The 71,376-nt window shown below is 49.6% G+C and overlaps 1 protein-coding gene across 1 annotated transcript; it reads right to left on the reverse strand.

The window, feature by feature from the left end:
* Positions 1–3,330: 3,330 nt before the first annotated feature.
* Positions 3,331–25,252, reverse strand: LOC146333806 (vomeronasal type-2 receptor 26-like). Its single transcript, XM_084825712.1, has 11 exons — positions 25,120–25,252; positions 24,647–24,943; positions 12,340–12,434; positions 11,575–11,697; positions 10,514–10,894; positions 9,232–9,317; positions 8,877–8,947; positions 8,484–8,686; positions 7,492–7,701; positions 5,707–5,833; positions 3,331–4,232 (listed from the first exon to the last, which is right to left on the reverse strand). Exons 1-11 carry the CDS (start codon positions 25,250–25,252, stop codon positions 3,331–3,333), a joined length of 2,628 nt encoding a protein of 875 aa, XP_084681838.1.
* Between the last annotated feature and the right edge of the window lie 46,124 nt (positions 25,253–71,376).

The raw sequence follows: 71,376 nt of genomic DNA on the forward strand, positions 1-71,376 counted from the left end.
TTACTGTATTCCTGACCACAAGTTTCGACACAGACCCTGATCCACCACTTCGGAAAGCTGGCCTAATTCTGTTCCTCCCGGTTCAAAGGCCACCCACTTCGACTTGGATACCGAACTCAAGATTCGGAAACTTGAGGCTTTTGTTTCCATTACATGTTGGGTCTTTCTGGTACACAGAAAGTACCAGTAACATTTTTATTTCATGGCAGAATGGGATGCTATTTTCAGGGATAGTTTGTCCGGCTGTGGGGACCGACTCTGCCAGGTTTCAGATGAATAGGTCCTGGGCTTTTTCTGCAAGAACAGACTTTACATTTTGAGCTTATCAAAGTAAGGACATGCTCTTCCCCCTGCGGTCCTTGTGGACCATTCTTCTGAAAATGATGGACAGAAAAGAGGTCCCCCTGCATCAGGAAACTGCAACATTTCAGAATGAGAAGTGCAGCGTTTCATGTGGGAGGGGAATCCTCAATATTTTTTTCAGAGAGTGGAAAGTGATTTGCTTCCCTTCCCTCCTCCTATAATTTTGGGGGGAATTTGTATGAAAGCATAGACATCCTAAGTATGTCTCCATGCAATAAACCTGCCAGGATTTGCAAGGACTGGTGTAGGGGCTAGGAAACTGTGATGACTGAAAACTAGTTTCAGGTTGTTTTTCCCCATAGTTGGCCTGGTCCAGCAAAAGTTTGATACTCAGTGTTTCTGGGTATGACTGGGAAGGAACCCTGTGTGGAACCCAGGAGAGCCATTGCCAGACAAGTGAAGATGATACTGGGCTAGATGGATCAAGTTTTGACTCGGTATCAGGCAACTTCCTATGCTTATATTTACATCAGCCCTTTATTATGTTCCATGAGGACTGGAATCTTACATTATTTTTGGGAAGCTCACTTGTAGAGACATGCTTTGTATGCAGTACTTCCAGGTTGGATCCCTGGCATCTGGAGGCATGGCTGGGAAGGACCCTCATCTGAAACCCAGGAGAACCTTTGCCAGTCATTGTCTAGACTATCCTGATCTAGAAGGACCAACTTTTTGACCCAGTAACAGGCTGCTTCTCCTGTTTGAGAAGAGGTCATTCCGCTCCTGCAAATATGATCAGCTCTAACCCTCAGTATGAAGACCAAGATGTGCTTATTTATCTATATATGCATTTCCCAGTTCCCGATGGGAGCTCGACATTTTCTTTTTTCTTTGTTAGTTACGTTTAACTTAAGGTCTGTACAAAAATAACATTTAAAAATGCAAGTCTTACAAGAGAGGAGGTACAGCAATTGTCCTGTCTTAGCTTCTTCTTTTTTCACAGCCATCTAGAGGCCAAATGGTACAGCAAGCTCAAAACTGAAAACACGGGGGCTGAAGTGGGGAAATGGGGCGGGGGGGGGGGAGCAAAGGCACAAAATAAGTTTCTGGCAATTAAGAGAAAAAATATAGTATAATAAAAAGGGATATTAGATTGATTAAACTCTTTCATTTATCTTATGCAAGTCGTGAGATTAATAGAAAAGCGTACAGTATTTTACCAGGTGCTTCCATGCCTCGGGGCCACCACCGACATGCACACTGCCGTTACTGCAGGTACATCGCCAGCATCACAGAATCTGAAAATCCCTCTAGCCAGCTGACATACACTTGGAAACACTCCGCCACCTGCAGCAGTATCTTTGTAGTCTATGCCACCCAGTGCAAATGTCCCAAGATTCATGCAGGAAAAACAAGGCCCCTAAAAGACGTATAGGGCAACACCGGAGCCATATCAAGAAGAGCAGGCCAGAGTGAATCAATTCATTGAGTAACAATATTGTCTCACAGATCTGCGATTGGGGGCACTGGATACGCCCACCGCAAAACATGCGAAACGTCTGTCAAAAAGGGAGATGGAGTGGATGTTGAGGCTAAAGACTCTGTCTCCATGGGGTTTAAATGAAGCCCTAGAATTTTTCCCACTTCTATGGCCTTGGGCAATTTGCAGACACTCCCCAGTTACAGCAGCACAGTCCAGTTAGGAGACCTTGGCGTAATCGCGTTAACATGGAAACGCCCGGCAGAGCCCGGAAAAGGGAAAAAAATGGGCCAAGAGAATCAGATTGAGCTGGAAGAATAGCTTTCCCAGTCACCACCAGTAGAATAATGCAGGAGGCAAACTTTTGCTGTGAGAAACTCTGCGGACACTTTCTCTAGTAACTAAGAATTTTTATGTTCTATCTTAGCTTTATGGCGGGTTTAATGTTTTTAATATTATTATATATGCATAGGCCCTAGCGGCAATGTGCTTTATTCCTCATTTTGAAAGCATGTTTTACTATTATGTGTTGTCTCATTTGAATGTTATTATTAATGATGGAGCCCCTGGAGAAGGCCTCAAAAAAAGCGACAGGAGGAAACGCACTGGGCTTCTGGTTAATAAATCTAATTTTGCATCCTAAGAACCTGTTTCTCTCCTTTGTGGCTTACCTCTGAGTAGACATAGACAGGATTGCATTGTTATTCTCCCAATATTCAGTAAAAGGTCCTGAAATGTGGAGGAAACGTATATTGTTGTCCCTTCTCCAAAGCGAAGTACCCATTTTTCTGTCATAGCATATTAGTAGATGTTACATTCCCACTCTGCAAATATAGGCATAGCCAACATTTTCTATAGTTTGTCAGAGTGTATTCTGGCGGCTAGTAGCACTCCCTCTCCTAGTGAGAACTGGAGATACCCACAGTAAGCAAGCAAGTATTGGGCTCGTGAGAGACAAGAGCGTGGCACCGGGATGTTTGCGGGGAAATCTCAGGTTTGCAGAAGAACCCCAAAACTGAAAATAAAAATTACTACCCCCCCAAAAAGACACATGAAAAGAGCAGAGAACGCTCAATAGCCAGAGAATGTTGTGTCAGACGGAAGAGCAAAAGAGAAAAAGTGGGAGAGAAGACAGCTCCTCTCACAGGGGAGTAGACCTCCACACATTTATACGATCCCAGAAGAGGGCATGACGGGCTGGCAGGAAACGTGAACCATAGGAGCTGAAGAAAAACTGCAACGTTTTATTGCAGTGCCTTATGTCACATAAAACACTACGTCTAAACGGTGCGCAGTCACCATTTTTAAATGATGAAACCATCAGAAGTGTTTTTTTATGTGCCATGAGAACAAACATTTTAATCTACTCTGAGTTGACTGGGAAAGAGCAGATGCCTCAGCAGAGGGCAAAACCTCCCATGTGGAAGGTACCACATTGTCTAAAAAAATAACTCAGTACATTTAATTTTGAGTGTAATTTAATTCCTAACTAGATATATTTGACAGGAAACTAGACTAGCAGGGCATGCTCCAAAGTGCGGGTTGCCTTATTTTTTTCCCCTTATGAGATGATCCCTGGTATTGAGATTGGGCCTGAGTATAATAATGTAGCATTTGGGGAGAAAGATGCAACCCAGGAGACCAGCCCCAGAGGCCAGGATAGAGAAGACCTCCACAGCCACCATGGACTTCCCCTTGCTGCTCAGGTAGGTGGGCACAAAGGAGACCCAAACACTGCAAAACACCAGCATGCTGAAGGTGATAAACTTGGCTTCGTTGAAGCTGTCGGGCAGTTTCCTCGCCAGGAAAGCCACCGTGAAGCTAACGAGGGCCAGGAAGCCCATGTAACCCAGGACAGTGTAAAACATGGTGACCGAGCCTTCATTACATTCCACTATGATCTCTCCCATCAGGGAATGGAAGTCCACATTTAGGAAAGGGGGAGAGGTCACCAGCCAGACAGCACAGATGACACCTTGGATAAGGGGACAGGCCAGGACAATGGAGTTTGCCAGTTGTCTCCCCAAGAGTTTTCTGGCCATGTTTCCTGGCTTGGTGGCCGTGAAGGCCAGAACCACCGTGACAGTTTTTGCCAACACAGAAGAAACAGCAACAGAGAAGATGATGCCAAAGGCAGCTTGTCTGAGAAGACAGGTCACCTTCATGGGTCGGATGATGAACAGCAAGGAGCAGAGGAAGCAGAGCAGGAGGGAGAGGAGGAGGACATAGGTGAGGTCTCGGTTGTTGGCTTTGACGATTGGTGTGTCACTGTGTTTAATGAAGGTTGCCAGGACTAGACATGTGATCAGAGAGAGAAAAAGGGCCAGAGAAACTAAAGTGACCCCCAGTGTCTCTTGATAGGAAAGGAAGTGGATCTTCTTGGGGATACACTGGTCTTGGTTCCTGTTTGGGTGTTGATCTTCTGGGCAAGAGGCGCAGCGATCTGCATCTGGAATGAGCAACAACAATTGCAGTATCTCAAACATGACACAGATGTTCAGCCAACAATGAATAAACAAAGAAGCAAACAAATCAAACTGACTTCAGAATATGAACTCAGAACATATATTGGTACAGGGACTGGGGAACTGGTTACTGAAGTCACTATAGCGAAAAATGCATTGTGTTTCTGAGTGGGGTGAGGTGTCAGACTCCAGTTGTGACAAGGATTACTGACCACCTAGTGAAGTATTTCAGGCATGATGAAGGTGTTCTTTTTGTGGGAGCCAGTTCAGCCCACAAAATCAGAGATGGAGTTAGCTGATCCCCTTTATACACCCAAGAGTACAACTGCCCTTTGATTGCAAATTAATTTTGCATAATTTTTATGCAAATTATGAATGCCCTTCTCCCAGAGGACATGTCTGGGCAGAGGCTAAGGGACAGGTTAGAGAAGACATTGTAGGGACAAGAGCAATCAGTTTGGGACTGGAGTATCGTGCCTTGGTTATCCTAAATGCTGGCCTGAATAGTAAGAAATTTCATTTCAGTTCAATTTTGCTCAGGATTCAGTCAGCTCCCACCTTCCAGACTGAACATGGACTCAGCTGCAACTCTTACATTTCCGAGCTTGCAATGTGATTCACAGACACCCCCCACCCCCAATGTGTTTGTTACTGCATGCATATATTTGAAATATGTGTATATGAAAAATGCATACTTTAAAAATGCACACAAATATGATTCAGTCCATGGGAGAAGGAAGTGTACACTTCAAAGATGCACACAGATGATACATTCAGTGGGAAAAATATGCATGAACATATGGACACACACCACAGGGCATAATCTGATATGAATTTGAGTCAGAATGAGCTTCGACATGCAATTCGGAGAATTCGGTGAGCCCAAGTCTTGCTGGTTCACACGTCCCTCATGTTCTTAGCTTTGAAGCAAAACTGCCCCCAAACCTTTGAGCCTGATGCCAAAACAGCTGAGTTTGGGATCATGGTGTTGGACCCAGACTGAGTTATAAATCTCAGAAGAGACCCATTGAAAGCAGTCAAACTAACCTCAGGGGACTTTTTCATCATGACTGACTTAAGTCCAAGTGATTGCATTACAACGCCGCTAAGTATGACTAATGTGGATCCAACCCATGTTCTTTTAAAAAAAAAGTTGATCAAGAAGTGTATGGAAGAAAAGCCTACTGAAAGAGTTCTTGCTCAGAGGTGTTCATAATTTCCTGACTTGCTGTCGTTGCTATTGTTGTTGATCATAATCAGAAGCACTTAGAACATTCTTTCAGAAAACTATGAAATCTTTGCAAAGAAGTAAAACTCCAAAACTGAACAAACCCAAACTGAATTGAATCCACAGGGAAAATGGCAGCCTCTGCCACGCATCCATGATCGGCACCTCTCCTATCCCATTCATGTCCCAGGTTCTTCCACACTTGAGGTGGCTCTCAAATTTTCAGCTACCTGTCTGGTTGGAAAAGGTCCCTTCTGGACAACGGACGCATTTGTAGCAGCAAACTGGCTTCCCTTCTAGAACGTTCCTCTGGTGCCCTGGAGAGCACCTCTCCACACACCTCGCAGAAGGTGGCTTCTGAAAAGGAAGGTGGACATAGCTGAGGTTTTTGGCATTGCAGAAACTGCCCTACGCAGGCCTTGGAGTAACTCAACAGCGTTTCCCATTGCATGGTGAGTAGAATCACCAATTTGGAAGGCCAAATCTCTTCTGGAGATCTGCAAATATAATAAAAAAGGCTCACACAAAATGCGAAGACGGATATAGGAACAGCGGAAGCTGCTGGATAACAATTCCATCTAGCTCAGCATTGTGCACACTGATGGATTGGCAGCTGCTGTCCGGGGTTTTAGACGTGTGTCTTTCCCAAGCATAGCTTGTGATGCTGGGACTTGAACCTGGACGTTTCAGCATGCAAACCGGGGGCTCTGTCACTGAGCAACAGGCAACAGCGCCATAATGATAAAACACATTCCAGTCCTCATCTTTATGTGTTTATTTGTGTATTTATTTAATTAAATTTTAAAGATGTAATCATACCAATGATATAACATTTTAAAAGTTTTAAAAGAAGAAACAATAATGTAAAATACTTTAAAATGAAGAGACATATCCCAAGCAGCTAAAACATGAAAAAGGAGGATTTTAAAGCATAGCATTAATTGGATCCTTACAAAATGACATCAGAGGCGGTTTAAGATTCTTTTAAAAGTCCTGGGAGAATAAAAGGGACTTTGCTTCATGCCGGAAAGTCAGCAAAGTAGTCACCAGGAGGACCAAGGCAGGGAGGATGTCCCACAATTGGGAGGCTACAAGAGAAAATGCTCCGCTCTGCTCATGAATAGCCGCCCACCTGACCTCAGCACATGAGGCCCCTTGGAGCAAGGCCTCTGACAATGATCTCAGAGCATCAGCCTCAACATATGTGAAGAGGTTCCTTTAGATACTGTGGATCCAGGCCATAAAGGGCTTTTCCGATTAAGACCAACAGCAGAAATTGGGCGCAGAAACAAATAGCACAAGTGGGGAAAAGGACAGTGAAGATAAGATAGTCCTATGTGGGCATAATATGTTCATAATGCCCAGTTACGGTCAGCGCCCCAGCTGCCATATGCTGTACTAACTGAAGTTCCTCAAGGGAAGCGCACATAGGACTCACTGCAGTAACCTAACTGGAAGGTTGTCGGAGCACCGGAGCCAGGCTGTTTCTGCGCAGATAGGGCAGTAGCTGGCCTACCACCCTACACTGGAAAAAGGTGCTTCATTCTCTAGAGGACACATTTGCTTTGAGGGACAAAGCTGGATCTTGAAGCACCCCCAAGCTACGAACGCGATCCTTTGGGGGGAGCGCAACCTCTTCCAGAAAACGTTGAACACAGATAAACCACCTGCCAGTCGTATCTCTGTTTTGTCTTGACTGAGCTAACATTTACAGTTTATTTGCCCTCATCCAGTCCATTCAAGCTGTGGGACCGTAGTTTTGAATAGAAGGCAGATTAGATAGGAACAAAGGAAGCTAGTGCCAGATCAATTCCCAACCCAGCTAGAGATTGCAGGTACTGAACATGGGAGTTCTTGCATGCAAAGCAAGTGTTTTACTACAGGGCAACAGCCCCTCCCTGGACTCAGTTGGCTAGATTTGGGTTGACCTAGAGAGACATCTTCCGTTCTCGAGAGACAGAACTGCAACATTCTGTAGCCCTTCCATAACCCCAGAACATTCACTTCAACCTCACCTCTGTAGCCCACATGATTGCTCCTGAGTGAATGCTGACGTCTTGGCCTGGGGGAGCCCCTGGGTCTATCCATCCAACTTCCACAGGATCCAGAGACCCGTTTGGGAAGAAGTTCCAGTTCAGGATATCATATCTCTTGCCAGGTCCAGTGAAAGAGACTTCATCTCCAGCACTGTTGTTGAACCGGATGTTCCTCAAGGAAGCAAGGCTCTGAAATGGAAGAGAAGCTGAGCGAACAGGGTGATGGGTTGTGGCTGTGAGTGGAGTCTCCGATCTTCTACCGTGCTATGATGGTCCTCAAGGAAGGAGATGGCGTTCATCTTTACTCCATTGTTTATTTCAGGGGTGGGCAACACATGAACCACATGTGGCCCCCCCCCACACACCTAATTCAGTTATATACATATATATATTTGCGGCGGTGGGGGAGTAGTTGCCTGTAGTGGCTACAGAGTGCCCAAGGGGCCAAAAATAGCTGTTTTTAATGCTCCATAGACACTGCGGGGGTCATCTTGCATTACTGTTACAATTACTATTTTTCAGCACTCACAGAGGGTGGGGCAGTGCATCCTGCTGGGGCTCTGGTGTCAAAAAAGGCCCCCAGTCCTCCCAACGTTGCCCACCCCTGGTTTCATTGAAAGCCTAAAATGTTTCTTCTTTGGGCATTAACCATTGGAAGAAAATTCTCCCCTGTTCCATCATCTAGGACTGTGTTGTGGGGTTCCCTTGATTCCTCCCTCTTATCACCCATAGTTGTGAATACCTAAGGAATAGAGAAGCACTGTAAGTATCCGTGACTCTTTACTAACTTTCTCTTATCCCTTCAGGGAATTCATGGTTATGGAAGAATTTCCATGGGGAATGTCTTTCTTGGGGTCTTTGGAATGGAGGAATGGCCCTTCTCTAAGACTCACTCTTTGATTCCAGGATATGACCCTTAAAGAGCTCCAACACACTTTTCAGAACATTGCAAATCTTAATGAGAACAGTACCTGCCACGGTTGGACATTCAGACGCCTCTTGGCTTCCCCTGTCATTGCACGCTTGGATCCCGATATGTACACAGCATGTAATGCATGTGCCATGGAATAGACGGCATTGTAGACGCTGTAGCTGCGACTGGTCATGCTCATTTCGAAAGTTTGGCCCGGCAGGTCCTCTAGCTTCTCCTTCCCAGTACAGGTTCTCACTCCCCCTTGAGAGTTTTGGCCTGAGTTCAGAAACTGACAGTCAAATGCCCCTTTCCACCAGTCATGGAGAAAGACGTCTCCTTGCGGTTGGAGTGGATCTAAAGCCTGGAGAAAATGCTTGAATCCTGGCACATCCCTTCTGTGGACCCTGAAGTGCAAAGCACCATGGAAGGCTTTTAGCTGTTTCCAGCTGACTTGGGATCCCGTCGCAGCAATATCCCAATGGGATGTCACGATCCAAACCTTCCTTAATGAGGTATGGATCTCTTGAAGATGAAGAAATAATACTATAACGTCGAAGTTCCCAAAGAGAATAATAACTGAGGACTCAAGCCAAGAACTAGGAATATGCGTACTAAAAGGGCGGTTTTGTGTCATTAAGACTCCGTCAGCGGGCTCCAGCATTCTGGTGAAGACCACACAGATGTCCTTCTGCTTGAGCATTGGGGTCACTGTCTGGATGAAATGTTCACCACTGTCATTACTGTAGGAAACCAGCCCGATCCAGTTCCAGTGGAAATGCAGGAGCAGCTGGACTAAGCCCACATACTGGGGAACGTCAGTGGGATCAATCCGGTAGAAGGAAGGATATACACTTTTCTCTGTCTCAGTAGGCTTGAGCAAGCCGTAACCGAGCTGAAGGAGAGAATTTCCAGAGGGGGAGCCCCATTAGTCAGCTGCAGCAAAAACAACAGTGGGTTTTCTGGCACTTTAAAGACTAACAGCTTTTCTATGGCATCAACATTCATGTCTTACTACAGCCAACTGTGTAAGTTCCATGAAGTTATCCTGAAGGAAAAGGTTAGAGATAGGTTTCAAAATGTCAGCTGAAGCTGTAGCCTCACAACAACAACCCTGCGAGGTGGGTTGGGCTGAGAGTCTGTGACTGGCCCAAAGTCACCCAGTCAGCTTCCCTGGCCGAGTGGGGACTAGAACCTGGATCTCCCGACTCCCAGTCCAGCACTCTAGCCATTACACCACGCTGAACTCATCCCCCAGGTTGTCTGAATCCTTCTTAACGTGTGGTGGTGTACGGAACTGGACACAGTATTCAAGGTGAGGCCTGACGAGTGCAGAGTCGAGTGGAATTATTAATTCCATGGCTCAGAAACTATACTTCTATTTTTGCTAAATAAAATTGCATTTGCCTTTTTTGCAGCCACATCACACTGCCGACTCAAGTTCAGCTTTCGTTAGACTCTAATTCCAAGATCCCATTCACACACCGTACTGTGAAGGTATCCCCCATCAAAACCTGCACTTTTGATTTCTTTCCCACCCACCCCGCCCTTAAAAGAAGAACTGAGCACTTGTCTCTGCCCAATTTCATTCTGTTATGTTCTGCCCAGTTTTCTAACCTATCAAGAGCTTTCTGAATTTTGCTCCCGTCTTCCGAGGTATTACTATCCCTCACAATTTTGTGACCTCCGAATCCGATAAGCATTGCCCCACCTCTTCCTCCATGTCACTCATAAAAATGCTGGAGAGTACAGAGCCCCGTGGCACTCACGCGATGCCTCCCTCGAGTCTGGCGAGGATCCATAGGAGAGCACTCTTTGAGTATGGTTCTCCAGCCAGCCCTGGATCCAGGCCACACTTGACAAGCTTGCTAATCAGAATCTCATGGGTCACTTTGCCAAATGCCTAGCTGAAGGCAAAATATATTATGTCCACAGCACTGGACACAGAACAAGGAAGGAAATGTATTTCTGCTTTGCAGAATGGCAGCAACCCACACAGCCGCTGCAGGGTTTCCAGAGACTGGCCTTTCCCTCTCCATGTTCCTGGGTTCTGCAGAACCCCCACCTTGGTCTCGACATGAATCCCCTTACCTGTGGGACCTTGAGGAGGCCGAAGATGGAGGCCATCTGCCGGGAGGATTCGGAGTCGAGACCCCCAATAACAGAGAGCAGCTTATCCTTCTGGTCACACTTATAATTCGGAGACATTCGTCCCCGTGTGGAGAGCAGAGACAGGCTGTACACATAGATCCTTCTCACCATGTCCCTGTGGTCATAGATGCGGAAGCCGAGCGTCGTGTTGGGAAGGAGGGCCGGATCCTTGTTGAGCTCCGTGATGGCGAACCTGAAGGCCAGGACGTTCTGGTAGTATTTCAATTCTGTCCTGCAACGAGAGTGACCTTGGGAGGGCGGAGATCCCAGAAGACTTGCCAAGAAGTGGAGGGTAATAAAGTCTTTCTGGTTCAACCCTCTCTGAAAATATACAAGAGCTTCAAGACCAAAGCCAACTTCTGCACATAAACCAAGGATTCACAGAGAAATTCAGATTGTTGTTCTGTGGCTCTGTTGACTCCCCCCGCCCCAATCTCTCTCTCTCTCTCTCTCTCTCTCACACACACACACACACACACTCAGAGAGAGAGAGAGAGAAAGAGAGAGAATTGCCAGCTGCATCTGAGAAGAGCCCTGCTGGATCAGAGATCGAAGGTCCTTCTGGTTCAGAACATTTATTATTATTATTGACATAAACGATTTATCACGCAAATCCTTCCAAGGTGGCCATCAAGAAAAACCAAAATACAATAATAAAATACAATAATTATATGATTTCAATCCATCATTTAATCAATCAATCAATATTAATCAGCAAACTTCCCACAGGGCAACTTTACCAGGATTAACAATGGCTGATAGCTGTAGACTGACCCAGCCTCTCCCTTGAATTTGTCTATGAAGAACCTCTGAGACTCACACTTCAAATTGGGAAATGTCACATGGCAGCTGTCAAATGGCTAATGCACCTCCCTGGAAGGAGCCCTCTCATCTGCCAGCAAAGCAGGCAAGTATCTGTCCCAGATCCCTCTTGTGGAAACTTACATATATACAACCAAAAACGGTGATAGGTACAATCTTCGAAAGTCACGTAACTTTACGGGATAATAACCGCCAAGTGGTATATTCCCACCAACAATGAGGTCTCCTGGCCTGTAGCAATCTTCTCGCAGGTGATACGTCCTGGTCAAGAGGCACTTGGCCCTCAGCATCCTCTGGGTGGCCTGAGGCAGGAGCCAAAATATGAGCAGCAGACGCAGATGCAGCCAAACCATCAGGGGCACGGGGGACCTCCCCTTCCCAGTCAGCGACAAGGAGAACCTGAAAGAGAGCGACCATACAGGCTCAGCAGGGGAATGACGTCTCAGCAAGAAATGACCCCAGATAAAGTGATCACACCCCACCCCAGCCCCACATGGAAAGGGTCAGGGTCTTTATATTAAGCATGGTCCCCTGCCCACCCCCAGAGAGCCAACTTTACAGGGCCCAGTAGGGGCATTCAATCTTAGCAAGTCATAACTGGATGCCAAGTGATCAGACCCCACCCCAGCGCCACATAGACGGGCTCAGTGCATATATTAAGCATGCTTTTCCCCTGGATTTCTTTGCTATTGACTTGTGGATGGAGAACCACAGGGGATTCCTCAAGGATTACTGCCATTTTGATAATTCTCAGCTAGAGAAAGAACCACAGCCCCAGAGCGCTGGGCTCCGTTTGCACTTGGGAGGGAGATAAACATGCTTGCGTCCCTCTTTGCATGCCCCTGGGAGATGGGCTCAGGGACTTGAGTTAAGTTTTCAGGTTACAAACTTGGCTGTGTGTGAAGCTGAACTCCTAATTCCAGGCTTGTGGCAAAGGCCATTACCCAGAGGGATGACTGGGGAAGGGACGAGTTGGCGCCTGAGTATAGCAGCGCTGGGCTGACCAATGAGACACTGATGGATGACATGTCTGGTCTGTCTGCAGTTATAACACCCCGCAGGGCAGAGGACCTATTACAAGGGTCTGTCCTGAAAGACCTGTGAAATTGGAGGGATGCCCGAATGCTGCTGGGGAGTTTTTGTCTGGCATGGTATGGCATTTGCCCTGCCCGCCCCCCCCCCCGAACAAGTGTTATTTAATTTTATTTTACTAGAAATTCACATGATGCAAGCCATTCACATGAGCAAAGGCAAAGAGAGTGTTTTATTATTATTTCGGAAAACACGCTCACACATGCTCAGAACGTTCCCTGGACCTTTCCTGGACAGGCTTCGGAGTCTGCCTGGAGCCCAGCGCCAGGCAGTGCTAGCCCCCCTAATTAAGAGGGGAAGCGCCACCAAAAATAGGGTCGGCCAGGCAAAGAGGACCCCTCCCTCCACAAGGCGACGCGGAGGCCGCATAGAGGAAGGAGGCTGGCTGAGGGACTGGCCAGGAAAAGGAGGAGGTGGCTGGCTGGCCAGGCAGTGGCCAATCGGAGCCACTGGTGGGTGTGCCGGGCGGTCTAAGCCCGGTTGAATGGAGCGGGTGGGGTGACTGAGGCACAGGACCTGCTTCATTTCCGCTCTGCCCTACTGCACATGTAGAAGGGGAGGGGAGGGGACAGAGACCAGACCGGAGCAGACCACCATTGCTTATTGTTTTCACATTTATACCAGTACGTTCTTCATTTAAAAACCTTTCCAGCCTCTGATTTGGGTGTCTGGAGAAATCCATAGGTGGTGCTGGGTGGTAAAATGCAAAAAAAAATCTTTGTTCCCATCTTGTTTACACCATCTCTCTCTCTCTCTCTCTCTCTCTCTCTCTCTCTCTCTCTCTCTCTCGCTCTCAGTTTCTCTCTCCTTCTCCCCCCCCCCAGCCCACCCACCCACCCACCATGACTGGGAAAAAATTGCTTTCTCTGTGTTGCTATTCTGGATACATTGAGGTGAGGGTTGTTGTTGTTGTTCAGTAGCTCAGTCGTGTCCGACTCTTCGTGACCCCATGGACCATAGCACGCCAGGCCTTCCTGTCCTACGCTCTCTCCCGGAGCGTGCTCAAGTTCATATTCATTGCATCGGTGATGCTATCTAGCCATCTCATCCTCTGCCGTCCCCTTCTCCTTTTGCCTTCAGTCTTTCCCAGCATCTAGGTCTTTTCCAGAGAGTTTTCTCTTCGGATTAGGTGGCCCAAATATTTGAGCTTCAGCTTCAGGATCTGTCCTTCCAATGAGCAGTCAGGTTGATTTCATAGAATCATAGAATAGTAGGGTTGGAAGGGGCCTACAAGGCCATCGAGTCCAACCCCCTGCTCAATGCAGGAATCCAAGTCAGAGCATCCCTGACAAATGGCTGTCCAGCCTCGTCTTGAAGGCCTCCAGTGTGGGAGAGCCCACCACCTCCCTAGGTCATGGGTTCCATTGTCGTATTGCTCTTACAGTCAGGAAATTTTTCCTGATGTTCAGCCGGAATCTGGCTTCCTGTCACTTGAGCCCATTATTCCGTGTCCTGCACTCTGGGATGATCAAGAAGAGATCCTGGCCTTCTTGTCTGTGACAACCTTTCAAGTACTTGAAGAGTGCTATCATATCTCCCCTCAGTCTTCTCTTCTCAAGGCTCAGCATGCCCAGTTCTTTCTGTCTCTCCTCATAGGGATTTGTTTCCAGTCCCCTGATCATCTTTGTTGCCCTCCTCTGAACTCTCTACAGTTTGTCTGCATCCTTCTTAAAGTGTGGTGCCCAGAACTGGACACAGGACTCCAGATGAGGCCTAACCAGTGCTGAGTAGAGGGGAACTAGTACTTCCCGGGATTTGGAAGCGATGCTTCTATTAATGCAGCCCAAAAGAGCATTGGCCTTTTTTGCAGCCACATCACATTGTTGGCTCATATTCAGCTTGTGATCGACAACAATACCAAGATCCTTCTCGCTTGTAGTGTTGTTGAGCCACGTATCCCCCATCTTGTAACTGTGCATTTGGTTTCTTTTTCCTAGGTGCAGAACTTGGCATTGATCCCTATTCAATGTCATTCTGTTGCTTTCTGCCCAGCGCTCCAGTCTATCCAGATCACTTTGAATTTTGTTTCTGTCTTCCAAAGTATTCGCTATCCCGCTGAATTTTGTGTCATCTGTAGATTTGATCAGCATTCCCTGCAACTCCTCCTCCACGTCATTCATAAAAATGTTGAAGAGCACTGGGCCCAGGACTGAGCCCTGCGGTGCCCCACTCGTTCCCTCTCTCCAGTTTGAGAAGGCCCCATTGATATGCACTCTTTGAGTCCGACTCTGTAGCCAACTGTGGATCCACCGGATCGTTGTTTCATCTAGCCCACTTTGAGCTAGTTTGCTCATCAGGATATCATGGGGCACTTTGTCGAAAGCTTTGCTGAAGTCGAGGTATATGATATCTACAGCATTCCCATGGTCCACAAGGGAAGTCACTCGATCAAAAAATGAGATCAGATTTGTCTGGCAGGACTTGTTTTTGACAAATCCACGTTGGCTTCGAGTAATCACGGCATTGTTGTCAAGGTGCTTCCAGATGGATTCCTTTATCATCTGCTCCAGAATTTTCCCAGGGTTTGATGTCAGACTGACTGCTCTGTAGTTCCCAGGTTCCTCCTTTTTACCCTTTTTGAAGATAGGGACAACATTCACCCTCCTCCAGTCATCTGGCACTTCCCCCATCCTCCATGATTTCTCAAAGAGAATAGACAGCGGTTCTGAGAGTTCTTCTGCCAGTTCCTTTATTACTCTAGGATGCAGTTCATCTGGCCCTGGAGATTTGAACTCATTCCAAGTAATTCGGTGTTCCTTGACCATATGCCTATCGATCTCAAGCTGCAATCTTGCCCCTTCACCCTGTCCTTTGCCTTTGCTGGGGGGTCATAGACCCTCTTTTGGGAGAAGGCTGAGCCAAAGTAGGAATTGAACACCTCTGCCTTTTCTTTGTCATCTGTTATCGTTTTGCCATCCTTATTTAATAGCTGAACACCATTTCTTTCCTCTGCCTTTTACTATGCACGTAGCTGAAGAAAGCCTTTTTGTTGTTTTTAGCATCCCTTGCTGAGCTCAGCTCATTCTCAGCTTTAGCCTTCCTGACGCCATCCCTGCAATTCTGTGCTATCTGCCTGTACTCTTGGCCTTCCTTCCACTGTCTGTATGTGTCCTTTTTTGTTTTCAGGTCATCCCTAAGCTTTTTGTGAAGCCACATTGGCTTCTTCTGTTGTCTTCCACCTTTTCTTCTTGTTGGAATTGTTTGTGATTGTGCCTTGAGGATTTCCTTTTTTAAAAGCTCCCACCCATCTTGGACTCCTTTTCTCGTTAGCGTCGCTTGCCATGGGACCTTCCTGATCATTGTTCTGAGTTTATGAAAATCAGCTTTCCTAAAATCCAGGCTACGCGTTTGACTACACTCGGGTTTTGTTTCCCTTAGAACCAAGAACTCAAGTACAACATGGTCGCTTTCCCCCAGAGTTCCTGTAACTGCTACTTTATCCACTAAGTCATCTCTGTTGGTTAGGATCAAGTCAAGGATAGCTGATCCTCTAGTTCCTTCCTCTACTTTCTGTAGGAGGAAGTTATCCGCCACACAAGTCAGGAATTTCCTGGAGGGGCCATGTTTTGCAGAATTTGTCTCCCAACAAATATCGGGGAAATTGAAGTCCCCCATTACTACTACATCATGCTTCCTTAAAACATTGGCTATTTGCTTTTCAAAAGTTTCATCCTCATCTTCTCCTTGATTGGTTGGCCGGTAGTAGACTCCGACCACCAGGTTCCTTTTATTCTTTGCTCCATTTATTTCAACTCAGATGCTCTCGATGGGGCTACCAAGCTCCTCCTCCTGTATTTCTGTGCAGAGATATGTATTTTTCACATACAGTGCAACCCCACCTCCCTTTCTGTTCCTCCTGTTCTTTTTGAACAAGTTATATCCTTCAGTTGCTGTATTCCAGTCATGAGAGTCATCCCACCAAGTCTCATTTATACCTATCAGGTCATAATTTCCCTCCTGTATTAAGAGTTCAAGTTCGTTCTGTTTGTTTCCCATACTCTGGGCATTAGTATATAGACATCGAAGACCATGTGCTTCATAGTCTGGCTTTCTTCCTACATGTGTCTGAAGACTATTATTGGGCGCTATCAGAGCTGTTCTCTCCATTGCAGTGCATGCGCCTACGTCCATTGTTACCCCCAACATTACATCTCCCTTCCCCGTAGGATTCAGTTTAAAGCCCTCCTGATGAAGTTCTTCATGCTGTGGCCAAACACATTCTTCCCATCCTTTGTGAGGTGCAACCCATCCCTAGCCAACAGCCCATCTTCCAGGAAGTATAGCCCGTGGTCCCAGAATCCAAATCTCTCTCGTCGGCACCACCTTCGTAGCCAGTCATTCACCCAGAGTATTTTTCGTTCCCTTTCTAGCCCTCTTCTAACTACTGGAAGATGGATGAGAAAACTATCTGGGCCCCAAAGTTCTTGAGTTTCCTTCCCAAAGCTTCAAAGTCTGACGTGATCTCTTCGTAGCTCCGCTTGGCGGTATCATTTGTTCCCACATGGATGAGAAGAAAGGGATACCTGTCAGTGGGCTTTATGAGTGCAGGCAGCCTTTCAGTCACGTCTCTAATCTGTCCTCCCGGGAGACAACATACCTGGCAAGTCCACGGGTCTTCACGACATACTTGGGTCTTGATCCCACGCAGAAAGGAGTCTCCCACTACTACCACTCTTCTCTTCTTCTTCTTGTAGGCCTGGTTTTCATCGCCTTTGTTTGACTGACCTTCAGCTTCTTGCTCACTCTCATGCAGGTTCCCCTGTGATTCTTCCTCTGCAGACTGTCCTCCAGTCTCCTCCACAAGTACCTGGAATCGGTTCCACAGCTCCACTGCTTCCACTGGTGCAGAGTGGCGTCTAGTTCTTCTTCTCCTAACTGTCACCCTTTTCCAAGGAGTATCCCCTACTCCATTTTTCCTCACCTCAGCATTTCCCACTGCCTCATCTTGCTGTTGCTCTTCAAGCTTCTGGTCTTCCCTTTGCTGCTGTAGTTCCCCCATTCTGTCCAAGAACGCTTCATGTTCTCTTATTCCCCGGAGGGTCGACAGTCGCCGCTCCAGTCCTCTTACTTTCTCTTCCAGCAGCATGATCAGCTTGCACTTGTTGCAGGTGTAGGCCATGTTGTTCTCAGGCAAGAGAACAAACATTGCACACACCTTGCAGGTCACCACCACTGGAGAGTCTTGTCCTTCCATAGCCCCTTTTCCCTTTTTGTGTCTAGCTTTGTGATTGTTCTAGACTAGCCTGTGCCTGCTCCTCTACTCAGTAGAGGTTAAAAGCAGAGTCCCACTGGTGTGGAAGTGTGTGTTACAAGACAAATAAATGGAAAAAAGTTAGTTTAAAAATTAAAATTAAATTAAATAAATGTTAGGGGCCTCCCCCTTGACCTCCCCTGCCGAACTCCCCTGGCCAACTCCTGTTTGCTCCCCCTGTTCGCTCGCTCTCTGGGAGCTTGCCTGCTTCTGTAGTCCCTGGACTAGCTGGAGCAGCTTGCTCTGCTCTGCTCTGCTCAGCTGGGAGGCGGGAGAGAGACTGAAGATGCCTGCCCACTCAGCTGCTGGGAGTACTCAGGCCACCCCCCCCCCCAATTCAGCTGGAGCTCTCAGAAGCACCTGGTGAGCTCACAGCCACTCAGAAGGAGAAAGGGCAGCCCCCTGGCTTCCTGCAGCCCACTTACCTCTTAGCCTCTGTCTCCTTTGTCTCCTCAACCAGTGCAACTCCCCTGGCCCCTCATTTCCTTGAAGATAGACTGATTTGACCTCCTTGCAGTCCAGGGGACTCGTTAGAGGTGCACGAAAGTCACTTACCTGGTCTCGCAGCTTGCTTCGCGGTGGGGGGGAGGCGCTTCGCTGCTCCCCCCGAAGTTCAGGCCGGGGGGGGGGAGGCTTCCCTCCTCGCCCAGCCGAAATTCAGGCCGGGGGGGAGGCTTCCCGCCTCGCCCGGCCGAAATTCAGGCCGGGGAGGAGGCGCCTCGCCTCACCTGGCCGCGAAATAAAAAGTAAAACAAAAACAAAAACGCCCCCGTGATAGGCTACGTGACGATTTACATAGCCTATCACGGCTAGATCTGCAAAGTCAGCCGTGATAGGCTACGTAAATCGTCACGTAGCCTATCACGGGTGACTTAAAAAAAAAAAAAAGCGCGTACGCAAATGGCGGCCCCCATAGGGAGCCGCCATTCGCGTTCCTTATTTGGTCGCTGTAGTCTACGTAAATCTTTACGTAGACTACGGCGAAAATAAGGGCAACGCAAATAGTGTTGCCCTTATTTTCGCCGTAGTCTACGTAAATCTTTACGTAGACTACAGTGACCAAATAAGGAACGGGAATGGCGGCTCCCTATGGGGGCCGCCACTAGCCGTACGCGCTTTTTTTTTTTGCTGACTTTGCAAATCTAGCCGTGGTAGGCTACGTTAATCGTCATGTAGCCTATCACGGAGGCGTTCTTTTTTTTAACTTTTCTTGGAATGGCGGCGGCGGCAGCCGGTTGATAGACCAACTGCCGCCCCTGCCCCTGTCGAAGCCCTGCTGAACCGCACTCGGCCCCCTGAAGTTTTGGGGAGAAATTCTCCCCCATCCCTAGGACTCGTAAGAGTCTTCTCCAGCACCACAGTTCGAAAGCATCAATTCTTCAGCGCTCAGCCTTCCTTATAGTCCAGCTCTCACAGCCATACATTACTACTGGGAAAACCATAGCTTTGATTAGACGGACCTTTGTTGGCAAGGTGATGTCTCTGCTTCTTACTATGCTGTCTAGGTTTGCCATAGCTTGCCTCCCCAGGAGCAAGCGTCTTTTAATTTCATGGCTACGGTCACCGTCTGCCGTGATCTCAGAGCCCAAGAAAATAAAATCTGTCACTGCTTCCATTTCTTCCCCTTCCATATGCCAGGAAGTGATGGGGCCAGATGCCATGATCTGAGTTTTTTTAATGTTGTGTTTCAAACCAGCTTTTGCACTCTCCTCTTTCACCCTCCACAAGAGGCTCTTTAGATCCTCTTTGCTTTCTGCCATTGGGGTGGTATCATCTGCGTATCTGAGGTTGTTGATAATTCTCCCGGCAATCTTAATTCCGACGTGTGTTAGGGATGGCGGAGAATTTCTCCCCGAAACTTCGGGGGGCCAAGCGCCAACGTGTTCGGCCCCCCGAACAAGTTTCGGGGAGAAATTCTCCGCACCCCCCCTGGCCCCCGCATCCCCCCCGGGACGGGACTTACCTTTGCCGAATGTCCCTTCCGGCGGCGGGTCCGGCCGGCGGTTTGGCGGGTGTTCGTCCGGGGCGGGAGCGGCATCCGGTCTTTCGACTGGCTGCTGCCCCCGCCATTCCAATAAAAGAAAAAAAACGCCCCCGTGATAGGCTACGTGACGATTAACGTAGCCTATCACGGCTAGATCTGCAAAGTCAGCCATGATAGGCTACGTAAATCGTCACGTAGCCTATCATGGGTGACTTTAAAAAAAGAAAAAAGAAAGCGCGTACGCAAATGGCGGCCCCCATAGGGAGCCGCCGTTCCCATTCCTTATTTGGTCGCTGTAGTCTATGTAAAGATTTACGTAGACTACAGCGACCAAATAAGGAACATGAATGGCGGCTCCCTATGGGGGCCGCCATTTGCGTACGCGCTTTTTTTTTTTAAAGTCACCCGTGATAGGCTACGTGACGATTAACGTAGCCTACCACGGCTGACTTTGCAGATCTAGCCGTGATAGGCTACGTTAATCGTCACGTAGCCTATCACGGGGGCATTTTTTTTTTTTTAAAAAAACTTTTGAGTTTGCGGCTGGGCGAGGCGAGTCGCCTCCTCCCCGGCCTGAATTTCGGCCGGGCGAGGCGGGAAGCCTCCCCCCCGGCCTGAATTTCGGCCGGGCGAGGCGGGAAGCCTCCCCCCCGGCCTGAACTTCGTGGGGGGAGCAGCGAAGCGCCTCCCCCCCACCGCGAACAAGCTTCGAGGACAGGTAAGTGACTTTCGTCCACCCTTACCTGTGATTCATCCAGCCCGGCGTTTCTCATGATGTACTCTGCATATCAGTTAAATAAGCAGGGCAGGTACTCCTTTCCCAATTTGGAACCAATCGGTTGTTCCATGTCTGGTTCTTACTGTTGCTTCTTGACCCTCATACAGGTTTCTCAGGAGACACGTAAGGTGGTCTGGTACTCCCATCTCTTTCAGAATTTGCCAGAGTTTGTTGTGATCCACACAATCAAAGGGTTTAGCGTAGTCAATGAAGCAGAAATAGGCATTTTTCTGGAATTCTCTTGCTTTCTCCATGATCCAGTGAATGTTGGTGATTTGATCTCTAGTTCCTCTGCCTCTTCGAAACCCAGCTTGTACTTCCGGTAGTTCTCGGTTCGCATACTGCTGAAGCCTAGCTTGTAGATTTTGAGCATCACCTTGCTGGCATGTGAAATGAGCGCAATTGTACGGTAGTTTGAACACTCTTTGGCGTTGCCCTTCTTTGGAATTGGAATGTAAACTGACCTTTTCCAGTCTTGTGGCCACTGTTGAGTGTTCCAAATTTGTTGGCATATTGAGTGCAGCACTTTAACAGCATCATCTTTTAAGATTTTAAATAGCTCAGCTGGAAGACTGTCATCTCCGCTAGCTTTGTTGTTAGTAATGCTTCCTAAGGCCCACTTGACTTCACTCTCGAGGATGTCCGGCTCACGTTCAGTGACCGCACTATCATGGCTATCAGGGACATTCAGATCTTTCCTGTATAGTTCTTCTGTGTATTCTTGCCACCTCTTCTTCATCTCATCTGCTTCTGTTAGGTCCCTGCCCTCTTTGTCCTTTATCATGCCCGTCTTTGCACAAAACGTTCCCTTGAGATCTCCAATTTTCTTGAAGAGATCTCTAGTCTTCCCCATTCTGTTGTTTTCCTCAATTTCTTTGCTTTGTTCATTTAAGAAGGCCTTCTTGTCTCTCCTTGCTATTCTCTGGAACTCTGCATTCAGTTGGATATATCTTCCCCTTTCTCCCTTGCTTTTTGCTTCCCTTCTTTCCTCAGCGACTTGTAAAGCCTGCTCAGACAGCCACTTTGCTTTCTTGCATTTCTTTTTCTTTGGGATGGATTGAGTTGCTGCCTCCTGAACAATGTTACGGACCTCCGTCCATAGTTCCTCAGGCACTCTGTCTATCAGGTCTAATCCCTGAAATCTCTTTGTCACCTCCACTGTATATTCATAAGGGATATGATTTAGGTCATACCTGAATGGTTTAGTGGTTTTCCCTACGTTCTTCAATTTAAGCTGAAATTTTGCAACAAGAAGCTCATGATTTGAGCCACAGTCAGCTCCAGGTCTTGTTTTTACTGACTGTATAGAGCTTCTCCATCTTTGGCTGCAAAGTACATAATCAATCTGATTTCGATATTGACCATCTGGTGATGTCCATGTGTAGAGTCGCCTCTTGTGCTGTTGGAAAAGAGTGTTTGCGATGATCAGCACATTCTCTTGGCAAAACCCTATTAGCCTTTGTCCTGATTCATTTTGTGCACCAAGGCCATGCTTGCCTGTTATCCTGGTGATTTCTTGACTCCCTACTTTAGCATTCCATCCCCTATGATGAAGAAGACATCTTTTTTTGGTGTTAGTTCTAGAAGGTGTTGTAGGTCTTCATACTAGAACCGATCAACCTCAGCTTCTTCAGCCTCAGTGGTTGGGGCATAGACTTGAATTACTGTGATGTTGAATGGTTTGCCTTGGATTCGTACTGAGATCATTCTGTTGTTTTTGAGATTGTACCCCAGTACTGCTTTTCCCACCCTTTTGTTGACTATGAGTGCTACTCCATTTTTTCTAAGGGATTCCTGCCCACAATAGTAGATATAATGGTCACCTGAATTAAATTCGCCCATGCTTGTCCATTTTAGTTTGCTGATTCCCAAGATGTCGATGTTCAATCTTGCCATCTCATGTTTGACCACCTCCAGCTTACCTTACATTCCAGGTTCCTAAACAATATTGTTCTTTACAGCATCAGACTTTCTTTTCACCACCAGACACATCCACAGCTGAGTGTCCTTTCGGCTTTGGCCCAGCCGCTTCACTCTTTCTGGCGCTACTTGGGAATTCCCTCTGCTCTTCCCCAGTAGTATATTGGACACCTTCCGACCTGAGGGGCTCATCTTCCGGTGTCATATCTTTTAGGGTTGTGATACGTCCCATGGGGTTTTCTTGGCAGGAATCCTGGAGTGGGTTGCCATTTCCTTCTCCAGTGGACCACATTTTGTCAGAACTCTCCGCCATGACCTGTCCATCTTGGGTGGCCCTGCACGGCTGCAAAGTAAAGCCTCATCAGGCTGCTTATGGCTTCCCTGAGTTACGCAAGCCCTTTCGCCACAACATGGCAGTGATCCATGAAGGGGGAGGTGGTGGTGGCGTGGTCTAAACTGGTTGTAAATTGGGCCTTTTCTGGTCTTCCATTTTACTTGCCTTAAGTCATTAAGTACCCTCCATTTTGTGGTGCTATACATTGCTTCTCAGTCTGTTTTTACCCTTTCCCTTCTTCTGGTGGTGCAAAGTAATTCCTTCAAACATACATGTCTGGCTAAATTCCTCCTGTTTTGTATTTTCTGTATTTGTTGTCTTTTAAAAAATAAAAACAATCCCTGTGATTATGTAACCCAAACTCAGCACTGACTTCAATTGCCTGCTGCCTCAGGTTAAAAGCCATGTTTCTACTCAGCGCCGCAACGAGTCCAATGTCTGTGCCAATCGGGCCTCCAAGGGGAGGGCATTCCACAACTGGGGTGCCACAGCAGAGAAGGCCCTCTCCCAAGTCCCACCGTAGCGTATGTCTCACACCGGTGGGATGCAGAGGAGGGCCCCTCCAAGATAGCTCAGTCCTCGGGCAGACGTATATCGGGAGAGGCGCTCCCTCAGATATCGAGGTCCTAACCTGCTTAGGGCTTTAAGTGCCATCACCAAAACCTTGAATGCTTTCCGGAAGTGTATTGGCAGCCAGTGCAATTCCTTTAAAACCGGTGTCATGTGATCTTTATGAGGTGTTCCGGTCTGCAGTCTAGCTGCTGCCTTTTACGCTTGCTGCAACTCCTGAGTCGTCTTCGAGGGCAGCCCCACGTAAAGTGCACTGCAGCAGTCTAATCGGGAAGTGACCAGCGCGTGCGCTCCTGTGGCTAGTCCAGGAGAGGCCAGAGCTGGCCGATCAGCCGAAGCTGGCCCCAAGTGCTCCAGGCCACGGGGTCCACCTGGGGCTCCAGGGATAGGGGTGGCTCTAGGAGTACTCCCACGTTTCACACCTGCTCCTTCAAGGGAGTGCAGCCCCTATCCAGGACAGGTCACTCACCCAGTTCCCGGATTTGGGGATCACCAATTCTGTCTTGTCAGGAATTAGCTTCAGTTTATTGGCCCTCATCCAGCCCATTGTAGTCTCCAGGCAGTGGTCCAGCACCTGACTCCGACGACAAGGAGGGACAGAGCTAGGGATGGTGGAGAATTCCGCCACGGACTCCAATCAGGCTGGGTTCGAAAGAATCCGGCCCCCCGGAGTCCGTGGCGGAATGGAAGACTTACCCCCGCCTCCATGCGGAATCCTCTTTGGCCGGATCTTCCGGCTCTGGGTTGCCAGCGATACGGCCGCCATGCCGTGTCGCTGGCTGAAGGGGACTGGCTGCGGACGCAAATGGCGTCCGGGACGCCATTTGCGGCCGTAAAGGCCTCAGTTTAAGGTAAATGCAGCCATGCCGTGCTGTGCCGTGCCCTGCCCTGCCCTGAAACCAGCCTGAAATGGGTCCAGATAATTAGTTTCCCCCAGGAACCTCTGAAGCTGCCCAGCTATCACACACTCAAGCCTCTTGCCCCCAAAGGGGGCATCGGCAATGGGGCGACAGTGCTCACACGCCTCTGGGTCCGGGGGCCCTCTTCGGGAGAGGGCGCATTACAGCCTCTTGCAAGGCGGCAGGCAGAGCGAAGCATTTGCCACCCCTGGACCCACCCAGCCAGTCCACCCCTGCTAGGTCGTATTAGCCAAGGGGGGCACGGGTCAAGCTTACCTGTGGTGGGCCGGACTGATTCAAGCGTCTTGTCCACATCGCCAGGCTGCAGCCACTGAAACTGATCCCAGGAAGCACAATGGGATGGACCACTGGACACCTCCCCAGACTCTGCGATAACTGTGGCGTCAAGTTCTGAGTGAATACGAGCAACTTTCTCCTCCGAGTGCCTAGCAAATTTATCACCGCAGATGACCGAGGGCTCCAGCCCCGGTTCCTCTGAGCCTGAGCCAGATCCCAACAGGCTCTTCACCACTCGGAACAATTCTGCGGGGCGACATTTCAAGGATGAGATGATAGAGGCGCAATAAGTTCTTTTTGCCATCCCCCGTGCCGCATAATAGGCGCAATGGAGAGTCTGTGGTACCCTTCGATCGCCCTCGCTCCGAGGCCTGCCCCACCCGCACTCCAGCCGTCGCCCGGCCTGTTTCCTTGCCCGCAGATCTTCCGTAGAACAAGGAGGATTACGGGCTCCACAGCACCGGAGTGGACGCTTGGGAGCGATTGTATCGATGGCCCCTCCCATAGGTCTCTGGGGGCAGGCCATCGAAATCGGTCCCCCACCCCTGCAGGGAGGATCTACTACCACCAAACCGGACTGCTCAAGGAAATGCTCTGACCGTGACAACGGGGCTCTGACCATGACACCCCCCGATCATCCCTCATCTGCCCAACAGCAAAGACCAGGTCCAGGGCATGTCCTGCCACATGCGTCGGGCCAGTGATGTTCTGAGCCAGCCCCATGGTTGTCATGGTTGCCACGAAGTCCCGAGCGGGCCCTGTCAGGATGGTCTCGGCATGGATCCCGAAGTCCCCCAGAACCACCGTCCGGGGGTCCCCAGCACCACCTCCGAGACCACCTCAGCCAGCTCAGGCAGGGAGACTGCTGGGCAGCAGGATGGGTGGTACCTCAGCAGCACACCTGTCCTGCCTCTTGCCCCACACGCGGCGCACCCCCTCAAAACTGGTGCCAGGATGGACGGGTTTCCTCGTGAGGGAGATGGAGGCCTTATGGATGGCGGCAACTCCCCCCCACCCCGTCCCTGCAACCTGGGTCGGTGCTGCGCTGCGTACCCAGCTGGCCAAAGCTGAGGCAGACCCGCCCTTCCCCGCCCCGCTCACCCCCCCAGGTCTCAGCGATGCACGCCAGGTCCGCCCCTTCGTCCAGTCAAGTCATGGATGGCCATTGCTTCGTTGTGGACCGACCGGGCGTTCAAAAGCAGCGCCAGCAGATCACAGGGTGGGCTGACAGAGCAGCCCAGATTCCGAGGGATGGTTACCCCTCTCCTCCCCTGCTTCCTGCCATTGATAAGTGGTCTCTGCCAGAGATTGCTTTCTCAGTGCTGCTATTCTGGGCGAATTGGGGTGGGAGATGGGGTGGCTGGGCGGGTCTGAACTGCTCTTCAATTGGGGGTGCCTTTGCCCTCCCCAACGCTTGCCGCAAGCAACGGACTGAGGCCTCCATTTTGCGGTGCTGTGCAATGCTTCTCGGTCTGTGTGTGCGCGTGCGTGTTTTACCCTTTCCCTCGTTTTGGTGGTGGAAAGTGACGCCTAAGAACACACATTTCTGGCTTCATTCCTCCTGTTTTCCATTTGCTGGTCAAAACTGTCGTTTTAAGCCCTGTGATTCTGTAACCCACACTCAGCGTTGACTTCAATTGCCTGCTTCCTCAGTGCTCCTGTGCGTGGACTGGGTCCCCCACCCCGCCCCCGTTCCTTCCAAGCGTTGATCAGTTGCCTTAGGACACACCTTCCTGGCTGAATTCCTCCTTTCTCTGCTTGCTGGGCCCCACTTAAACAGGCCCGTGATTCTCTGTGCCAAATAGTCACGGGCAGCCTTTCAGTAATTTCTTCCCCACGAGGTCCCCCGTGAGAAGAGAGCGTCTGGCCATGCCCCTTCCTCCGCAGTGGCGGCTACGTGGGGTGCCCCGCAGGCCTTCTTTCAGTCGTGTGCATTTTCCACTGGAGTCACAGTCAGCGTCATGGCTGTTGCACTCTTGACGGCGCCTGGCACTACAGCGGTACGGGGCAGAGTACCGTATCGCTTGCTTTGAACAGAACGATCCGCTTTTGCTGTTTTGTATTGATATTCTGTTCCAGGCTTCGGACAAAAACGAGCCGGGGAAGCAGCTCAGAACTTGGTTCTGGAATACTTCACAGGCAGCGGTCACTAGGCCTCGGAAAGTTCCGTGTGCATAGCGCTTCGAGGAGTAGTGAGCGGAGGGTAGGGGTGGCCGAAAGGGGAGGAGGACGCCATGCACCTTTTCTCCCAGCAACTTTAACTCAGTGAAAAATAGTACATTTTTAGCCCTTCTTTCACCAACATCCCCTTTAAAAAATTGTCCGTTTGTAAGAGATAAACAACATATATTTACACATGAAAATACTCAGTCTAGTCACGGAGGGGACGCTGCTCTCCAACCCCACTTTAACATTAGGTCTCAAATATTTGTAATTACCTACTGAAAAAAGATTAACCATACCAATAAGTAGTTATTCGGTACAAATATCTCAATATTTACTTTTTAATTATGTAGGTATTCATACGTGTGCTATAGCAGTTTGAGAAGCTGGGACTTTTTCATGTGATTTATGGTCTTTCAGTTATATATATTTTCCAAATGATTGCAATGTTTGCGTATGACAGCTCCCTCCTTCCCCCAAATCCCATTGCCCCGGGACCCAGACTCCTCTGAGCGGCCCTGGATTTACACAAGCCAAGGGGCAGAACTTGACAACTAAAGCCAAGTGCAACTGGCCCACAGAGAAGCAAAGAGTGACGCAAACTTGTTTTTCTCCCTCCGAAGTGCAAAGGGGGCCTGACGTTCTGGAGCGGGGTTCTTTCTCTAACCAGAATTACCAAAATGACAGTAATTGTTGATGAATCCCCAGTGGATGTCCATGCAGAACGTCAATCACAACAAAATCCTGGAGAGAATGTGCTTCACAGAAATACGCTCCCATGTGGGGCTGGGCTGGTGTCTGATGACTTGCATTCGGTCAAGGTGCCGAACCTGTCTTGGGGATAGAGTGCAGCACCCTGGAGTGCTGCAGGTTCGGACTGAAACCCGGAACGGAATCACAACCCCACTGAAATCAGAGCCACCGACCTCCACCGGTCCCTGACTGCTTCCGGGGTGTCTTCGGCTGGCCTGGCTTGCAGCCCTGCAGGGACCCAAGTCTCCCTGCTGCACCTCAGCCTCCCCTCCGGTCTTGTGGGGCTCAGACATCTCCCTGAGCCTCCAGAGAGCTTTGGGCCATGAAGCAGGGTGGGAAAGGGACAGAGCTCATTATCAGGATGGTGGCTGGAGTGAGGGGAACTGTGGTGCGACACACCTGGACGGAGCCTGGTAGGGGAAGGCTGGTCTGTCCCAGTCATTCCAGGGATGCCAGCCAGACATGTTCTGGTACAACCACGAGGTCCTGTTCTGAGAATTCAGTCTCATAAAATGTACTGCTGTCCTTTGGGCTACAGCTATGGTCATTTCTTCCCCCAGGGTCAACTGGTAGTAGGACATGCCTTTGTTCACCTTTTCTCAAAGCTACCCAAGGTGGATATCGTGTGAAGATTTGCCTAAACATCCCCTCCATAGAGGCGGACCTTCTCCAATGTGGTGCCTTCCATATGTTTTGGATGACAACTCCCATCCTTCAAGATCCTTGGCCATGCTGGCTAGGCTGATGGGAGTTGTAGTCCAAAACAGCTGGAGGGCACCAGGTTGGGAAAGTGCTTTTTGCGCTGGACAAGTTTCAACAAATTCCACTTTTTTTGGTGCCATCAATCGTCGTCAACCTGTTTCCACAAAATGATGCATTTTGGAGGTCTCCCAGGTGGTGCCAGTGGGAGCCAGTGTGCCTACAGAAACCTCCCAGAAACCTCCCAGACAGGGTCTCGGCTCTGCTTATGGACAGACTGAAATCTACCATCGTGCTGAGACCCGGTTTCTTTTCCTTTGTGCCCAGGGCCTGCTACCATCCTGACTGGCTGCAGACTCAGGGAGGGAAAGGCAGGGAAAGAAGTTATTTATATATTTATTTGTTACATCCAACAGGGGCCAAAGCAACAGCAGCAGCAAAGAAATCATCAGCCACACAGAGAGACTTTCCCTCCTTAGTCAAAGACAAACAGAACCTGGAAGAGCAGATTTTGCAGGCCCCAGCAGGGAACTGGATCATAGCCAGAAGTGATCAGACACCAGCCCAGCCCCCATGGAAAGGCTCAGAGTATACTTCCATTACACAAGTTTTCTCCAGGACGCCTTTGTTCTTGACTTGCTGGAAGGAAATCCATGGGGGATTCCGCAAGAGTCCCTGTCATTGTATTTATTCCAAGGTAATGAAATAATCAGAGCCTGAGAACGCTGGGCTCCCTTCGCACTTTTGAGGGTGAAAAACTAGTTTGCGTCGGTCTTTTCTTCTCCGTGGGCCAGATGAACTTTACTTAATTCTCAGGTCCTGCCCTTTGGCCTGTGTAAACCAGAGCATCTAAATCTCAGATGGAGCCCAGCCCAGGCTTGTGCCAAAGCTGATTTGCACCGAAGGAGCTGGCGCCTGGTTAGAGCAGTGCAGGGCTGGGCAATAAGGCATTGCTGGGAGGAATGAATGGAGTTTGGCCATCTTGCCTGGTGCAGAGGAACATATCAGGGTGGTCTGGACACAAAGGCCTATGGGATGCCATGGATTCCTGGAAGCTTTCGGAACGTTTTTGTTGTGCTGAGGCCTATTCTCACTATCGCGCATGAGGGTCCTCTCTGACACTGTGGAACGGAGATGGCTCTCTAGGTTTCAGGAGTGTTTGGGGCGATGAAGCAGGATGGATGGCAGCTAGAGCGCGTGGCGTGAGGATCAGGACAAACGTGACTCAGCACAACTGAGAGCCCAATATCATGCCTACCACGTGGTGGTGGTGGTGCCAGTGAAGAAGGCCAACATCTTGGCCACCATTGAACCCCCAAGGAGTTCAATTCGACTTTAGTTGTCAGGGTCAGCCTTTGGACCCATGTGAAGCTGAGCACCTAAACACAGTACTCGCATCTCGGCAGTCAAGGCAGCATGGGCCTCCCCCTGCCATCCCCAACCAGAAGTTCCGGTTGAGTGCTAGAACTTCATCCCAAATTGATCCTGCAGAAGTTGACCTGGGAGAACCCTCCGACCGTGGATGGCATGTGGCCTTAGCATTCTCTCAGATGACCCACCTATGCACCACTATGGACTCCTGGCGTTCAATCTTCTTGGAGATCCCTCAGGCTCCAGATAGCATGGTGTATGCTGCTGTTCCCCAACCTTGGTCTTGCCGATGTTTTGGATTGGAACTCCCATCATTCCTAACCAGTTTGGCTGTTGGCTATGGTGGCTGAGAATGACGGGAACTGAAGTGCAAAACATCTGGACAGCACAAAGTAGAGGAAGGCTGGTCTATCCCAATTACACTAGGGATGCAAAACATCTCCAGGTCCACTTACAGTTGTGGTCCCAGAAAGTACTTGGCCTTTTCAAAGAGGAGATGGAAAATGTGTGATGATCAGGGGTTTTTGAGCTGCAAATGGAGAATGCCATTGTGATGGTGCCAGAGTCTGGCAGATTCCAAGTTGCCCATATTGTCTCCTGAACACACACCGCCAACATGCCTGCAATCTTTCTTCCCATTTACTTTGAGTTGAATCTCAGATCACTCAGATCTAGGGGTGTACGAACCCCACTCACCAATCCACCAGGGGGTGTCTGCTTGGGGGGGGGAGGTGATCCCTCCACCCCGGAATCCTCCCCAGCCAGCTCCGCTCCACAGCAAGGCTGCGGAGCTGCCAGCCGGGGCTAGCCACAGCCAGACTTCCGGCTGCTGCTAGGCTGCGGCCGCAAATGGCGGCCGGCGTAGCGCCCACTATTTGCGTCCCTGCCTTAGGCCGTGATAGGCTATGTAAGTATTTACATAGCCTATCATGAAAAGAGCAGGGACGCAAATGGCATAGCGGGCGCCATTTGCGTCCCTGCTCTTTCTCGTGATAGGCTACGTAAATACTTACATAGCCTATCATGGCCTAAGGCAGGGATGCAAATGGCGGCCGCTACGCCGGCCGCCATTTGCATCCGCAGACGGGGCAGCGGATGGCTGAGGCAGCTGAGGACGGACCAGACGGCTGACGACCAGGTAGGGTCCGTCCAGGGAAGAGGATTCCACGGGGTGGTCGTTGGGGTAGTCCGTTCTGCCATGGACTCTGGGACTTCTTTAGAACTACCGGTGAAGGTTCCGGCGGTGGCCGGTCTTCTGACCGGCTGCCACTGCCGCCATTTCCAGGCTTGTGAAAAAAAGAAAAAAGAAGACGTGATAGGCTAGGTAAAGATATACGTAGCCTATCATGGCTAGGTTTAAAAAAAAAGAAAAAAAGACGTGATAGGCTACGTAAATCTTTACGTAGCCTATCATAGTTGGGGGTGGGTTTAAAAAAAACAAAACGCGTATGCAAATGGAGGCGGCTATGGCCGCCGCCATTTGCGTTCCTTCTTTTTGGCCGTCTTAATCTATGTAAATATTTACATAGACTATGACAGCGAAAATCAAGGGGAACGTAAATAGCGTAGCGGGTGCTATTTGCGTCCCTTTTTCATTCACCATCTTAGCCTACGTAAATCTTTACGTAGGCTAAAACGGGGAATCAAAAGGGGACGCAAATGGTGCCCGCTACGCTATTTGCATTCCCCTTGATTTTCACCGTCATACTCTACGTAAATATTTATGTAGATTAAGAGGGTAAAAAGAAGGAACGCAAATGGTGGCGGCCGTAGCCGCCGCCATTTGCGTACGCGTTGTTGTTGGTTTTTTTTACCCAGAGCCCTCCGTGGCCGGAAATCCGGCTGCGGACGGCTCTGGCCTGGCCGGGAGCTGCCGCGGAGCACAGCCGGCCGTTTGAGGATTCCTCGGGGAGGAACGGAGCGCCTCCTCCCCCACCATCAACATAATCCGTGAAAGGTAAGTCACTTTCGTACATCCCTACCGCCATCCCTACTCAGATCACCTCAGTGGAGGATGGAGGAACTGAGCTAGTAGGACACTGTATTTCCCATAGGAAATGGTTCTTTTTAGGTCTTCAGAGGCAATGGGGGCACCAGGGGGTGGAAGAAGGAGTTCATTTAGCTAAACCCGCCCAATAAAGCAAGAAAAGGCAATACAATGCATTCAAAGCGTGAATCATACATTCCTTCAGCCACTGGGAAGCCTGTACTCTCATCAGATCAGCAAATCAGCTAAGAGCAGAGCAGCAAATTAATCAGGGTGCGCTGGCGCAAACTCCAATAGCCTGGCCCATAGCACCTCTGTGGCTCGGCCTACAGGGAGGTTCTGGCTTGGGAGGGTCCCGAGGAATCAACTACTCTCCCCTTGATCACTCCCGTTCGGGACACGGTCCAGCCCTTCAGACTGTTTCGTACGTCCTTGTAGGCTGGAAAACAGCCAGCCTCAACAACTGCCAGCCAGCCAGCCAAACACAGAGAGCTCCCATCTCTGCTCTCGGCTGGCCTTGACAACTCGCCAGGGGCTTACTTACAGACCTTTAGCTCAGCTGTTAACAGCCTGGGCACCAACAGTGCAAGGCAGAGGGAACCAGGCCCCAATGGCACTCTAGAGCAGACACCCTAAAGCAACTGCTTCCTTCATTGCCATTGAACGTTGCCAGGACAGACGACACCCTTCATTGCATGTGCCTTTCTCTGAGGCGCAATTAACCCTCCACCTCAGTCTGGCTGGGTTGGGGCGTCTTCATGGTGGCCCCCCATGCAGCCATGAGAAGCCATGGCTGGGCCCCAGGAGGAGATCGCCTGAACCTAAGAGAAGCCAAGCAACCATCTTAGTGGATCCACTCCAAGTCCAGGCGCCTATCATGAAAAGAGCAGGGACGCAAATGGCATAGCGGGCGCCATTTGCGTCCCTGCTCTTTCTCGTGATAGGCTACATAAATACTTACATAGCCTATGATGGCCTAAGGCAGGGATGGAAATGGCGGCCGCTATGCCGGCCGCCATTTGCATCCGCAGACGGGGCAGCGGATGGCTGAGGCAGCTGAGGACGGACCAGACGGCTGACGACCAGGTAGGGTCTGTCCAGGGAGGGGGATTCCACGGGGTGGTCGTGGGGGTAGTCCGTTCCGCCACGGACTCTGGGACTTCTTTAGAACTACCACGAACTTCTTTAGAATCCGGCCTCACTGGAGTCTGTGGCGGATTTCTCCGCCATCTTGGGATGTCAGAGAATTCCGCCATGGATCTCGGTGAGGCCGAATGCCAGTGCATTCGGCCCCCCGAAATCTGTGGAGGAACGGCCTGCCGCCCCACCGTCCCCCTGCGGATCCCCCCCAGGATGAGACTTACCTGGGGCGGATCTTCTGGGCGGCGGCAGCTCCGGTGAAGGCTCCGGCGGTGGCCGGTCTTCTGACCGGCTGCCACTGCCGCCATTTCCAGGCTTGTGAAAAAAAGAAAAAAGAAGACGTGATAGGCTAGGTAAAGATTTACGTAGCCTATCATGGCTAGGTTTAAAAAAAAAGAAAAAAAAGACGTGATAGGCTACGTAAATCTTTACGTAGCCTATCATGGTTGGGGGTGGGTTTGAAAAAAACAAAACGCATATGCAAATGGCGGCGGCTACGGCCGCCGCCATTTGCGTTCCTTCTTTTTGGCCGTTTTAATCTACGTAAATATTTACGTAGACTATGACAGCGAAAATCAAGGGGAACGTAAATAGCGTAGCGGGTGCTATTTGCGTCCCTTTTTCATTCTCCATCTTAGCCTACGTAAATCTTTATGTAGGCTAAAATGGGGAATCAAAAGGGGACGTAAATGGTGCCCGCTACGCTATTTGCGTTCCCCTTGATTTTCGCCGTCATACTCTACGTAAATATTTACGTAGATTAAGACGGTAAAAAGAAGGAACGCCAATGGCGGCGGCTGTAGCCGCCGCCATTTGCGTACGCGTTGTTGTTGGTTTTTTTTACCCAGAGCCCTCCGCGGCCGGAAATCCGGCTGCGGACGGCTCTGGCCTGGCCGGGAGCTGCCGCGGAGCACAGCCGGCCGTTCGAGGATTCCTCAGGGAGGGACGGAGCGCCTCCTCCCCCACCATCAACATAATCCGTGAAAGGTAAGTCACTTTCGTACATCCCTACCGCCATCCCTACTCAGATCACCTCAGTGGAGGATGGAGGAACTGAGCTAGTAGGACATTGTATTTCCCATAGGAAATGGTTCTTTTTAGGTCTTCAGAGGCAATGGGGGCACCAGGGGGTGGAAGAAGGAGTTCATTTAGCTAAACTCGCCCAATAAAGCAAGAAAAGGCAATACAATGCATTCAAAGCGTGAAGCATACATTCCTTCAGCCACCGGAAAGCCTGTACTCTCATCAGATCAGCAAATCAGCTAAGAGCAGAGCAGCAAATTAATCAGGGTGCGCTGGAGCAAACTCCAATAGCCTGGCCCATAGCACCTCTGTGGCTCGGCCTACAGGGAGGTTCTGGCTTGGGAGGGTCCCGAGGAATCACCTACTCTCCCCTTGATCACTCCCGTTCGGGACACGGTCCAGCCCTTCAGACTGTTTCGTACGTCCTTGTAGGCTGGAAAACAGCCAGCCTCAACAACTGCCAGCCAGCCAGCCAAACAGAGAGAGCTCCCATCTCTGCTCTCGGCTGGCCTTGACAACTCGCCAAAGGCTTATTTACAGACCTTTAGCTCAGCTGTTAACAGCCTGGGCACCAATAGTGCAAGGCACAGGGAACCAGGCCCCAATGGCACTCTAGAGCAGACACCCTAAAGCAACTGCTTCCTTCATTGCCATTGAACGTTGCCAGGACAGACGGCACCCTTCATTGCATGTGCCTTTCTCTGAGGCGCAATTAACCCTCCACCTCAGTCTGGCTGGGTTGGGGCGTCTTCATGGTGGCCCCCCATGCAGCCATGAGAAGCCATGGCTGGGCCCCAGGAGGAGATCGCCTGAACCTAAGAGAAGCCAAGCAACCATCTTAGTGGATCCACTCCAAGTCCAGGCGCCTTGGGAGGGGAGCGAGAGGTGAGGGGATGATTTGGATGTCTTCCTAGCCTCAGCTTGTTCGGGTCGGTCCTGTCCCCAGTGTGAGCTGGGGGCTTCCAGAGCTCCAGGGGAAGACCCTGTTTTCCTGTATGCTGGAGGGATGGGGGCGACGAACCTTCTGGGCAGCTTGGTATGGACTCATCCCTCTTATGCTCCAGGACTAGCGGATCTGTGGTGACATGAGGGTGCATGATGCCACTGGATATCAGGAGGCCCTTCTCTTTCAGCACGTCATGGCAGACGTTCTGTGTGAGCTCACTCGGGTTTCACCCGGGGGTGGGATCCCCATGAACTGCTCACACACCAAGGAATGGCCTTCTCATGACAGCTGCACCAGCCCCTACCCTGGCTACAGGCTTCCCCTTTCTGGCCTTAGACTGAGAGTCCCGGGAGTCCCTCCCTGAGAGTCTCAAAGAGAGAACCCTGCGACCGAGGGCGGAAGGAAGCAGCAGGGGTGCTTCAGTTCAGCGGGGGCGGGGGGGGGACGTCCGCTGTTTGCAAGTCAGAAATGCTTCCTGCTCTCCTGCAGATTACCTAGAGGTCTACCAGTAAGTCCAGACCTACTTTCCCCACCCCTGTCTTAGAAGAAGTCTGCTTAGGGCAGAGGTGGGGGGACATTTCTTAGTCCATACCAGTCTGTCAACTGGAACCAAATTGTTGGTCACTCTGCCTCTGCTCCTTGCAGAAAATCCCCGGGAACGCATCCAGAGAACATCCCTCAGGCCTCACGTCTATGGCTCTCCTTATGGGTCGAATCCGCCATGGCAAGGCCCCGGGACTCATGCAGCAAACTAGGAAACGTTGACTCTCAGCAGCTACGCTAATGCATCTTCCCTTCCAGGAGACCTCTAATCCGATAGCGAAGCGGCAGGCGGCCATCCCAGATCCCTGTTGTGGAAGCGTATGCTGGAGCGCTGTAGTAGAGCTAAACCAGAGGCGTCGCGTCTATTTACATAAAATAACTGCCGAGTGGTAAATCCCCACCGACAGTGAGGTGTCCCAGCCTGTAACTGTGTGTGTGAGAGTGATTTCAGGGGCCTGGTCACGTGGGCTCTTGGGGCAATAGTCAGCGTTAGTCCTGCGTAGAGTGGATAGCTCAAATGAATGAGACTTAAGTGAGTTGTGAGTAACTTGTCCCATTCATTTCAATGGGCCTACTCTGCATAGGGCTAGCATTGGACAATACCCCTGTCATACGCGTCCCCTGGGGGGCCTGAGGCAGGTGCCAAAACAGCTGCCATCAGTCACCACGTCAGCAGCGGCACAGAGAGACCTTCCCTTCTGGGTCGGAGACATGCACACGTCACGTGAGAGTGGATTTCACAGGCCCCAGCAGGGGAATTGGGTCTGAGCCAGACATGAGTTGACTCCAAGTGATCGGACGCCACCCCGGTCCCACGGGGGGGGGGTGCCCACGGCATACGTCTATTAATCACGCTTTCTCAGAATGTCTTTTTCAATAGTGCAGGTGGAAACCCATTGGGGATTCATCAGTCATTACTGTCATTTTGATAATCCCAGGGCAGAGAAATAACCACAGGCCCAGAACACTGGGCTCCCGCCGCACTTTGGAGGGAGGAAAACAGGCTTGCGTCACCCTTTGCTTGTCTGTGGGGCAGTTTTGGACCTGACTTTAGTTGCCCAGTTCTTCCCTTTGGCTTGTGTAAACCTGAGCAGCTAATTCCAAGATGGGGTCCAGGCTTGTGCGGAAGCTCCGTAGCCCATGTGGATGGCTGGGAACAGGAGGAGCTGGCAGCTGATTATACAAGTGCAGGGCTGGGCAATAAGGCATTGCTCGATGCACCGACCCACCTATCTGCAGTTGGAACAACCTGCAGGGGCAGAAGAGCTGTTCGGTCGGTCAGCCTCCAAAGGATTCCTGAGTGCTTTGGGGGACACTTTGCTCGGCACGGTAGACGTCTCTCCTGGGGCCCTAGTCTCGCTATTGTTCCCAAGCACTCTCCCTGGTGCTGTGGGAGTCAGGTGGCTCCCCAGACTTCAGGAGAGCTTTGGGCTCTGAAGGAGGCTGGGAAATGGCTAGAGCTCAAGTGGAGCATGTATTGGAACGGAAGCGATGGAGCAGACGTTCGAGCACCGTATCACACTTCCATGTGGTGATGGCAGCAGTAAAGCAGGCGTGCTCTCCACCACCATTGTGCCCTCAAGGAGATGGCCTTAGCTGCCAGGTTCTTGCCTTCAGCCTGTGTTCTTAGGCCAGAGTGATGGCTGGGGAAAGGGAGGAGTGGCTGGGGAAAGGGAGGAGTTGCTGGGGCAGAGGCATGTTCGGTAATATCAGTGCAGCGGGGTTGAAAAAATAATTCCATTTCTGGTCTGTCTGCACTTTTACAGCAGCCTCGCAGGTCCTATTCTTGTCCTGCCTTCACCGCTTTTGCACATTCCTGGGACTCTAAGCATGGAACCACAGTGTGTGTGTGCGTGCAGGGGGTACGTGTCTAGGGACAAGGACATCTGCGAAGACCCTTTTTAGATTGTTCCTCAAGCAGATATAGCCCTGAGGCCTAAGGTTCCCCAGCTCTGGCCTAGGATGACACGTTGCCTGCCCTGATATTTGCCCTTCAGAAGCCCCACAAGCTGTGTCGTGATTTGCCCCCTGGGAATGGCACTTCTCTGCCTCTTTGGATGAAAGCAGAGCAGGACCAGTGCTACGCTTAGCCCTCCTGCTGAGTGGAGAAACCCCTTCCAGTGTTTGTGACCAACGTGTTGGCCGCATTGCAGACCCGAGAGCATATGTGGGAGATGAGGTTCTCATCCTACTACCATCTAGTCAAAATCTCCGGAACACGTCTGGCAGGGGCTCTATTCCACACACACCCCTTCCTGGGGGGACCAAGCAGGATTGGGACCATTTATTTATTTATTTATCGTCCATCTGGCTGGTCACCCGGCCACTCCGGGCAATGTACAATAGTACAAACAATCTAAAACAGTAAAATTAATCATTAAAACATCATATTCTGAAAATACCCCACCCCACCCAGAATGCCTACCTGAACAACCAAGTTTTCAGTGCATGGCGGAAGCTCATTAAAGAGGGAGCATGGTGGAGTTCCCTAGGGAGGGAGTTCCACAGAGTGGGGCCACCACAGAGAAGGCCCTCTCCCTCGTCCTCACCAGCCTAGCTCTCCTGGCTGATGGGACAGAGAGAAGGCCATCCAAGGCTATCTCGTTAAGCGGCCTGTCTGGTGTTGCTGGAGGCACTCCTTGAGATAGGCTGGGCTGGAACTGTATAGTGTATAGGGTTTTAAAGGTCAAAACCAACACCTTGAATTTGGCCCGGTAAACCTGTGGTAGCCAGTGCAACTCCTTCAGCACCAGAGTGATGTGATCTCGCCGGCGGCTGCCTTTAATCAGGCGAGCTGCTGCTTCCGCACCAGCTGCAGCTTCCGAACCATCTGCAAGGGTAACCCCACATGGAGTGCATTACAGTAGTCTAGACGAGAGGAGACCAGGGCATGTACTACCGACGGGAGCAGATGGTCGGGAAGATAGGGGCACAGCTTCCGTATCAGATAGAGTTGGTACAGCGCTGTCTGGCTCACAGCTGACACCTGAGCCTCCATGGACAGCTGGGAGTCTAAGATGACCCCCTGTCTGCAGGCCTGGTCTTTCAAGGGTAGCCATACCCCATTCAGCACCGGGTCAACATCCCCCAACCTCCCCTTGTCTCCCACCAAAAGTACCTTGCTGTTGACAGGGTTCGGCTTCAGCTTATTCCTCCCCATCCAGCCACTCACCATCTCCAGACATTTGGACAGGGATTCTGCATCAACCTTGGTGAGGATCTGAATGAGAGGTAGAGCTGCGTGTCATCCGCATATTGATGACACTGCACCCCAAACCTCCTGATGGTGGCCCCCAGCAGCTTCACATAGATGTTAAATAGCATCGGGGAGAGGATGGAACCCTGTGGCACCCCACAAGTGAGCAGCCATGGGCCCGAAACCTCCTCTCCCACTGCTAGCCTCTGGTACCTGCCGAAGAGGAATATGATGGTACCTGCCACCGTAATATGGTGTCTCCAGTGCCCAACCCCTCCAGGCGGTCCAGGGGGAAACCGTGGTCAATGGCATCAAAACCCTCTGAGAGGTCAAGGAGAACAAGGAAGGAGCATTCAGCCCTATCCAAAGCTCTCCTCATATCATCCACCAAGGTGATTCTGTCCTATGCCCAGGCCTGCAGCCTGATTGAAATGGATCTAGATAATGGGCTTCTTGTGCCTTCAACTGGATGCAAGGATGAAACCTTTGGAAAGCAAATAGCCAATGTTTCAAAGAAGCATGATGTAGTAGTAATGGGGCACTTCAATTTCCCTGATATTTGTTGGGAGACAAATTCTGCAAAACATGGCCTCCCCCAGAGATTCCTGACTTGTGTTGCTGAGGGGAAAGTGACCATGTTATACCTGAGTTCTTGGTTCTAAAGGAAGCAAAAGCTGAGTGTAGCCAAACCCGTACCCTGGATTTGAGGAAAGCCAATTTTAATAAACTCAGAACAGTGATAAGTAAGATCCCATGGCAACGGACTCTAATAAGTAAAGGAGTCCAAGATGGGTGAGAGTTTTTAAAAAAGGAAATTCTACAGGCTCAGTTACAAACAATTCCAACAAGAAAAAAAAGGCAGAGGACAACAGAAGAAGCCAATGTTGGTTTACAAAAAGCTTAGAGATGACCTGAAAACAAAAACAAAAAAATGATACATTTAGGAAGTGGAAGGAGGGCCAAGCTACAAAGGAAGAGTACAGGCAGGTAGCACAGAATTGCAGGGATGGTGTCAGGAAGGCTAAAGCTGAGAACGAGCTAAGGTTAGCGAGGGATGCTAAAAGCAACAAAAAGGCTTTCTTCAGCTACGTGCATAGTAGAAGACAGAGGAAAGAAATGGTGGTTCAACTATTAAATAAGGATGGTAAAATGATAAGAGATGACAAAGAAAAGGCAGAAGTGCTCAGTTCCTACTTTGGCTCAGTCTTCTCCCAAAAGATGTTCTATGACCCCCCGGCAAAGGCGAAGGACAGGCTGAAGGAGCAAGATTGCAGCTTGAGATCGATAGGCATATGGTCAAGGAACACCTGATTATTTTGAATGAGTTCACATCTCCAGGGACAGATGAACCACACCCATGAGTAATAAAGGAACTGGCAGAAGAACTCTCAGAACCGCTGTCTATTCTCTTTGAGAAATCATGGAGGATGGGGGAAGTGCCAGATGACTGGAGGAGGGCTAATGTTGTCCCTATCTTCAAAAAGGGTAAAAAGGAGGAACCTGGGAACTACAGACCAGTCAGTCTGACATCAATCTCTGGGAAAATTCTGGAGCAGATGATAAGCAATCCATCTGGAAGCACCTTGACAACAATGCTGTGATTCCTCGAAGCCAACATGGATTTGTCAAGAAAAATCCTGCCAGACAAATCTGATCTCATTTTTTGATCAAGTAACCTCCCTTGTAGACCGTGGGAATGCTGTAGACATCATATACCTCGACTTCAGCAAAACATTCGACAAAGTGCCCCATGATATCCTGATGAGCAAACTAGCTCAAAGTGGTTAGGTCAAAGCACTGGTTAGGCCTCATCTCGAGAACTGTGTCCAGTTCTGGGCACCACACTTGAAGAAAGATGCAGACAAACTGGAGAGGGTTCAGAAGAGGGCAACAGAGATGATCAGGGGACTGAAACAAAGCCCTATGAGGCAAGACGGAAAGAATGGGCATGTTTAGCCTTGCGAAGAGAAGACTGAGGGGAGATCTGATAGCGCTCTTCAAGTCCTTGAAAGGTTGTCCCAGAGAGGAAGGCCAGGATCTCTTCCTGCTCATCCCAGAATGCAGAACACGGAATAATGGGTGCAAGTTACAGGAAGCCAGATTCCGGCTGAACATCTGGAAAAATGTCCTGACCATTAGAGCAATAATATAGCAATACCCGGGGAGGTGGGGGCTCTCCCACACCGGAGGCATCAAGAGGAGGCTGGACAGCCACCTGTCAGGGATGCTCTGACTGGGATTCCAGCATTGAGCAGGGGGTTGGACCCGGTGGTCTTACAGGCCCTTTCCCCTCCACTATTCCATGAGCCAGCTGCATAGGAGGCGAGGCCAGAGGAGCTGAGCTAGTAGGGCAGGTGGGCAGGACAGGGCCGAAGTCCATCGGTAGAGCACACACTTTGCATGTTGAAGATCCCAGGTTCGATCCCCGGCACCACTAGCTATTGTTGGGAGAGGATCTCGCCTGAAACCCCGGAGAGCCACCACCACCCAGAACAGACCAGGGCCAGGCAATGTGGCGCCCGTGGGAACCACTGCATCCGCCAACCCCTTTCCTGGTGCCCTTCTTCTCTTCCTCTTGATTTGATTCACTCTTTTTAATAACAGCCCTTCTTAGTGGCAGTTGGGATCTCTCTCTTCAAAGCAGAGTGAGGGCCTCCAGTTTCTCCCATCTTCCCATGAATGCCCTTGGGCCACACATGGGGCTCAGGGGCGCTCTTAGGAAATGAAAACGGTGGGTGGCTGCAGGCTGATGCTCCCATCTGCCATTTGCCCGTTTTGTGGTGGTGCCCAGGACAGTTTCCCAAATTGCCAGAACTTCTCCAGGGGCCCAAATAGTTTTCCTACTCCTGGTGTAGACGTGACTGAACTTGACAGACCAGCTGTGTAACTCGGTGCAAGTTACATGTCCTTCCATGTCTTCTTTACCTCGGTGGGAGCAACTGCCTGAGTTTCAGTCTCATTTAGCTGAAGAACTGTTAGCTGTGGAAATACTTTGGGTTCCAGTCTTTTTTTCTAGTTAAAGGCATGCGTGAAATGTGCTTCCCACCAAACTCTCATAATGTATGTGGGCCTCTCGCTAACACATTCCAGAATCATGAAATATCTTCCTGTAACATGGTGGCTTCCAAACCTGGATCTACACTTACCGCCTTTTTTTGCTTCCAGTGAGGTTTCACTGCCCGCCTTTCACACTACGCAGCACCCGCCTCGAACTGGAACCGGAATCTCCCACTTCCGTGCTCCCGCTTTCCATACCCTGATATCCCGGTATTTCCCCTTAATGCGTTCTGATTGTCCGCCTTTGCCACCAGATCCGGTCGCAGTCCCCTCCCCCACCTGTCCATATGCGGCGGTGTTTGCATTTCCCCCCTGTCCGATCACAGCTCTCGACGGCCCCATGTCTTCTTCCGGCCACCGATCGCATAGCTTCCTCAGCAGCCCCCGTTTGCTCAGCAACAAGCAAAGGGCTGGTTGTGCGTGTGCTTGTCTGATCTCGGAAGCTACGCGGGGTCGGCCCGGTCAGTAGTTGGATGGGCGACTGCCTGGGAGCCAGGCGTCCTGCACTGAGCAGGGGGTTGTTGTATCCCTTCAAATGAGACTAAGTTTTACCCCCTCCTATGCCCCGCTCCGGATGTTGTTTTTACAATTAAGGCGTCATCCTCGCAGAATCGGGGCTTCTCCGCGATTTTTCTTCCTAATTCAGGCATGATCTTCGAAGCTTCGAAGTTGTGAAGCACTGGCGAGCTCAGGGGTTTTAACAGCTCTACTGATAGCAAGAAAGCTTCATTGGGTGAATGAAAGGGTATAAATGAAATAATCTATAAAACAGTATTAAGGAAAGCAATTCAAAGCGTTCAGGTTTATAGCATTTGAGTCCAGTCTTTCTGCACACATATCCGTAATGTGTCAATACCAGAAGACCCCAGACTCACTTACATTTACCCTGTTTTCTAAGCATCTCTTCCATTTCAGATTCTTGTCTCTTTAGCAAAGGTCCAGTTCAACAACAGTGCTGGAGATGAAGTCTCTTTCACTGCAAATGGGAAGAGATACGATATCCTGAACTGGATCTTCTTCCCAAATTGGGTGTTTGCTCCTGTGAATGTTGGACTGGTGGATTCAGGAGCTCGACATTGAATCAGATGCAATCCTGTGGCCTGCAGGGGTGAAGTTGAAGTGAATGTTCTGGGTCATGGGAGAACTAAAGAATGCTGCAGTTCTATCCCTTGAGAACAGATGATGTCTTTCTGGATGAGACTATTGGCTGAGTGTGTGTGTGTGGGGGGGTGCTGGTATTGTCAAGTCCTAAAATAACTACTTTGCATGGAGGTGTCTCAGATTTGGTTGCCCGCAACACCATGAAGGACTGTGAAAACGCCCCTGACTGAGACCCTGGAGAGGCGCTGCCAGTCAGTGCAGACAACAACAATGGGTCAGGTGCACCAAGGGTCTCAGTCAGCAGAAGGCAGCTTTCACAGTTCCTGTTTCTGCCTCAGCACATAGTTATATCAGGTTCTGTTATGATGGTTCTTAGTGTCCTGCAAGCATCCAGAACAGATTCGGTCCCTTCTAAACAGGTGACCCTGTGCCACTCTGTTGAGTAACTTGGGAGTCCTGTTGAGTGCAATTTCTCTCCCCTGGAAATCCTCAACTGTTTGAATTTCCCTTTCAGAAGCCGCCCTTTGCCAGGTGTGTCGTGGAGAGGTGCTCGCCAGGGCACCGGAGAGAAGTTCCAGAGGAGAAGCTGGTGTGCCGCTACAGATGTGGCTGTTGTCCAAGAGGGACGGTTTCTACTGGACAGGTACTTCAAACGTTTACTTTTTACTTGTTTGCAGGGTAGACACAATTTCTTGAACAAAACATCTGCACAGACAGTGAAATGATGACTCCCAGTAATTACTGTACTTGCAAGTGCAAAATCTGTTGGGCTTTCTTCCATGTTCACTTCGGCCCAGCTTATCATGCACGGTTTTTTGAATGCCATGTTTCCAACCTTGGCTGTTTGGGCATCGGACCTGAAGTGGTTTAGGCAAAATGTTGATCGGGGGAGGTAGTTCATCATCCTAGTAACAGCAGGAGCATCTTGCACCAGTGTCGAACGGATTGGCCTTGGTGGGATAGTGTTTTCTGTAGCCTGTTCTCCAGCCTCTGCATCAATACATCCCCTCGGAGGACAGCGTGCAAGCTTAAGAAAGGGACAGAGAGCTTTTGCTGGTTTGCCCGCTCAGTTCGCGCTGAGTGCCGTTCAGTTCATATTGACTGACACTGTGCCAAGTTTTCCGACCTGTCGCTGGGGGGAGGCTGGTGTCTCCAGCTTTGGTGGGGCAGAGGTTCCTCTCTGAGTTTTAGTTACAACCAGCCAAAAGTCTAAAGGAGCTATCCAAGGCCTGGATCCATCTTGGGGATAGTGCTCGGCGCTATCAGGAAGCCCCTAGCTCAAATCACACCTCTACCATAAGCTTACTGGGTGGCATTAGGCAAGTCTCCCCACCCTCACCCCTCTCCCACCCTCAGCACCCTCATCTGTAATGCCAGTGATACTAATACTGACTCTGAAGGGTTGTACTCGAATGTACTGGATAATTCTTTTGGGTTTTACGATTACGCTCATATCCCGCCTTTATTTACTCTTGCAAGGAATCCAAGGTGGTTTACGTGGTCGTCCTCCTCTCCGTTTTACGCTCACAACAACCCTGAGAGGTTGGTTTGGCTGAGAATCGGTGACTGGCCTGAACGTCCCCAGAGAGCTTCATAGCCAAGTGAGAACCAGAACCCAGGTCTTGCAAGTCCCGGTCCAAGACTCTAACCACTACACAACACTGTCTAGTGCTTGTGAAGCACTTGGAAGACTTGGAAGAACTGTTGTTGTTGTAGTTGTTGTTCTTATTCCCACAACCCATTTAAAATCCAGCGGGAACCAATAAAGCATCCTAGGGAATGCTTTCCACAATCTAGGTGCCACCGCTAAGAAGGCCCTGCCCACAGGACCAGTCCTACCACACGGGGGAGGGATGAGGCCGCTGATTTGGGGTGTCAGGAAAGGGCAGCATATTGCTCCTTTTCAGTGTACGGTCTGATATGTTTACATCGAGACAGGCTTTTGTGGGATTGTCTGCCACAGGTGCCTGAATAAAGTGGCAAGACAGTTGTGTGCCCGTGCGTGCGCGTGCGTGTCTGCGTGTGTGCGTGTTTGTGTTGGGTGTGTAGGTTTGCATGTGCCATTTGCTGTTCTTTCTCGGGCAGCAAACAGTCTTGGGATGACACTGGGTCACTCAGCCAACTGGGCTTCAGAAGGCAAAAGGGTGTGGAGCACCCAGTGCCCAGAAGCTGTGATTAGACTCGGTGGTGTTGGGGAGGACATGTCAATGTATCGTGCCTCTGTGTGTATCCCCAGCTGGGCTAACAACAGCTTCGGAGGTGGAGAAGCTGTTGTTAGAAAAATGGCAGAGGGGAAAGGGCTTAAGAACACCTTTACTCACAAGGCCTCTGCACTGATCACAATGAGAATGTCTCCCCGGCCACCTTGGAGGTCATCTAGTCCAACCCCCTGCTCAATGCAGGCTCTGCAGTGCAGGACGCAACTACAGCATCCCTGACAGGGGGCCGTCCAGCCTCTGCTTAAACACCTCCAAGGAAGGAGAACCCACCACTTCTTGAGGCAATGAATTTTTCTGCTGGATGTTGAGGAGACCTGGCAGTAGGCTAGTTAGCTTAAGTGCAGGCAAATATTTCACGTTCTTTTGTTTAGTTGTGCCATGGAAGAACCTGAATTCTTCACATTTGCTCGATGTGTCAAGTCAAATCAAATTCAGGCTGCAGTTGTAGCACTCAACCACAACTTCTGTCTGGGGATGGGAGGGGCAGGTCCATGCTGCCTTGCCTCCTAAGATGTAAACCTCGGGTTTAGGTGCTCAGCTTCCCACAGGCCCAAGGACAGACCCTGATAACTGCAGTCAAAGCCATCGACTTGAGGGTAACGGTGGCCAAGAAGAAGACCTTTGCTGCCACCATCGCCACGTGGTAGGCATGAGATAATGAGCTCTCGGGGGTGCTCAGTAGCATTTGTCCTGACCCTCGCATCACATGAGCTCTAGCCTTGATCTGGCCTGCTTCATAGCTTGAAGCTCTCCTGAAATCCAAGGAGCTGGCCAACGGAGCTGCAGAGCATCACAGCAGAAACTTAGGTGGGACACTGAGATTCTGGTCTACGCAGGGGCACCCGCCATGCCAGATGAAAGCTCTGTCAAAGCACAGAGGTTTCCCTTTACAGGAATACCGTCAATTTCCTACGTTTTCCAGGGTGGACCATCCTAATAGGCCCTCTGCTCCGCAAGGTGTTATAACTGCAAACAGACCAGACATTTCATCCATCAGTGTCTTATTCATCAGCACTGCTATAATTAGTGCCATCTCCGCCCTTCCGCAGTCGTCAATCTTGGCTAACGACCTTTGGCACAGGCCTGGACTCCATCTTGCTATCAGGAGTTCAACTTCACACAGACCGAAGTTTGTAACCTGGCAATTACAGTCAGATCTCTGAGCCTGTCTATTCCAGCAAAGAGCGACGCAGACATGTTCTCCTCCCCCCAAAGTGCAAAGGGAGCCCGGTGTGGCTTGAGAATTATCGAAATGACAGTAATCCTTGAGGAGTCCCCTGTGGATTTCCACCCAGCAAGTCAATAAGAAATGAATCCAGGAAAAGCCTGTTTAGCATAAATGTGTCCTGAGCTCCCCGGTGTGGGGCTGGGGTGGTGCCTGATCCCTTGCTGCCTGCTCATTCCGGGCTAAGAGTTCATTCTTCTGCTGGGGACTGTAGTCGGCTCTCCTTCAGGTTCTTTTTCTCGCTGACCAAGGAGAGAAGCTCTGTCTGTGTCCCTGATGCTTTGGGTGCCTCTGCAGCTAATATTTTGGCTCCTGTCTCAGGCCACCCAGAGGATGCTGAGGCCCAAGTGCCTCTCGACTAGGACTGACAAACTGGAACTGCAAGAAGACTATTACAAGCCAGGAGACCTCATGGTTGGTGGGAATGTACCTCTCGGGATTTATAATCCCATAGAGACAGATGAATTTAAAACATTAGAACCAATCTTGGGAGTTATTACGTAAGTTTCCACAAGAGGGATCTGGGACGGATGCTTGCCCGCCTTGCTTTCAGAGTAGGGGGCTCCTTCCAGGGAGATGCGTGAGCCATGCTGCTGATGTTCAAAATGTCCTGGCTTGAAATGCAAATCTCCGTGGCGTGCCATGATTGACTTCAACCTGTAACGGGAATCAGAGGACCCGTTCGCCACCCCAGCCGCCCACCCTCGCCGGCTTCGCATGCATCGACAAGCCACCCCCCAGCAAGAATAATTAGGGAAATGGGCTGGGCTGTGGCCGGCTCTTGCATGAGTAGTTAATAAACCACCACGGCTTATTCACCACCCATGCTTTGCGAACTCGGCCAAAGACGTGAGGGTTCTCCTGGCTTCGTTCTGGGCTGGAGGAGAATTCCTCCTTCCCTCTCTAGCACGAACGAGGGCGCTGTGGTAGTGTCACAGCCGTCGTCCTGGTAAGTGAACTTCGGAGAGAGCAAGGGAGCCGAGCGCTGCTGTTGCATCTCCTGCTGTAAAGTGAGATACGTGGAAAGGATGTGCGTTTGTGTGTGTGCAGGGCAGAGTGCAGCAACATGGAGGCAAGTGTCAGGGGACTCAGCTGAGAGGTTGGGAGGATACCTCAGACTGTGCTCCGCCCCAGTGAAGTTCCTGGATGGTGAAATGCTTGTAGCTGAGTTCAGAATAACTTATTTTCACCTCTTTGGGCCAAATCTGGAGAGGTGATCGGGGAGAGTTTGCCATCACCTATCCACCTCCTTGCTAAACGGGAGAGGAATTGATCTGCCTCAGGAGGCTTTGGGGTGCAAGGAGGGCAGGCAGATTTCAGCGATAATCTGGTTTTACTTTAAGAAGTGGATAGTGACTAAGAAATGCTCCCCCCCCACACACAGTCTTCATCTATGACAGGGGCAGTCAGAAGGTAGATCTGGATCTACTGGTAGGTTTCTGGATGATCTGCAGTATCTCAGCAAGGACTTCTGATTCTCGCATTATTTAATAATATCAGCAACTAATGACTCCCTCCTGTCCTACATTATACTGCTGAAATGGAACATTTGGGGGGTAAGCAGGAGTGAGTTTGTGTTTGTGAGGCCTGACTGGCTCTCCTGGGACCCATTCAGAAGTCTCCTTCAGCCCAGCCTGGCGACACCTTGATCCTGGGACTTCCTGCACACAAAGCAGGAACTCCACAGCTGAGCTACAGCCCTGCACCTCAGTGGTTCTGAGCAATGACGGCAAAACCTTCCTTCGGTGTCATTTTGGAAGTGTGGTGATGGCTGCCTGGTTAGGACTGTGTGGAGAAGGACCTGACAAGTTCCCGGAGTTCAGGTCTACTGGCAGATATTATGATGACAGAGATTCCACATTTTGAGGCACTCTACCATTGAATGGGATTTGCTGAGAGGGAGGGGAGGAGAAGAAGCAGGGGCTGTTGCCTTCATCCTTTTCGTGTGGAGCTCCCAGGAGGCGTCTTAGCTCGGCACAGCCAGAAACAGGATGCTGAGCCATATGGAGGCACCTTGCTCTGTTTCTGCGGGGCTCTTCTGTTCTGATGATCTTCCGACCGAGACAAAGGCAAGGGGGAGGCTGGATCAATCCAGAGCGCTCTGACATTGTTAAGCCTGGTGAAGCTGCCCTCTGGGAAGTTTCCTGATGGACTGTTATTTGTTTCTTTCTTTCTTTGTATAATATTCTTACTGCGATTTCATTATTGTATTTTGTTTTTCTTGATAGCCACCTTGGAAGGATTTGCTGGATAAATAGTTTATTTGTGGGACATCTCTAATTATAATAGATAAATACTAATGAATGTTGATCCATGATCCAGCAGGGCTGTTCTGAAATGCAGCTGGCAATACTGCTTCTGTGTGTGTGTGTGTGTGTGTGTGTGTGTGTGTGTGAGAGAGAGAGAGAGAGACAGAGAGACAGAGAGAGAGAGAGACAGAGAGCGCAGGGGATTGGACTCAATGGTCTTGTAGGCCCCTTCCAACCCTACTGTTCTATGATTCTGTGATTCTATATGTATATATCTCAGAGGTGCACTTAGACTCGGATTATATATGAGGGAAGGAGGGAGTCAACAAAACAATCTGGATTTCTCTGTGTGTTCTTGGTTTATGGACTGAAGATAGCTTTGGTCTGGAAACTTTTGTATTTTTTCAGAGAGGGGTGAACCAGATGGACTTCACTGCCCTCCACGTCTCAGCATGTGTATTGGTATCATCACCCACCCTCTCTCACTGTTGCAGGGTGGTAATGAGGAACTACCAGCACATCTTGGCCTTGGTGTTTGCCGTCACGGAGCTCAACAAGGATCCGACCCTCCTTCCCAACACCACGCTCGGCTTCCGCATCTACGACCACAGCAGCATTGCCAGTAGGGTCGACGTGAACACCCTCTCTCTGCTGTCCACGCGGGGGCGAATGTCTCCCAATTACAAATGCGACAGGAGGGATGAACTGCTCTCCGTTATTGGGGGTCTCGACTCCGAATCCTCCCGGCAGATGGCCTCCATCCTGGGCATCCTCAAGATCCCACAGGTACGGGGATCATTTGGGGACAGACGGGGGCGTTCTGCAGAACGCGGGAAGAGGGAGAGACAAAGGCCAGTCTCTGGGAACAAGGCAGTGGCTGTGTGGTGCCGCTGTGTTGCCGTGATTCTGGATGGAAAAAGTAAGTCGCCTTCCAACTTAGACAATCGCCTTGGTGATCATTGAGGCTGTTGAGTGACTAATCCCAGCAATGGGTCTTCTACGTGAGGAAAGGTTTTTGATTCGAGAAGCAACAAAGATTCCAGGGAAACATTCAACACTCACAAACTAATAGGGATGTACGAAAGTCACTTATTTTTTCGCAGATTCTGTTCATGGGGGGGGGGAGGCATTCTGTCCCTCCCCTTGGAATCCTCGATGGGGGGGGAGGCGATCCGGTCCTCCCCCCGCCCCGGAATCCTCGATGGCCGGCTATGTTCTGCGGCGGCTCCTCGGAGCAGCTGGCCAGGCCCAGGCCAGGGCCCTCCGCAGCCGGATTTCCGGCAGTGGAGGACTCTGGGTAAAAAAAACCCTGGGCGCTATTTGCATTCCTCTTTCTTGTCTTCGTCTTAGTCTACGTAAATATTTACGTAGACTGCGTCGGCAAAAAATAAGGAATGCAAATGGCGGTGGCCGTAGCCGCCGCCATTTGTGTACGCGGGTGTTTTTTTTGCCCAGACGTGATAGGCTAGGTAAGTCTTTACATAGCCTATCACGTCTATGGGGGGAAAAAAAGAAAAAAACACAGACTGCAAATGGCGGCGGCAGCCGTTCGGAAGACCAGCCGCCACTGCCGCTGCCGAAGCCACCGCTGGAGCTGCCGCCGTCCGAAACATCCGCCCCAGGTAAGTCTCATCCCAGGGGGATCCGTGGGGGGCAGGGGGGCGGCAGGCCGTTCCGCGATGGATTTCGGGGGGCTGAATGCACTGGCATTCGGCCTCACCAAGATCCGTCGTGGAATTCTCTGACATCCCTACAAACTAACAAGTCAACAGAAGACGCCTTGCCCTTGTTCTTCTTGCAGCGCACGAGTAACATCGTCACTCCTTTGAGGAGTGGGTGTGTGTACCTCCTAAGCCCCAGTACCACATGAGGGCCGTCCCTGTTTTACACCCAGCGCTGTGAACATAAAATATCTTGACTCCAGCAAGACATTTGGCAAAACGAACCGCCATATCCAGATTAGCAAGGCATTTAAGTGTGGCCTGGATGGCACTGCTACTAGGTCCACAGCTGGCTGGAGAACTGGACTCAAAGAGTGCACGCTAATGGTTCCTCAGCAAACTGTGGGGAGGTATTAAGAGGGGCTCCACAGGGTATGGTCCTGGGCCCTGTACACTTCAACATGTTTATGAATGAGTTGGAGGAAGAAGGGGGGGGGATGCTTATCAAATCTGCAGATGACACAAAAATGGAGGGGGGGATAGCTAATACCCTAGAAGACAGAAAGAACATTCAAAATGGTCTTGATAGGTTAGAAAACTAGGAAGAAAATAACAGAAAGGAATTCAACAGTGACAAGTGCTCAGTTCTTCATTGGGGCGGGGGGGGGGGAGAAATCAAAAGTGCAGGTATAAGATGGGGGATACCTTTACAGTAGCATGTGTGAATGGGATCTTGGAATTCGAGTCCAACAAAAGCTGAGCTTGAGTCAGCGGTATGATGTGGCTGCAAAAAAGGCAAATGCAATTTGAGGTTGCATCAATACAAGTATAGTTTCTATCTAAACCACAGAAATTAATAATTCCACTCGACTCTGCACTCATCAGACCTCGCCTTGAATACTGTGTCCAGTTCTGTACACCACACATTAAGAAGGATTCAGACAAACTGGAATGAGTTCAGAGAATGGTAACAAAGTGTATTTATTTGTTTATTTGTTTATATTTTTCTATGATATTTATATAACCCTAATAAAGTCCATAAGCGGTTATCAGGGAACTAGAAACTAGCTAATACCCTAGAAGACAGAAAGACCATTCAGAATGAGCTTGACGGGTTAGAAAAGTAGGAAGAAAATAACAGAAAGGAATTCAACAGAGACAAGCACAAAATTCTGACAGCTATCTGTCAGGGATGCTTCAAACTGGATTCCTGCACTGAGCACTGGTCGACTCAATGGCCTAAAACGCCCCTTCCAACTCTACAGTTTTATGCTTCTACGTATTGGGACAAATTTCCATACAGAATAGCGTTGGTTTCAGCCAAATTTGTTGGGGTTACCTCCATGGCAGAACAGACATTTGGGATGCTAGCCCTGAAGTCATCATACAGCTTCAGTTTTCATTTAGAAACCTATTTTTAAACACTCCCTTCAAGATAGCATTTCATGGGTAGGATGAAATGGGCTGTAGGAGTCCAGGAAAGCTTATGCCATAAAAAAGTGTTTCACGTGCCACAAAATTTGTCGTCGTTTTTTCCTGCAACAGACTAATGAGGCTAACCCTCTGGAAATTCCTTCCTTCAGCTTGGTTATGGTTTGGTTGACCCTCTTCGGGGAGAGAAAGCAGAATTTCCTTGCTTCTTCCGGATTGCTCCCAATGAAAATATACAATATGAGGGCTTAGTCCGGCTGCTCCTGCATTTCCACTGGAACTGGGTGGGGCTGGTTTCCTACGCTGATGACGGTGGTGAACATTTCATCCAGGCACTGACACCAATGTTCAGGCAGAAGGACATCTGTGCGGCCTTCACCAAAGTGCTGGAGCCCACTGACGATGTCTTAAAGATGGAAAGACATCTTATTGATGTGTACATTCCAAGTTCTTGGCTTGAGTCCTTAGCTATTATTCTCTTTGGGAACATCGAAGTTGTGACATTGTTTCTTCATCTCCAAGAGACCAAGAAGTCTTTTAGGAAGGTTTGGATCTTGACATCCCATTTGGAAATGGATGCGACGGGACCCACATTCGGCTGGCATTTTCTCATACCTTTCCATGGTGCTTTGCACTTCAGAGCCCACAGAAGAGACGTGCCAAAATTCAAGCATTTTCTCCAGGCTTTAGATCCATTACGGCCACAAGGAGACATCTTTCTCTATGACTGGTGGGGGGAAGCATTTGACTGTCAGTTTCCGAACTCGAGCCAGACCCCTCAACGGGGAAAGAGAAATTGTACTGCAGAGGAAAAGGTAGAGGACTTACCAGGCCCCCGAATGGAAATGAGAATGTCCAGTCACAGCTACAGCATCTACAATGCCGTCTATCTAGTGGCACATGCAGTACATGCCAGGTATATATCTGGATCCAAACACGCAATGACAGGAGAAGCCATGAGGCTTCTGAAAGTCCAGCCATGGCAGGTAATGCGCTCACTGAGATTTGAGAATGCCATAAAAAGTGCCTTGGAGATTTATTAAAGCTCAGAGTCTGGAAGCAAAGAGTGAGTTTTTGAGAAGGAAGCCGCTGCCATTTGCGTACGCTTTTTTTAAAAAAACCCAGACGTGATAGGCTACTTAAGTCTTTACATAGCCTATCACGGTGGAATACAGGGATGCAAATGGCGGCGGCTATGGCAGCCGCCATTTGCGTCCCTGCTACCCAGCGGCCAGATGTCCGGCTGCTGGAGGAGCCGGCCGGCGGCTCCGCGGAATCCCTGCGGAGCAGAGCCGGCCAGGCAGGACTCCGGGGGGAGGGACGGAGCGCCTCCCCCCCATTGAGGATTCCGGGGGGAGGGATGGAGCACTCCGTGAAGCAGATCCGCAAAACAGTAAGTAACTTTCGTACGTCCCTAATATTCTCAGCATGATAGAAAAGAGTTATTTGTTACTTTTGTGGATTTTAGTTCAGCCTTTGACCTTGTAGACAGAGATCGTTTGTGGCAAAGGCTATCTGCCACAAACACTGATAGAAGGCTGTTTCTTTTAATCCAAATGCTTCACTCTGACACTACTCTTAGAGTTAGGCTGGGGGCGAATGGATTGTTATCCGAAAGCAGCCCAACTGATAAAGGAGTGTGTCAGGGATGTTTATTGGCCCCTTTTCTTTTTAATTTTTATATTAATAGCATTGTACAAGAACTGAGTGCTTTGGAATGCTTCCCAGCTTCCATTCAGGACGTTAAACTCTCAGTCCTCCCATATGCGGATGATATCGCAATGATTTCCACTACATGAATTGGTATGCGAAGGCTCTTGAGAAAGTTGAGTACATTTTGCACAAGAGAGCATTTGCCTATTAACTATGCTAAGACTAAAATTGTAGTATTTGGGAAGAAAAGGAAAACACATATGTGGAAGTTGGACAATGAATTCATTGAACAAATGCACAACTTTAGATATTTGAGCCTTAATTTCAACGCCCAACTTCTGTGGAGACAACATCTAGATGTAATTAAGCTGAAACCATCCCAGTCTACTCAATCTCTCCTTCAGTTCTCTCGATCACAAGGGGGAAGTTTGGATGCCCCTGCAGTTGAGCTATTTCAGAAGAAGGTAGTTTCACAGCTGAGGTATGGGGATACATGAATGCCTCTATTTTTGAGGTGGTTCAGAACTCCTTTATGAGATCTCTCTTAACTGTCCCCCGGAGTACACCTGGGACCCTTCTAAGGGCAGCAGTAGGATTGGTTTCAGTTAAAACATCTATACACGCTGCTCTTGCTTTGTATTGGCTCAAGTTGACCCATATGAGCGATTCCCGCCTTCCAAAAAAATGCTTTCAAGAGCAACTTCAGACCCCATCCCAAAAGTCTTGGGTAAACCTGACCAAACCTATGTTGCAAGCTTATGGAATTGATCCTGGGTCCTTTCCTTCTTTCCTTTCTGATAGAGTAAAGCAGAGGCTTAAAGAAAAAAAAATATTTATTCTAAGTGGATGGATTTGGTTACAATCTCACAAATGCCTTACTCTTGCTGGTATCCATTATATAAGACGTCATTTGGTCTGGAGAGTTACTTCACAGCTCTGACTGTGCCTCACTTATGGAAATCGTTTACAGCATTGCGTCTGCAATGTGTGCCTTCTGCCTTCTTGGAGGGAAGATTTGACAATCCTATTTGACTCCGTATCTGTGGCTCTGGGGAGGCTGAGGATGTCTCTCATTACTTGCTAAGATGCCCTCTCTATGGCCATCCTAGGCATACATTTCTTGCCATTATTTCCCAGAGCCTCCTAAGTAGAACACCTTTAGAACAGATATGTGCCCTTCTTTCGGGCACTGATGCTTTCGCAAAATTTGCCTTGGCAGCAAGGAAAATACGTGTCAAAGCCCGAACAGCCTACTAGGGATGATTCTGTTGGATGTATGAGTTAATATATATACAAATATGTGACTGTACTGTTTTCTCTCTCTCTCTCTCGTACATTGTGGTGGCCTATGGCTTTAAGCAATAAAGTATCGTATTGTATCTTTCATTGATCTCACTCCTCTTTAGGGATGGCGGAGAAATCTGCCACGGACTCCAATGAGGCCAGATTCTTTAGATTCCCCCCCCCCCCGGAGTCTGTGACAGAACGGACTACTCCCCCCTGCCACCCCACAAAGTACGGTCGGGATGGACCCTACCTGTTGCCGGCCGGGTCCAGGTCCGTCCTCCTCAACCTGCAGCCGTCCGCTACCGGGCTGGGGACGCAAAGGGAGTCCGGCCTAGCGGATGCCATTTGCATCCCTGCTCTTTGCCGTGATAGGCTACGTAAATATTTACGTAGCCTATCACAGCAAAGGGCAGGGACGCAAATGGCGTCCGCTATGCCGGACGCCCTTTGCGTCCCCAGCCTGGCAGCGGACGGAAGTCTGCTGTGGATGGGCCCGGCTGGCGGCTCCGCGGACTCGCCGCAGAGCGGAACCGGTCAGGGAGGATTCCAAGGGGAGGGACAGATCGCCTCCCCCCCCCCGCGTACCCCGCAGCGGAATGGTTAGTGGGGTTCATACAGCCCTACTCCTCTTCTTGCCTCTTTTCCTCTTTTCATGGAGGGAACTGAAGCGGAACACAGTGGGGTAACTTGATAGCTCATTATCTGCGATCTATTTAAAAATGGATCAAGGGGCATTTAGTGCAGGAGATGACTTGGAGGTTCACGGGATCATGTAAAGAGCCCTCAATCTTCCGTGAAAGGAGCAATCTCAATGGCAGGATAAAATCTCAGTGTGAAGGAAGTCTGTGTTAGAAGATACCAGACTCCACTCAAGGTCACAACCCGTTTGCTCAGTGTCTCTCCCATTTCAGATTCTTGCCTCCCTGAGGAACGTCCGCTTTAACAACAGTGCTGGAGATGAAGTCGCTTTCACAGGAAATGGCCAGAGATATGATATCCTGAACTGGAATTTCTACCCGAATGGGTCTCTCAATCCTGCGGTAGTTGGCTGGATAGACCCAGGGGCTCCCCCAGGAGAAGAATTCAGCGTTCGCTCAGAAGCGATCCTCTGGGCTACGGAGGTGGGGTTGAAGTGAATGTTCTGGGGTCATGGGAGAACTACAGAAGGTTGCACTTCTGTCCCTTGAGAACAGCAGATGCCTTTCTACATAAATGCAAAGGCCTGTTGAGTCCAGGGAGGGGCTGCTGCTCTGTGGTGAAGCACTCCCTTTGCATGCACAAGTCCCAGGTCCAGCCCCTGAAATCTCCAAGGAGGGCTGGGGACTGACCTGGTGCTTGCTTCCTTTGTTCCTGTTTCATCAGCCTTTTATTCAGAACCACAGTCTCACCACTTCAGTGGACTGGATGAGGGCCAATAAGCTTTTGCTCAGTCCAGACAAGACGGAGATAGTCCTGGCAGATGGTTTATCTCTGTTCAACTCGTTCTGGAAGAGGCTGTGTGCCCCTTAAAGGGCTACGTTTGTACCTTGAGGGCACATGAAGATCCAAGTTTGCCCCTAGAGGCAAACGTCTCTGCTGTGGCATGGAGCACCTTTTACCAGCTTCGGGTGGTTTGCCAGATACTCCCCAGTCTGGAGAGAGGCAGCCTGGTTGCAATGACCCGGTAACCTTCCAGTTACATCACTGCAATGCATCCCATCGGGGCTCCCCTTGCAGATGGTCCAGGAGCTCCAGCTGGTGCCAAATATGGCAACTGGGGGGCTGGCTGTAACCGGGCATTATGAGCGTGTTATGCCTGTATAGGACTGTCTTCGCTATCCTTTCTTCACTGGCTGCCAGTGTGTTTCTGGGCCCAATTCAGGGTGTTTGTTCTTAAGCTAAAAAGTCATGTCTGGCCTGGATCCACAGTATCTAAAGGAACACTTCTTCACAAATATTCCTGCCCATGCTCTGAGAACATCATCTGAGGACCTTTTCCAAATGCCCCCACACACTGAGACCAGGTGCATGAGTATTCCTGAGCATGGCCTTTTCTCTAGTGGCCCCCATTGTGGGATGTCCTCTCTAGCTAGGTCCTCCTGGTGCCTACTCTGTTGATGTTTCAGCACCAAACAAGGGTCTTTCTTATTCTCCCAGGACTTTTAAAAGAAAACTAAACTGCTGCTTGTTTAATGTTGAAGGCTATAATTAATGCTATGCCTTTCAAACCATCCTTTTTCATGTTTTAGCTGCTTATGATTTGTCCCTTCCTTTCAAATCATTTCAAATTATTGGGCTGTTGCTCAGTGAACGAACACGCCCTTTGCATGGCAAAAGTCCCATGTCAAATTCCTGGCATCTCTGGCTGGAATGGGAAGGACCCTTGTCTGAAACCCTGGAAGCTGCTGCCAGTCAGAGGAGGCAATCATGAACTGGATGGACTTGCTATTAGGCAGCTTCGTATGTTCCTGGTTCTGTCTCAACATACATTTTGGTTGAGCCTCTGTTATTATATCTGCAGATTGCCAGAAGCGATTTGGCGCTCCAGAATGGTTATCCTATTCACCATGCAATGGGAAACTCCATTGACTAACGCCAAGTCCTTTTTTCTTCCCAATTCCTGTCATGTGGAAAACCTCAGCCATTCCTCCCTTCCCTTTTAGAAGATGCCCTTCGCCAGGTGTGTGGAGAGGTGCTCTCCAGGATACCAGTGGAAAGTTCCAGAGGGAAAGCCGGTTTGCTGCTATGAATGCATCCGTTGTCCAGAAGGGACCTTTTCTAACCGGACAGGTAGCCAAAACTTTTTAAGTGCATAACATACCTCGACAAGAACAGGGTAGGAAAATTGCAGATTTTAGATGAGGGGCAAGAGGGTGCCATTTTCTCTGTGGTTAAAATCCAGTTTGGCTTTGCACATCTGCACAGTTTAACTTATTTGCAAAGTATTCATAGTTTTCTGAAGAAATGTTCTATATTGTCACCATCATTACTGTAATCTTTATCATTATCCATAACAAGAAGTCAGTAAGTCAATTTGTGCAAAAGCTCTCCTGTCAATTGTCTGGCAGACTTTCTTTCATATTCACATAGAAAATACTTCCCTGGTTTTTGTGGGTATACCTCTGATAATTATGTTCCCCCAACATAATGATGGTGTTTCCCAGAGCAACTCTGGAATTGAGCTGAAATGCTCATTGCTAGAATGGGTGGGTGGAGTTCCCTTAGTCATACATAAATGTGTCTGATCTAAGGGGTATAACAGGATTCAATCCAACACTTCTAACATCTGTCGTTTTGGCATCCGGCCCGGCCCCAAAGGTTTGGGGGCAGTTGTTATTAAACCCGCAGAACACCAATGAGGCCAGCATTCAGTGGAATAATCGGGCATGATAGATTTGTCCCAAATAAGTTTGCATTTTTCATATGACGACTGAGCTCACACAATATGATAGTCCACACTCAGTGGCTGAGTATGAGTTGAGCATGGGTTTTCATTGAACTGTGGCGTGTGGGTCGTTGTTGCACCATGGGTAATCATGTTGCCTGAACCCAGCTGCAGTAACAACCCATGGCTTGCTAACAACAAACAACCCACTGTCCTCAACCCAACAACAAACCATGGGTTCTTGTGGTAGCTGACTGAAGAAAAAATAAGGCACCCTACATAAAATGCACCGGGTTCCGACAACACGATAACCCATGGCTCAAGGAACAACTCAGGGCTCAACAGCAACCCACACTCAACCACTGAGTTTGTATTAGCATGTTGTGTGAACAGCCCCAAGTCCTCTGAAATGTGCCCATCAGCCTCTGCACAGACACATGTCCGAGGGAGCGGAGGGTTGTCCACAATGTGAGGATGGTGACAGATATTTATTTACTGACTCATTCAGAGGGCACTAGAGACATTGGTTCGTTTTCTAGTTACAGAACTTGGTCCCTCCCACGCCCCCCTGCAGGATATTGAACATGGGGCTGGTACAGGGGGCTGTCATGTTCCTTTGTTTGTAAAGCGGTTAGAACCTTTTCAGACTGTCTTCCTAAGAATTAAGTTGCTGAAGCTGAAAGGGAGGGCAATCAAAGGGCAGTTGTACTCTTGGGTGTACAACAAGAATGGATAATTCCATCTGTTTCCTTGTGGGCTGAACTAAAAGAACATGTGTCACGTTTGAGACATTTCCAGAGGTAGTTGGTCTCCTTTGTCGAAACCATGTGACATAATACCCCATTCCAGTCCAAAATAGATTGCTCTTTGTGATCACATCGTTTGTACCTTGTTCCTCAGCCTTTCTACCATTGTCTGTCCTGAGGGGATAGTTCATATTCTGAAGGAATTGATATTTCTGTATTTATTTGCTCATTCATTGTGGCATGAATTGGCTGCCACAAAATATAAATCTGTGCCGTCTCTGAGACACTTCAGAAGCAGTTGTTTACTCCAGATGCAGATCACTGTGCCTCGTGTCCAGAAGATCGACACCCAAACAAGAACCGAGACCAGTGCATCCCCAAGAAGATCCACTTCCTTTCCCATCAGGAGACATTGGGATCCATTTTAGTTTGTCTGGTGCTTTCTCTCTCTCTGATCACATCCCTAGTGCTGGCAACCTTCATTAAACACCGTGACACAGCAATCGTCAGAGCCAACAACCGAGGCCTCACCTACGTCCTCCTCCTCTCCCTCCTGCTCTGCTTCTCCTCGTCCTTCTTGTTCATCGGCCGGCCGATGAAGGCCACGTGTCTTCTCCGACAAACTGCCTTCAGCATCACCTTCTCCGTTGCTGTTTCTTCTGTGTTGGCAAAAACTGTCACGGTGGTTCTGGCCTTCATGGCCACCCAGCCAGGAAACATGGCCAGAAAACTCTTGGGGAGACAACTGGCGAACTCCATTGTCCTGGCCTGCCCCTTCATCCAAGCCGTGATCTGTGCTGTCTGGCTGGTTACTTCTCCCCCATTCCCAAACTTGGACTTTGATTCCCTAGATGGAGAAATCATCGTGGAATGTAATGAAGGCTCAGTCACTATGTTTTACACTGTCTTGGGCTACATGGGCTTTCTGGCTCTCATCAGCTTCACAGTGGCTTTCCGAGCAAGGAATTTGCCTGACAGCTTCAATGAAGCCAAGTTTATCACCTTCAGCATGTTGGTATTTTGCAGTGTTTGGGTCTCCTTTGTGCCTACCTACGTGAGCACTAAAGGGAAGTTCATGGTGGCTGTGGAGGTCTTCTCCATCTTGGCTTCTGCTACTGGTCTCCTGGGTTTCATCTTTCTCCCCAAATGTTACATTATCCTTCTGAGGCCCAATCTCAATACCAGGGATCGTCTCATAAGGAAAAAATAATCTGTGAATCGTATCCTTTGGAAAATGCCCTGCTGCAAATCCATTTCCCAGCCAATCAATCACATTCATCTTTCTCAATAGAGGAGTTAATGTGATCCTGCTTGTTTTATTTTAAAGTAAAATTAGCTAGTCAAATCCATGATTTCTCTCTGCTACTTTTGTGCCTGATGCATCTATTTTGGCTAAGCAGTTCTAAAAATATGGACAGACATCTTGCTGACTGTTCTCATGTGTGTACTGAAAGTCATTAGGTGGTTGTCATTAGTCACGGAATTTAGATCAAAGAGGGCATATAATTGTTAGAGAAATGATAGAATTTGCCAAGGTTCATTGTAAGCCTGTGGACAGTTCCCTTCTCCTCTTTCGCTAAATCGCTGCTCCTCTTACTATGGCTAAGGAAATATCCAAGGCAGGTTAGGGTGAACAGTCAGGAATTTATTAAAGCGCATCACAGCTGTGGGAGAGTCAGTTGAAATGGAGTCTTCCCAAATACAAAAAAGCGGGAGGCATTAATACAGGCTGTTAGTTGGAGAACAAAGACAATGCACTACCCATGCTCGAGAGGTGCGGGCAAGAGTCTGCACATGTTGTTGAATCTGCAGGGCTTTGTGCACACAACTACGAATACATATTTAAAAGATCAGCATTTCTTAATCTGAATGAAATCGATTTGTATGTTAAAGGAAAGCTTACACATCCTTTCATTCTTGGTTCAGTCAGTCTGGTTCTTAGGGGAGTGACGGGCCATTGGTCTTCAGGCTAGTTATCTGAGCAGGTGATGCACCTTCTTCTCAGATGAGAAGAGGTAATAGGCCCGTTTGTTCAGGACTGTATAGGGCAAGTCTCACTGAGTTAGAAAGCTGCCAGAAAGGGCACACGCTGCTGGCCCCCCTTCACCAAGGGCCTTTCTCTTCTGGCAGCAAAATAGGTTTCTCACAGCCCAGAAAGAAGCATCCCTTATCAGTGAGAAGGTGCACAGTGTGAAGAGCGACTACTGTGCCTTGTTTTAGCTTCCCTTAGTAGCAAAAAGCATGGCCTTCCCTGTACGCGAATACAGCTAGGAGAACGAACTCTAAAATCATGGCCATTGCCAACTTTCTAGCAAATCAGGGTAAGCTTGCTAGGCTACATATAAAGCAGAAAGACAATGCAAGAAAATCACAATAACCAATACAATGGGATAAAGCATAATACATAGGATTTCAAATCCAAGGTTCCTCCAGCATACAAACATATCCCACCAGTGACTTTCAATGAAAGTTTACGCTTGCGTAGACCACTTTAAAAATGTCATTCCCATCTTGACAGCACCACTTTAGCACCTGCAGAATCCCTCAACAAACATTCAGTTGAGCTTGCATTTTCTCATCTTGTGAAGGAACACGTACTGCTTCACACAGAAGGTTGGGCTTGAGCTGCAATACATGTTCAAGCACACTGGCTAATACATGACCAGACAGACGGTCTCCAGCCAACACTCACTCTCCACTGCCAGTCACACACCGTCATTGCGTCTTGATCTTTACACAGGAGAAGCTGCTGCTGTTGTAGGGTTCGGGTGGCACATAGGACAATCTGTTTAGCAGACCCAAAGGACAGGCATTTGATGACTAAGAGAAGTAAAAAAAAAAAAATTACACCCCCACATGGCAAGAACCACAGGCACAAATGCAGATAGGAAGACACTGCTCTAAAGCAAAGCAAAAACAAAGTTAGTGAGTACATTAATCACATCGTGAATGTTTATGCAACTTGCCTGATCTGAATAATTGTGGCACGTGTATCTCCAGGGAATGACTCAATCAGTTCTACCCTTCCCATCTGCTACTACAAGGTGGGGAAGAAGGTGCATGGACCTTTGATTTGGACAGAACTGTGCATTTAAGAGGAGCCTTGGAATCTCGGGGTTCCAAGGTGACACGGGGACACTGGGAATGCATGCTTGAACTCGTATGCTGAGACATCAAAGAGGTTACCTAAGTGCTGAGGAGAGGAGTCTTAAGGTCTCCCAAGAAAAACTGAGAGACCAGGTCAAATTTTGAAAAATCACAGAAGAGACACAGAAATTTAGAGAAGAATTGCAAACAGTGATCACGTGTTATAATTGGGCTGGCATGACCCAACTCGTGCAAGTTATTTTGCTCCAAGAAGTGTGCACTAGATTAAACAAACAAGCAAACTGGCCAAATCAAGAACCAGCTGATCTTGAAACTTTAGACCGAGTGTGCATCAGACTCCTAGGAGCAATCCCTGAGATTTGTCTGCAGAAAACGGATTAGGATAAAAATCATCAATTGTAAATAAAACAAACTTGGCTGCAGTTCTAGTGCTCAACCGTCCATCTGGGTATCAAAAGGAAAATGTCCTTGTTGTCTTGTCTCCTGAGATGTGAATCTTGGATTTAGGTGTATCTGTGTCTCAGTAGGTAGAGCATACGCTTTGCATGCAGAAGGTCCCAGGTTCGATCCCTGGGATCTCCAGGTAGGGCTGAAAAAGACTCCTGCCTGAAACCCCAGAGAGCCGCTGCCAATCAGTGTTGACAATACTGGGGTACATGGACCAATGGTCTGAGTCAGTATAAGGCAGCTTCCTACATATGTTCCTATGTAACATGCTCAGTTTCACACAGGCCCAAGGGTAGACCCTGACAACTAAAGTCAAATCCATCAACTTGAGGGTGCAATGGTGGCCAAGAAGTAGGCCTTCGCTACCGCCATCATCACATGGTAGGCATGACATTGTGCTGTCATCTGTGCTTGGCCACATTTTTTCTGATCCTCGTGCCACTTCAGTAGTAGCTGTTAAATGTCCTGCTTTATAACCTGATACTCTCCTGAAATCCAAGGAGCTGTCTGAGCTCCACAGTACCACAGAGGACCCCTAGGTGCAAAAGTGAGACAAGGGTCTCAGCGGAGGCAACAGCCACACCAAACAACCCTCCCCCCTGCCAAAGGATTCTGGAATCACACAGATTCCAAAGGTCTTTCTGGGTTGACCATCACAATAGGTCCTCTGTCCATATGCAAGATATTATCATTGCAGACAGACTAGTTGTTGATCCAGTAATGCCTTTTTCCCCGGCCCTGCACTGGTGTAACCAGGTGCCAACTCCTCCCTTTCCTAGCCATCCATCTGGGCTAGTGAATGTTGGCACAAGTCCGGACTCCATCTTGGGTTTTTACGCAGGCCAAAAGGCAGAACTTGACCACTAAAGTGAAGTCCAACTGGCCCACAGGGAAGCAAAGAGTGACGCAAACCTGTTTTTCACCCTCCAAAGTGCGACGGGAGCCCAGTGTTCTTGGGCTGTGGTGGCTTCGCTCCCCCGGACTTATCAAAATGGCAGTAATTCTTGAGGAATCCCCCCTGGATTTCCCCCTGTGAGGTCAGTAGCAAAGAAGTCTTGGAGAAAATGTGCTTGATGTAAATACACCCTGAGCCCTCCCATGTGGGGCTGGCGTGGTGTCTGCGCACTTCTCGCTAAGGACAAATTCCCCCGCTGGGGCCTGTAAGTTCTGCTCCCTTTCACGTTCTCCTTGTCGCTGATCTTGAAGGGAAGGTCTCTCTGTTCCAGTGAGGATTTCTCTGCTGCTGCTGTGGCTTCTGCCTTACGCCACCCAGAAGATGCTGACGACCACATGCTCTGTGACCAGGGCTTCTTCACGGAACAGAGCATATTGCAGGCCAGGAGACCGCATTGTCGGTGGGAATTTACCCCTTGGCAGTTATTCTCACACAAAGACAGAAGACTTCCGTAGTTTAGCCCCATCAACGTTCTATGCTGTCGAGGCGTTTCCACAAGGAGGTAGATGCTTGCTTCCTTTGCTTTCAGGTTTGAGGGCTCCTCCCACTCCCAGGGCGATGCATCAGCAACGCTGCTGACGTTCAAAATTTCCAGATCCGTTATATGAGTCTGCGAGGATTGTCAGAATTGGCTTCAACCTTTAATGAAATCGAGATGTTGCAGAACCCAGAGTCAGAGAGACCACGGAGTGAAGGAAAAAGAGATTCTTTATTTAACGCGCGGGCTTAAGGCTGGAATCATTTCCGAAGAGCCAGAAGCCCCGAAATACATCAGCACATTGTTTTCATAGACATTGTGACACATATGAATGGAGCCCCACATATGAGGGGGCTCCTCCTCCCCCTCCCGCGTGGGGTTGCAGTCCCCAACATTTCTTCTCCCAGCACCATTGTTCATGATACAAGAACTGGGTTATAGGGTAGCCATGATAAGGAGAGAACAGAAGAGAACAGCAGAGAACAAGATATACAATTGTATGACCTTTGACAAGACAAGGAATTCCTGTGTCTCGTCAGCTTACAACAATATATTCAAGGGAGAAAGAGCTCAGCAAGAACATGAAGCATGAGACTGCATGAGGCTACTTGGTCTGACCCCCGATATGGCTGCTACATTCCCCCCTTAAATGCATAATTTCATTACAATGGAAGGAAGGAAGGCAGGAAGGCAGGAAGGCAGGAAGGAAGGAAGGAAGGAAGGAAGGAAGGAAGGAAGGCAGGCAGGCAGGCAGGCAGGCAGGCAGGCAGGCAGTCTGGCAGGCAGGCAGGCAGGCAGGCAGGCAACAAGAAGGGAGGGGAAAAGCAAAGCAAAGCTCTGTGACGGAGGTGGAATATTTGGGCAGGCGAGCGGAGCTGGCCATCTTCCAGGCCCTGCCCCGGACCGCTTTGACTGTCTGCTGCTGCTCTCTCCGTGTGGGAGGCTGTCACCACTAGCAGAGCCAAAGAAGAGGAGGAAACACTCCAGGCTGATGGCCAGCCTGGACCAGCGGTGTCTGCTCTCCTGGGACGGCTCCTGTCTGCCGGGACCCAACGCGGGGCAGCAACGCGGAGGTGGGAGACGCCAGGGGTTCGCCCCTTTGCGGGAAGCCATCCAGAGGGGACACAAAGGCAAGAGCCACCCCCCTCGGCAGGTTCATGCAACCACGTTCATATTGGATCCTTGCTGCTCTTGGCTGATAAAAGCCAGCAGGGAGGGAAGAGAGGGAGTGGTCCCGGGCCGCCTGGAAGAGGCAGTGGTGAGCCGCTCCTGAAGAAGCCCTCCTTGGACCCAGAAAATCTTAATAATTATAGGCCTGTGGTAAATGTTCCATCCTCGAGTGGGTGGTTGCAAGCGACCCTCTCCAGCTCAATACCTAGCAGAGGGCATCTCTACACCAGCCTAAAATCCTGCATTCAAAATGGGGCTTTCTGCTTCCGTTTTGAAGGCAGGATCGCAACGACTCCCTTTACACGCGCTTCCCTTCCCCTCTCCCCTTCCCCCCTCCTTCTCCCCATATCGGAGTCTTTCATTACCTTCCATTGATCTCACTCCTCTTCTTGCTGCTGTGATTCTTTTCACGGAGGAAACTGAAGCGGAACACAGCGGGGTAATTTGACAGCTCATTCTCTGCGATCTGTTTAAAAATGGAACAAAGGGCATGTCGTGCCGGAGACGTCTTGAATGATCACAGCATCATGTAAAGAGCCCGCAAACTTCTGTGAAGGAGCGGTCTCAATCCCAGGATAAACGCTCAGTGTGAAGGAGCCCAGAGTCTCTCCAGGGCAGTAGACAGGGTCTCTGTCTCCCCGAGTTGCCTGTATCTGCCAAGGACTGATCCTGGGGCCAGAAGCATTTGAAGGACGGTGTTCTGTCATTGAACTATGGCCCTTCCTCTAAAAATAAAGAAGGTTCTAGTCCTCATGGTTCCAAGTACATAGCTGAGTGAAGTTACATCACATAATCACTCCCCTCCCAACATAACTCCCATCATTGCAGGATGATTTTCAAGAACTACCAACAAGTCCTGGCCTTGGCATTCGCCATCCTGGAGCTCAACAAGGACACCATTCTCCTGCCCAACCACACCCTCGGCTTCTGCATCTACGACCACAGCGACGTCGCCAGATGGATCCACTTGAGCAGCCTGTCTCTGCTCTCCACGCAGGAGCGGCTGTTCCCTAATTATAAATGCCGCAGACGTGATCGACTGCTCTCCATTGTTGGGGGTCTCGATTCCAAATCCTCAAGGGAGATTGCCTCCTTAGTGGGCCTCTACAAGATCCCACAGGTAAGGGGATTCCTCTGGGGAGAGATGTGGGGGACCTGCAGAACTCAGGAGCTCTACGTTGGACAGGCCCATCTCTGAAACCATTTTTTCCCCTTGCAGCGGGTGTGCTGCCTTGATTCCAGATGGCAAGAGTCGGGGGCCTTCTGACCTTGGCTAACCTGCCACATGAGAACCTTGATGGTAGCCAGAAATCTCAGGGGGCCTTCTGACCTTGGCTCACCTGCCACATGAGAACCTTGATGGTAGCCAGAAATCTCAGGGGGCCTTCTGACCTTGGCTAACCTGCCACATGATCACCTTAATGGTAGCCAGAAATCTCAGGGGGCCTTCTGACCTTGGCTAACCTGCCACATGAGAACCTTGATGGTAGCCAGAAATCTCAGGGGGCCTTCTGACCTTGGCTAACCTGCCACATGATCACCTTGATGGTAGCCAGAGTGGAGTGGAGGAACTTACGGGGTTTCTGATTAAGACCCACTAGCGTTATGTCAGCTTTTCAATTTGTGTGTCCTATGTATTTTGACACACAATGGAGCTGTTTGACCAAACTATCATATTTCGGGAGGGACCCTGAATCCCCGCCATGGGGGATTACCAAGGGCCCCATTTCGGCCGTATAGAGACACGGGCAATGGCTGGACACTGCGTCACTGTTCCCTCCATGGCAGCCCTGACTTTGGGGGTGATATCCACACCAGTGGGGAACCTCAAAGACACCATAGAGCTTCATGTTATATGTAGACACCTAGGATTAAAATGGGTGCCTTTCTCCTGGAGAGCACGTCATGCATCTGAAGCCAGCTGTCGTAGTCCATGGAAGATTATGCCATTAAAAGTGTGTCAGTCTTTAAAGGGGCACAAAATTTGCCGCCATACACTAACAGAAAATCCCTTTCTTCAGCTTGGTTATGGTTTGGTTGACCCTGCTGAGGGAGAAAAAACAGAATTTCCTTCCTTCTACCGGATCGATGCGAATGAAATGGCTCAATCTGTGGGCTTGGTCCGGCTGCTCCTGCATTTCCGCTGGAACTGGGTTGGGCTGATTGCGTTAACTGATGAGAGTGGCGAAAATTTCATCCAGATGCTGACCCCAATGCTCAAGGAGGAGGACATCTGTGTGGCCTTCACGGAAATGTTCAAGCCAACAGACCCAGTCCTTATACAACAAGCACTCTCTGGATCCATTCCTAGTTCTTGGTTTGAGCCCCAGGTGATGATTGTCTTTGGGGACCCCACTGTTTTACACATATTAAGAGTCTTCTTGGCTATTCGGGAAGAAAAGACCAAGAGCCCATTTAGGAAGGTTTGGATCCTGACATCCCATGGTGAAAGTTCTGCTAAAGGACAAGATTTAAACCAGGCCAAACTCTTCCATGGCGCTTTGCACTTCAGGGTCCACAGAAGGGAAGTGCCGGGATTCAAGCATTTTCTCTGGGGCTTAGATCCACTCCAGCCACAAGGAGACGTCTTTCTCGATAAATGGTGGGAATTTGCGTTTTACTGCCAGTTTCTGAAATCAGGCAAAACCTCTCTGAGGGGATATAGGAACTGCACTGGGAAGGAGAAGGTCCAGGACCTGCTGGGCTACAGGTTTGAAACGACCATGTCCAGTCGCAGCTACAGCATCTACAATGCCATCTATTCTGTGGCACACACGTTACATGCTGTGTCCTCATCCGGATCCAAGCATGCATTGACCGGGGGAGGCGAGAGGTTCTTGAATATTCAGCCATGCCAGGTAATGTCTTCGTTCAGAGCTGGCAATCTTATAAAAGGTTCCTTGGTGGTTCCTCAGTGGTCTGTTCCTGGAAGCAAAGGTTGAGCCTGGGAGAAGGGCTGTGGGTCCAGTCTAAAGATCCCAGTAGAGATATTCCCCATAGATCTTCTTCCATGCCCATCATTTCCCTTCAAGTGCTCTAATAAGTGAATAAAACACTGTGGAGACAGATTGTCCTTCTGTGATGATCATGTATTGAAAACTGCAGATATTGAGGAAAAAGAATCACCCCCAATTAGGGGTGGCGGAGAATTTCTCCCCGAAACTTCGGGGGGCCGAGCGCCAACGTGTTCGGCCCCCCGAACAAGTTTCGGGGAGAAATCCTCCGCACCCCCCCGCCCCCCGCACCCCCCCCGGGACGGGACTTACCTTCACCGAATGTCCCTCCCGGTGGCTGGTCCGGCCGGCGGTTCGGCGGGTGTTCGAGCGAGGCGGGAGCGGCAGCCGGTCTTTCGACCGGCTGCCGCTGCCGCCATTGCAATGAAAGAAAAAAAAATAACGCCTCCTGATAGGCTACGTGACGATTCACGTAGCCTATCACGGCTAGATTTGCAAAGTCAGCCGTGATAGGCTACGTGAATTATCACGTAGCCTATCACGGGTGACTTTAAAAAGAAAAAAAAAAGTGTACGGATAATGGCGGCCCCCATAGGGAGCCACCATTCCCGTTCCTTATTTGGTCGCTGTAGTCTACGTAAAGATTTATGTAGACTACGGCGAAAATAAGGGCAACACTATTTGCGTTGCCCTTATTTTCGCCGTAGTGTACATAAACATTTACGTAGACTACAGCGACTAAATAAGGAATGCGAATGGCGGTTCCCTATGGGGGCCGCCATTCGCGTACGTGTTTTTGTTTTTTTTTTAAAGTCACCCGTGATAGGCTACGTGACGATTGACGTAGCCTATCACGGCTGACTTTGCAGATCTAGCCGTGATAGGCTACGTGAATCATCACGTAGCCTATCAGGGGGCGTTTTTTTTTTTTTTTTTACTTTCGCGTTCGCGGCCGGGCGAGGCGAGGCGCCTCCTCCCCGGCCTGAATTTCGGCCGGGCGAGGCGGGAAGCCTCCCCCCCGGCCTGAACTTCGCGGGGGGAGCAGCGAAGCGCCTCCCCCCCACCACGAACGGCCTTCGACGACAGGTAAGTGACTTTCGTCCACCCCTACCCCCAATACATAGCATCATAGAAGAGTAGGGTTGGGAGGGGCCTACAAGGCCATCGAGTCCAACTCCCTGCTCAGTGCAAGAATCCAAGTCAGAGCATCCCTGGCAGATGGCTGTCCAGCCTCATCTTGAAGGCCTGCAGTGTGGGAGAGCCCGCCACCGCCCTAGGTCATGGGTTCCATTGTCACATTGCTCTAACAGTCAGGAAGTTTCTCCTAATGTTCAGCCGGAATCGGGCTTCCTGCAGCTTGAGCCCATTATTCTGTGTCCTGCACTCTGGGATGATCAAGGATTGATCCTGGCCTTCCTCTCTGGGACAACCTTTCAAGGGCTTGAAGAGAAGAACTTGTATGCTTCTCCCCACCCCCCAAAGGGTCAAACCACTGGGCAAGCCTATTCGAGCACTTAAGCGCCCAATGAAGCCATCTTAATGCATCTTCAGCATTAAACTAAGCAGCGGAGCGCGGAAAAAAAGAAGTCTTCTAACTCGACGGCAGTCACAAAGTGTCAGAAGACACCAGAACTCATTCACAATTACCCTTTTTTCTAATTCTCTCATCCATTTCAGATTCCTGCCTCTTTGAGGAGCGTCCGGTTTAACAACAGTGCTGGAGAGGAAGTCTCTTTCCATAAAAAGGGAGAGAGATACGACATTATGAACTTGATTTTCTTCCCAAATACATCCGTTGCTCGCGTGAAATTTGGACAGGTGGATCCGGAAGCTCCCCCTGGGCGAGACTTCACCCTTCACTCGGATGCAGTCGTCTGGGCTACAGAGGTGCGGTTGAAGTGAATGTCATGGGGGAACGGAAGAATGTTGTAGTTCTGTCGCTTGAGAACAGAAGGTGTCCTTCTAGATGAGACCGAAGGCCTAGGGAGTCCAGGGAGGGGTCCTTGTCCAGTGAGGAAGACCCATCTTTGCATGCAAATGTCCCAGGTTCAGTCCTTGGCAGCTCCAGGTATGGCTGGAAAAAGACCCCTGCCTGAAACCCTGGAGAGGCTCTTCTGTTCAGCGCAGACAATACTGAGCTAGCCCCCATTTATATGGCCCCGCTTCGACCCCCCCACCCCGTCGCACCTGTGAGCGAATGCAGCTTCGAACGAGCAAGCCCTGCTATACACTCGCAACGTGCTATGCTACTTGGATTCCTGCACTGAGCAGGGGGTTGGACTCGATGGCCTTGTAGGCCCCTTCCAACCCTACTATTCTATGATTCTATATGATTCTATGCCTAGCCATCACTCCGAAACCATGCTGGTCCTCCCCTAAGACTCTCCCCCATCCCCGGCCCTTGGGCACCGAGTCCAAAAGCAACCATTGCGAAGACACGAAGCTGCCAAAATACGCAAAAGTGTGATTAGATGAAAACGCCCCTCCGGGCCTCTGTAGCTGCGCCGCCGCAAAGGGACGGGGGGGCAAAGGGTGACGCAGGCACTACGCACGCCTACAACATGCCCACTGCAAAATGCAAAGCCAGTCTGGGGAAGGGACAGACGGCGTACAAGCACGGGGAAGCCCATGGCAAGCGAAAAACACTGCAGCAAAACGGCTCCTTGGAATGCCGCATTTCCCGGGCGACAACCACAGATGGCTGCAACGTTACGACTGTGTCATCTACCACAAGGGACCTCAGCTCACACCCACCCCAGAGTAAAAGCCAGGTGCAGATGGGGCCCTAGTTAGACCAAGGATCTGGCGCAGTAGGAGGCCGCTTCCAAAGTTTTTGTTTCTGTATGAGCACATACATATATTATTTATACCAGCTTCGGTTTCAGTGGTTCTAAGTTGCTTGCAGACATGCAGAAAATATTCACATTATGAATTGTGTAATGGGAAACTCGGCTAAGGAACTCCAAGTCCTTTTTCGTGCAGTCTCCATAGCATGTAAAACCTCAACTTTTTCTCCCTTCCCTTTTAGAAGCCGCCCCTCGCCAGGTGAGTGGAGCGGTGCTCTCCAGGGCACCAGAGAAAAGTTCCAGAGGGGAAGCTGGTTTGCTGCTACAGATGCGATTGTTGTCCAGAAGGGACCATTTCTACCTGGACAGGTAGCTCAGGCCTTCAGAGCACTGAACAAGTGCAGAGGAAACCGGGGTTAGCACGGAGTGGGAAGATCATGGACAAGAAGAAGAGTTGGCCATTTAACCTAGGGACATTTTCTCCATCCAAACCATCGGGGATTGCATAACTAGGTGGTTCACTAGTTCGCAGACTGTTCAACATTTCCTGAAGAACATGTCTGTTTAAATAAGAAAAGAATGATCATATTGAAAAGATCAAAAGAATGATCTTAGATATTTGCCTTGGCCCACCATTCCATGCATAATTTTTAAAGCATCATGTTTCCAAGCTCGGTTGTTTTGGAATTCGACACGATTCCAATCATTGATCAGTTGTAGCAAATCGAGCGTGATACTCCAATGTCAAAGACATTGCTGTTCAGTCTCTCAGGATTTCTGTCACCTATTCCCCAGCGTCTGCACCAACACATCTCCTCTGAAGTGCATAATCTGAAGAAAATGAGTTTTATTTCTTTATTTGCCCATTCAGGAGGCACTGCAGGGAACAGACTGTGGTTCTGTCCTTACACTTACCAGCTTTTAATTTCTAGTTACAGAATTTAGGCTTTCCTTCCTTGCAGTGTATTGAACATGGGTCTGCTATAGTGGGCTATCATGTGCACATGAAAAATGGCATTTTGTGCCTTTCCTGACTCCAGTCTTACGCCATATGTTGCTGAAGCTTACAGGGAAAATACTAAAAGGGACATTGTACCCTCAGGTGTAGAGTAAGCTTGGGAACTGGTATTTCCATCTCCTTCTT

The sequence above is a fragment of the Heloderma suspectum genome, chromosome Z (assembly GCF_057233095.1).
Source record: "Heloderma suspectum isolate Gila_16-S chromosome Z, 16-S_ref, whole genome shotgun sequence".
NCBI lineage: Eukaryota > Metazoa > Chordata > Lepidosauria > Squamata > Helodermatidae > Heloderma > Heloderma suspectum.

Coding starts and splice junctions, on each gene's coding strand:
- LOC146333806 (XM_084825712.1), bottom strand. CDS start 25,252: ATGACAACCATGGGGCTGGCTCAGAACATCACTGGCCCGACGCATGTG. Junction 7,702..8,483: donor TGAATGTCCAACCGTGGCAG/GTACTGTTCTCA, acceptor CTTCCATTTCAG/AGCCTTGCTTCCTTGAGGAA. Junction 4,233..5,706: donor GACCTTTTCCAACCAGACAG/GTAGCTGAAAAT, acceptor TGCTCATTCCAG/ATGCAGATCGCTGCGCCTCT.